At 37.8% G+C, this 69,673-nt stretch overlaps 1 protein-coding gene across 1 annotated transcript; it reads right to left on the reverse strand.

Annotated features, from left to right (window-relative positions):
* Positions 1 to 7,815: 7,815 nt before the first annotated feature.
* On the reverse strand, positions 7,816 to 47,581 carry LOC139731077 (uncharacterized). The gene is made up of 12 exons (XM_071641958.1): positions 47,469 to 47,581; positions 32,307 to 32,598; positions 30,242 to 30,397; positions 29,255 to 29,350; positions 28,435 to 28,626; positions 26,292 to 26,496; positions 25,128 to 25,314; positions 24,491 to 24,684; positions 15,442 to 15,518; positions 12,591 to 14,516; positions 9,475 to 9,590; positions 7,816 to 8,371 (listed from the first exon to the last, which is right to left on the reverse strand). The coding sequence occupies exons 1-12, from the start codon at positions 47,486 to 47,488 to the stop codon at positions 7,816 to 7,818; spliced, it is 4,017 nt and encodes a 1,338-aa protein (XP_071498059.1). The 5' UTR covers positions 47,489 to 47,581.
* Between the last annotated feature and the right edge of the window lie 22,092 nt (positions 47,582 to 69,673).

The following is a 69,673-nucleotide window of genomic DNA, read 5'->3' on the forward strand; positions in this document are numbered from 1 at the left end:
GAAAGAGCATGTAATTCTATGAGGAATTCAATGTTTATTTGATGAAAATTGGTTTTGAAATGGCTGAGATATCCAAAAAAAAAGAGCGATTCTAATAAAGTGTGGGACCCACACTTTATTACGATCGCTTTGTTTTACTTTGTTTTTGGATGTTTCTTTCATTCCAAACCCGATTTTCATCAAATAAACTTTGCATTCCTCTTAAAATGGTATGCTCTGTACTATATCATAAGTGTTTTCTTGGTATCTCGCAAAAAGTTAAAAGCCAAATTCTCATCTCCACCAATACTGTACTATCCCTTTAATCCTTAATGTTGTGTTCAACTTCACTTTACACTGACGACACTTGATTATATTTTGCCGCTACTGATCCATGAATATTAGGAAAGTTTATCAATGATGATATAAAGTTGATGTCAAATTGGTTATCAGATAATCCTTTACTCCGTTAAAAGTGGTCTCTCGGTTATGGGACCGACGCGTCCCACTTTTCATTGAACGGACCGAAATAATTCATGAAATCATCGGAATCCCGCTGGGTACCAACAACGTACAATTAACCGCAAAATAGATAAAAGATAAACAACCTAAACAATTCATGAAATCATCACGATCGCGCTGGACGCCAACAGCGTAAAATAAGTTGAAAAATGCATGTTAAATAATGCATAACTATACTTGCGCCCACGTTCAGAAAAAAAAAAAATCTGATTTTGTTCATTAAAATTTTATGTCGTATTTCACAAACGGAAATGTTTATTCTCTCAGGAGTGCTTCAAAATACGAGGGAGCGATATACATTGGTATAGGTAGAGAAAGGATCACGAATTCGACCCTGCCGTACACTTTTCAAGAGCGCGTCTACAACACATGGGAAGAAATTTTTGGAAGAAAAATGAAGAACACGTTTTCAACTCATTCTTCTCTTTTTCTCTTCTTTTTCGTATAATCCAGCACACAAATGATTTCTCTTCATTTTTTCTCAATGATATGATGATCCATAGATCCAAAGATCCATACATCTGTGTAATAACAATGCAAAGACTGTTCATAATTTTATGTTTTTTCATTGAATGGTATTCGACTCCGTGCTTATGTTTTTGTTTTTTTTTTTGTTAGTGGGTAAGGTTATTACGAAGTGATATCAATGGTCTCATGGACCTCCTTAACGGGGTTTCTCTGCAAATATTATCTTATATGTAGGTCGGTTCGAAGGGGGTGCTACGTAAGTTTGAAAATTTAAATCTTCCCATTCAAAACAGTAAATTGCAGAGTATCTCAATGCAAATACACCGGAGTCATTGTTGATATCATTTTACGTGGACACCTCAAGTAGAAGAAGTGATAAAAAAAGACTTGGAAATCATATCATTCAGTAAAGCGAATCCTCGATAGGAGAATATGAATGATGATGCACTAAAATGTTGATTCATCCACATGCAGCTGGACTAAAGCAAAAATTGTAACATCGTTTAGATGAATGGTCATGTTATACCCAACTTACGAAGCTTCAAACATTACACAGCATGATCTTCGCTTAATCCTGGAAGTTGATGGCCGTTTCAATAGAGAACATCTGTAAAATACAACCTACGTCAAACCACTGAGAAAACGACAGGTAATTCAGACCTTGGTTATCATCTTTAAACTGCTCCATAACCTGATTCACTGTCTTCCAGACTATAGGGTAGAATTTGGCAAAAGTTGCCGCGACAACGGTCGAGCGACATAATAGCAAATACAAAAAAAAAAATAAATAAATACCCAGATGTTGTCGCGGTAACTCTGTTTTGAAAGGCTTTGTTAATACGTTGCTTTAGTGTTCTCAAAGCAGCTAATGAACAGAAACACACACACACACACACACACACACACACACTCTCTCTCTCTCTCTCTCTCTCTCTCTCTCTCTCTCGCACACACACACACACACATACAAAAAAAAAAGATGAAGATCAAATAAAAATTAAACACTTATAAACAGTCACATAACATATTGACATAATAACGGAAACACGAATTAAACAACTTGAGTAATGATTCTCATGAGAATGTGTTATGTAATACTAAAATGTATAACATTACTCCCCTGGCAAACACGACAGGATATTTTCACCAGTTATTTAAGACTATAGACTGACTGAGAGAGTGATTTGAAGCGAAAGTAGTATTTTACGTTACTGGTCGTTGACTTTGACAAAGAAGGCAAAGTGGTGAAGTACATTCAGTACTAGTGTCTTTATTGTGCAGAAGTATAGGCTCATAATAGGAGTGTGCACGCTGGTGCCCTTTTCTTGGCGCCAACTTCTGGAAGTGATGCAATACACAGGGTTAAGTAGGCCGTCTCATATCCTTATAGATGATACATATCAATTCATGATATTTTACTTCTTTCTCCTTTAAAGCAAGTCACGTTCATATCATCATTCTCAAACGATCGATCGAGGATACTATTACTGTATTATTATATAACTTACGAATAAACTTTTCTGCTACTGTATTGATTCCCTTTGATAATCTGATTATGTACCACTATTCCCCTAATTTCAATATATTTTCGTAGAAACTAAGAATCATACCTTAAGTACATGTAGACTTGAATTCAAGCACAGCAGACTACTAGTATGTAACATTGATGAGACTAATTAATGTTGTCATGGACGCAATAATGGAATTGATTCCCATGACTATCAGGAAATTCCGCATATCACTAGCTATGAGAGAGACGATTAACTGCATATCATAAATGTCCCGCCGTCCATCGACCTTACTTACTTACACTGGTTTCAATTAGAAAAAAAGGGGGCCACAGTAAAATCATATTTCCATGAACTCAATCTCATCCGCGCAGTTATATCTTTCCTCGTGACAGAACTCATACAAAGACAGACATCTACACACCCACACACGCCTACAGAAGCCCATTGCCATCTTTCTGTTTCCCTTGCGAGACAAAGAAAACTTATACGTTTTGTGTTGTTGTCACTGCTGTATTACTTTTTTTCAAGAAAAACAGGCCATGACAAACCAAATTACATTTTAATTTTTAATACAGCAGGAAAAAAAAACACTAGACGTACAGCGCGGAAGAGCTGTATTGATCAAGAATTATCAATCACGTTGTCCGTTGTCTGCAGTGCTTATGCCCATAATAGGCAGGCACGTTTATCCTCTTTGCCTTCGGAATCCACACCGTCGGTCACGTACGTGGTTGTTACCTTGTAAGAATTCAGTATTTCCTTGACAATCACGAAAAAAAAAAATCTAAGCTGCAAGAGCAAAGTTGCACACACACACACAAAATATCAAAACGGGCTCTGATCAAAACGACATAGATTGCGCTCGAGACGCTTGCTTCATGTGCATTCATACACAAATCATATTCAGAAAGAAAAAAGAGAAGCATATATGTCTAGATTATATCTCGACTATTTTATTTGATCGCAATGCTCACAGATTCTCGTGGTAGCAGTAAATAGAATACTACAGTTAAAAGATTTGAAAGAACTGAAAGTGTGCTTGACTAATTTCACGTTATTCCCAGACTTGATGTGGACGGAATGCGATAACAACATCAAGGTGATCATGATACATCAACGTGCAAAATTATACAGATACTATTAAAGCATTAAGATAGCGTTGTGGGCGGCTACATCTGGATTCAATGTGCTCAGATAGCTGAGGATAAGTGCGGCGACTGAATAGCGAACGTCAACGGGAAATATGGCACAAACAAGATGAAGGATTTTGGAAGCCATACAAACACAGCGCATAATGTCAGAAACTCTTGATTTGGACGACGCGTACTATAATTGAACTGCATTGTTCTTCTTTCACTCTTTGCATTCCTCGCGCCACCCCCCCCCCCCCTGCTTTTGGGACAAAACACAAACATTCCAGTATCACACGTTACACTATATTTACATACTGAAAGGTAACAAGCAGTGACGCATGTGACACAAAGTTACATGTACTCAGGAAATGAATACGCTCAATATCAATTTTGACACTTTGAGAGAAAGGAACACATGTGGTGATTGGTCCGATCCGGGTGTAATGACTATGGTCTAAATAGCTTAAAGGCACCATGAGATAGCAGAGACAGAATGCATAAATACAGGTACCAAAGAAATGAGTGCAAAGAGAAGATCTAATGTATCACAACTCTTTTACCACCTCTAATATGGAGAACGATAACAAAGTCTTTCCAGATTCCTCTTTGACAAGTCAAGATAACATTTTGCTACACCAAATGGAACTCATCTGCTCTGTCTTGCATGCTGGTTTTCCATTACTGCGGTGACAAATATATGCCGTCAAGATGTACAGAGATGTAAATCTTGAATCGTGAGGGATTGCTGAATTTTTTGCAGATTCCTCTACCACCGTACAAGCACCTGACTATCGTTTGCCAGAAAAACTGTCATCATTTTATCATTCCTTCCTTCAACCACGACTAACACATTGACACATTGCTTGATTACATTATAGAAGATTGTGAACATTTTTGCAAACACTGAGACATGATCAGCAGATATATACACAATTCACACACCAATGTTTGATAATCATTCAGCATGAATTAAATTGTCATTACTTCATATGCTACGGGTCATTTATATAAAATTTACACATCATACACAACTTGGTACAGTACAGAGTTTAGTGTCAAGTAATTCAAACTTTAAGTGCACACTTTAATATACACATACACTGTAGTTAATAAGTGCAGTTTGCCTAATAGCAACATTACATGCATATTAAAAACTATCTATATCTAAATTGCAATAATATATATCTGAATCAGCCAGTAAAACATAATGCCAAATTAACTTTTGAATAATGCAAAATACATCTTAACATCTATATTCACTAGTGTCTGGATTTTAAAACATGCATGATGCTGTAGCTTAAAAAAATACACTGGTAAGTACTTACTGAAGGAGTGATCATATACATGTAGGTGGTAGTGACAAGTACAGCTGTAGCAATGGCCATCGATCACTGCAAACTACGCCGGGAATACTTTGAGCCAGCACATCTAAAAGTATCCAGTTGAAAACAGAAAACCCAAACTGTGTCTGCTTTATACAGCCTTAAGCACCTTTCTCACCCACGCCGTGTGCAGTTATCATATGACTGTAAGATCTATAAAATGATACAGCTGTTACTGAATTCCGCTGGCTTTGAGTACATCTATATTCATTGCTCTACCCTCGACCTGATACATAAATCAATGATACACAGATCAATGGACTTGATAACAGAAATTTAAGAAGCAATGAATATTCAACCGTTCTTACTTAAGTCACTATCAATTCCAATGCTGCCAGAATCAAATATCACGCAAGTATTCTTTTCTCGATTCCAGGAGCGATTGACTGAAAGAAAAGAAATATTCTCAAGATTTTATACAACAAAGTTCTTTAACCACTTTGCATAATCAAGGTGTACACAATGAATACTTCGATAATATTTATCTTTTACTAAACTACAACTGTACAATCACACACAAGGTTTTATTTGACATGATGCAATGAAGGACAAATATGGAAATTTTAAAATCCTCATGGGATCAGAAAAGGATTAAATCTTGATGTTACGAATGTCTCATTACTAGCATGCATCAAGGCAATGTGGTATAGCTCAAATACACACTGGGAATAACAACATACGTGTAGCATAAATTCATCTAGTAGTTCAGTAATGCAATGAAGTGCTATCTCTAAAAATACACCCATCAAACTCACTTATTCATAAGCTTCCTACGATACATATGTACAGACTGCCACATTAATAATCTGTAGAGATTTGTGACATTTTTCAAGGACTCTCTATGGACAAATGATATTTTGCAATAGCAAAGTCTTATGAATAATATAACACCAATACATTTTTTTCTTTCAAGCTGCTTCTAAAAAAGATACAGCCACAGATATACAAAAAGAATGAGAGAGAGAAATAATCATAGTAATTGCACAAATTGCACAGAATGCATTATTACACGATTCTACAAATAACTGATATATACAAATGTACGTGAGAAGAGGAAAACAAAATGAAACCCATGTACATGTAACCAAAGCAGAAATAACCAGAACTTTGGGGGATGGTTGAAACATGATGGCATAAGGTCAACAGGCTACTATAAAAAGCCACATGTACAAGTGTGCATATTGGTCCCTGTCTATCTTGCCGCTTGAAGGCAGACTTATTGTGTATCTTGTCATTGCAAGGAAGACTCATCTTGCCATTCCAAGGCTGACGTGATACAATGTACCCTGCCACTTAAAGGCTGCCTTGATTTTGCCACTTTTAATGTGATAAACTTGCACATGCTCTAAACTTTGGCATGGGCAGGTATCGATGAAGCATAGCATCGTAACTCCCTTATTTACACTGCACTAAGGCCCTTTTGTTTCTAAACTACTATGCATCATATCTATCCCATACATAATGGTAGTAAAATTATTGCAAAGATTTCTGATAGGCCTGAATAAGAGAGATATGCAGCTACTTGCTTACAGCTGGTAGAATGCCCTCAGTTGCTAATTTCTGCACACTAGAAACTCCCTTCTGCCTTTGAACTGCAATGAGCTTACATAGCCTAATGCAAATATCCCATCTTTTTTCATACAGAAGAGTACTTGACAGCATATGAAGGATGCATAAAATATCACACAGCTCTTTCAGTAAAAGAAGCAATCCTCACAGGCTAATTTTTTTTTTCCTAGGAGGTACAGGATATTTACAAAATTTAAAATGCATCTCCTATGTAAGATCGACATATAAAAAGTATTATTTCTGTGAAATTTAACTGATTAATGTCTACGCTACATTTGTCCAAACATAAATGATTTGCCCTGAAAAGAAAATGCTCTATGGAAAAGAACTGGGAGATAAGAAGCATCCAATATACCTTGTGATCCCATGGGGACGGATTAAGTTACAATGTAACAAACAACCCTGAAAGTACTGCATGTTTATTTAAACTAACTTGCATCATTCACACTTGAGAAAGAATTAAGGCACTGTGATAGTTGGCGGTGATCACATCTATCAACAACAACAACAGTAACATATTTCTGTCTTATTTAAGTGCAGTTAAACATCCTAATTTGACCACTCTCCAATTTATGAAATTATTACAAACAATTATTTCTTTTTAAGTGAGAGCAAACTAACAAACACTTGGGGAGGGGGGTCTGAACTATGAAAACTGAAAAACAAATACTTAATTTGCAGGTCACACACAATGGCAGTCATCAATCATATAGCTCAGCACTCAGCAATAAAATAAAGAAATACTTGATATAAAACTACAACTTGTAGCACAACTATAAATTAATACACATTTTGTACATCTATGCAGGCCTGAAAATCATTTTGATGAGTCATTTAGCTAACATTTTCAATACATGACTTGTGACAAGCAGCTACAGACAGAATGTGGGAGAAGCGTTCATAAAATCTTTCACAGCTGCATACTTTTTTGTTTCATTTACAGTGTCACACTTTGAGCCAAAACTGTTAGACTTTAACAAAATAAGACAGACAGCATCATGCCTGCATCTTTCCTTCCCCCCTCGAGATATCACAACAAAAATCCTTTCCTGCCTGTGTAGTCATACTTTTAAAAGGAATGAGGAATACATGATTGTCTGAACTGTAAATGTGAGGATATTTCAACTGATTATAAAAGGAAGAAAAGGAACAAAATTTCAGCTTCTACAACGCATTTATAGAAGAATATTGATATAGGAAGGTATGCGATGATGACAATTCTTGGTGAAGTTTTTCCTTTTTAAGTTTTTCCTACCACAAGAACTCTCCAGTCTTCAGAATCTCCTCTACCTCATCAGCGACCTCCTGGGTGACATGGTTATCTCGCATGAAGTTAATGGTGGTCAGGATGCTGTTGTCTTTGACCAGCTGGAGGATGGCGCGGGCGCTCTCGTCCGTGATGTCATTCCCCTCCAGGTTCAGCTCCTGCAGCGCAGGATGGTCGCGCACCGCCTCGATGATCTCCCGGCAGCCGCTGTCCCCGAGGGCTGCATACTCGATGCTCAGCGTCCGCAGCGATGAGTTGCAGCGGATGCCCGCCGCCAGGGCCTTGCAGCCGATGCGCCCGATGGAGTTGTCGCTCAGGTTGATGTTGGTGATGTTGGTGGGCTGCTTGAGGAGTTCGCTGACCTCCACCGCGCCCTTGTTGGTCATCTTGGTGTCGCCGAGGTCGAGGTGTGTGAGTTTGAGGCCCGTCTTGGGCGGGTCCTCATCCTGGTCGGTCTGTTCTGGTATTTGGTGGTGGAGGGTGATGAGGGATTGGATGATGCTGGCCACGCCCTTATCCTGGATGGGATTACCTCGAATTCTGTAGACAGGAAGATTACAAAAATTCAGTCAGGGAGAGGCAGCAAGTGCTACACAACAAGCAAACAATATCTAAAGCAATCCAAATGAAACACAGACTCAATGCCACTTTTCCCCTATAATTCTTACTTCATTAGCATGATACCACCAGTAACAACTCTCTATTTGAGGGAAAATATCTAAATCTCAAATTTCTGACAGAATCATGAAAAGCTCAAGGTGGAGACAGTCTCAACTTACTCCATCTGTGCCAAAATCCTGTAATAGCTCTTGCACAGCACACACATCAGTCTCATGCAGAAAGAAGACACCCTGAGGTTACTTTGAGTTCAAACCTCTCTGTCACTTTGGTTTTTCATTCATTCTAGTTTCAATGCATGTACATAGATGTTTTAGCCCAGTACTTGAGCTATAGCACCAACGACATTTGCAGCAAAAACATTACAATACTAATTTTGCACTGCAATATATCGGACATGTGCAAACATATCTTGTACAAGTATCCTCAATACTGGCACGTAAATACAGAATCACAATATGCACAATATGATCATGCACTTTGCGAGGCTTATTAGTATTGTGAATATTTAGTTTCTGATGAACACATACACAATATTCCACCAAGAAACACTGTCCACTGGTGTTGTGATGAAACAATGATAAACCAATATCGCAAGCACAGTGGAAATATGCCACTGTCAGAAAATAGTGGTCCTCTAAGATCAACAATAAAAGTATCAATTGCCCTTGATTCCTTTAATTTGAGTGGGAGACAAAGAAACAGTGCATTGTTTGTGTTTTTTAATAGACAAGGAAAACAAGTTTCTGTCATAACTTCAGTAATGATATGTCATGCACAAATTTGCTTTTATCAATTTTCACAGACTCCTAGTCAGAGTTCTACTCAAGACTATTTTCTTAATCTTCTTTTGAAGACTGAATGCTATCTGCAATTCCTTTTCCATGCTATGCTACATGTACATGTATCTATACTACTGTACTTGGCTAAAACAGCACAACACACTAATTTCAGGAAGAGGTTACATTCTACACATGTTAGTTTAGTACCCCGGAATATATAGGGGTGTTAGAGGGCGCACTTACAGAAAGTATTCCACAGACTTGTACTTGGGATCGTCAAGCAGTGCTTTGGCAATCTGCTGAGCTTGTGCTGGTCCCAGACTCTTTTCACTCATGTTCAGGGCAAGTCTGCTGTAGGACTACAGAGGGCAGTGTTGAAAAAAAAAATATTTGTTGTGGTTTAATTCTGAAAATCATGCTTTATTTCCCTAAAAGATGAATCCCCAGTGTCATTTCTTTATCACCTGCAGAACTTCAGGGAAACTTTATAAAGTATAGAAATTGTAAATGTTTGTCAAAAATCCGGTACTTTGCCAATTTACCTTTATTTCAATTCAGATATTCATACAAGCCCAATCTTCTGATATCACAATTTAACTCTACAGTTTTTAGAGTAAATTGAGATGACCAATCTAATATGCAGCTAAATTTTGAGTGGCTTCATTACAAGTGCACATAATGATGACACTGACTCTAGGAAAGGCTCAACAAGTTTCACTTGGTTACAATGAGATGAATGATATCAATTCCTCATATGGAATGAATGAAATTCTGTCAACATACAAAGAAAAATGTCACTTGAAAACAAACTGGCATTAGTGTGAGAGATGAATGAATGGGGTACAATGAATAAACTCATTCCCTTAAAAAAAAAAAATGAGACATCAATGAAATTTTCAAAAAGCCACATATTTCACCATTACATAACAATGCAAGAGAGTCATACATTAGTGTTGGTGAAATGCATTTTAAAGTGCAAGAATGACAACTTATTTGGTTTCAGGTTTTGTATCTCAAAGTTCTTCATTGTTAAGTTTATATTTCGACTTTGGCACCATGTTTTTGGTCTTAAACATTCCTTGACCTTTTAGTATTGCCAAGCAAACTGCAGAGGATCAGAGGGCTGAACAGCATTGTCAAAATTTGATCATGACTATTATACGCACTCTCACATGAAAAAGTACTTAATTAATAACTGTATCTTTTTAATACAGATTAAGCTGAAGATGTTTGCAAGGCAACAGCATCAAATGCATTTCAAAATTTGTATTTTATCTGTAATTAGCAACCATAATCTTGATAAAACTACAGCAAAACTTCATCACTGCTCAGCTTTGTAGATTAATGAAGAATCATGCACGTGAACCTATAGAGTACCAAAGTGACGACATCACAGTCTTTAGTTATAGCTTGGGTTGGAAGTTGCAAGTGCGCGCATTAACACCCAGGCTGGGTGCGGTTGTTTAGAACCAGTTTCCATGGCGATGAATCACTTATGACATCACACTTTGGTACTCTATCGCATGCATTAGTCATAGGTGTGGACAAGGTGGAAGAAAAGCCATGTGACAGATCACCTGATGCTCGGCAGGTTCAGACACACTGGTGTTAGTTTGTGAAGAAGGATGGAGATGGGCCTTCTCCAACTCACTCTGCTACAAGATTGAATCATCGGAAGAAAGAGAGACAGGATTGGTTAAGAGGGGTGCGTGCAGGTTACGACACTGAGACAGAAATCACAAAATGGCAAACTTGTGTGAACAGACTTATCAGATATTTGTACACAAAACTCTTGAATGAGGTTATGCTTGACAAAGCACTACAAAGCCTTAAAATCATAGGGCTTGAGTCTTTAATTAGGTATCAAATAGAAGATTCTTGACCAGCAATTATGTGGTTTCTCTTTATTGTTGTTTTGCTTTGATTTGTTTTGTTTTGTTTTGTTTTGTTTTGCTTTGCTTTGTTTTGCTTTGCTTTGTTTTGGGTTTTTTTATATGGGATAGACTGTGGTCATCATACTTCATCAATTTTAATACCCTGCTCCAAGAATTTTGGTCTTAATATTCCACATGGCTACGGCTAAGATCATACAGTATTGAAGGAAAGTCATCAGCTCATTTCAGGATGACTGAACAAGCTGGGTTGCAAATGTGACAGCAAGTCTGCTGCAGGCTCTTGCAGGGATCCAGTAAGAGAGAGTGAGAGTGGTGTTAAGTATGAAAAAAAAATGCAATGGCTGAGCAAGGCTTGGAGATAGCCAGCAGAATGGCGGCTCAAATGCATCAAGAATTAGAAAGCAGCTTGTCACTTGAGGCAAGTGGGTCAGTTTACTCTAGTTACTACCTCTGCAGAGCCAAAATTTGGGAGATTTTTCCTTGTTTGATAAGGTTCAAAGTTTCTTGGATTGAATCAGCAACTATTCATCATGGAATTGCTTTGATAGAAAAGTATGGCTTGAATCAGGGGAGAGGTTGATATATGGAAGTATTGATTGTTCAGAAGTACACAAGATGAATGTTAGTAAGGCGGAGTGTTCACAGCACATTATCTCTCAACAGGAAATGTTTAAATGCCCATGATAAATAAAAAATCTTGTTAAATATTCATCTCCTATCAATCATCTAGTTCTATCTTGAGAAAAAAAAAAAGAATAACATTTCCATCTCCTTCAATCACACACATAATATGAGGCAGACATTTTTTTTTTTCTGTTTTGTTTTGTTTTGTTTTGTTTTGTTTTTGAAGGCATCGCTGTTTCTAAGTTCCTTTGCCAGAGTAATCTTTCACCACACAAACCTGATTTTGCAGCCAGACAACAATTTCCTGATTTTGGCACGTTCAAATACTCTGAACCTATGATCACTGAAGTATGATTTCTTCCACTTTATATAGATGTATTATTTATACTTTTTTCTTTTTCTTCTTTTTTGTTGAAAGTACAGCAGAAGCAAAGGAAAAGTGCTCATTAAGTATAAAAAGTTTCAAGACCATTACCTTTGAAGTCACAGAGCCCATAGTGAAGTGTGCAGAAGACATAATATTTGTATACTTAGGTAATTGGTGACACGAAATGCACCATAACAGCATAAACTGTCTCCATTTGGGCATTATCTAGGTTAGACTGGAAATAGCTCAAACTAGTGATACACACTTTTTGATTTTTGGACAAATATTAAAATTTTTTTTTAGATATTGCCTCATTTTGGATTTTTTCAGCTTTTCTGTATACAATTTTATTAGAGAAGAGTGGTGACAAGTTATGCATTCAAACAGATGAAAAATGGTATTAGTGGTGCTACGCCGTGTGGTTTCCACTCTATGTTAAGATACAACCAAGGCTTTCAAGACATAGAACTTACTGAATCTGTTGCATGCTCACGAATAAATCCGGACAATTTGATTTTCTGCGCCTCTTCGTCCTCAGAGTCTGAACTCGATGAAGATGAACTGGAGCTTGAGTCTGACTGCTTGCCTTTGTCGTTTTTATCTTCTGTCCCCTCATCTTTTGGTACTTCCGCTTTGGATTCCTCCTTGTCTTCCTCCTTCTCCTTCTCCTTCTCCTCATCTTTTTCCTGTTCATTCTCATTTTTCTCCTGTTCTCCATCTCCTCCGGCACTGACGTTAAGCTCGTTGCTTGGCTCCTCATCCTTTGGAGTGCTCTCTTGCTGCTGTTCACTGAGACTCTCCTCTGGTTGCTCTTCTTTACCCTCATCCTGTTTATCCTCTTCATCTTGCTTCTCTTCTACATCCCCAGCTGTCTCCGCGGCAACACCATCTGCATCATCCCTTGAGGTCTCTTCCACTTTGGCCTCATCAGAAGGTTCCTCCAGCTGGCCACTGTCAGGAGCAGCCAGCTCTGACGATTCTTTGGTTGCCTGAGCCTCCTCTGAGTCTGACTTGACTTGTGCCACATCGTCATCCTGGACCGACTGAGGGGGTTCTTCCTGAGCATCTTGGCTTCCTGGAGACTCCTCTGGCTCCTGTTTGGGGGTGTCATCTTCATCCTGCTTATCATCTTCTGCCACATCTTGAGAAGCAGTTTGAGGCGGTCCATCCGCATCAGCATATCCGCCTGCATCATTATCAGGTGCCGTCTCGGTATCCTCTGTGCTTGCAGTCTGTTGACCCACATCGTCCTCTTTGACACTCTGTTCATCACCTTCCTCATTGTTACCTTGATCCTTGCTTATCCTGTCAGCATCTTCCTCCTCATCCTTGTCCACTCTGGGATTTTCATCCTTCTCCTCCTTCTGATTCTCTGTGTTTTCCTCATGGTCACTGCTCACTTTGGCCCCAGCTCCATCAGCATCATCCTCATCCTTCTCCTGTATAGGAGGCTCCGAACTCTGCTGAGGAGTGTCCTCCGCCAACACTTGCTCCTCTGCGACAGAGGCACCATCCTCATCAGCACTGACTAGTACTGCCTCCTTTACGAGAACTGCCTCCTGGGCTGGTGGTTCTATCTCTGCTTCTATGGTAACCTCTTCTGAGAGACTCCTCTCCAGTTGTGTGGCTTCCTCCTCTTCCTTCTTCTCTTCTTCCACAGGTTCATCTTCTGGTTGCCTTTCCTCTTTATTTTCTTCCTGATCTGATTTCTCCCCTCTGAGCTCTTCATCTGCTTCCTTGACCTGTTCTTCTTCCTTCCCGTCAGCAGAATGTTTCTCACTTGTGTCTTTTGTCTTCTCATCTCTCTTGTCATCCTCATCCTCATCTGCCGAGCTGGAGATCTTGAAGTCCGCTTCAGAGGCAGTAGGTTTTCGGTCACCACTGAAGCTCTCTTTATCACCTTCATCGTCGGAAGACAAGAGTCTGTTGTCTCCCCCTGTATCGCTGAGGACACTTTGCTCCTCCTCTCTGTCATCTTCCTTCTTGTCTTCCGTCTCTTCACCAATCTCCTGGGCATCATCTTTCTCTTCTGGAATCTCTTCCTCCATCTGAGCTTCTTCTCTGACAATCTCTTCATGTTCTTCCACATCCTTTTCCTCCTTGATATCATCGCTATCTCCCTTCTGATTCTCCTCTTCAATCTCCTCCTCTTCCTTCTCGTCCCTTGCTTGTTCATCATCGTCTTTTTCAAACTCATCCTCAACTTCATACTCTTCTGCTGTTTCCCTCTTTACCTCCTTGTCCTCTAGCACTTCATCAAGAATTTCTTCCTCTGGCTCCTTGTCATCCTTGTTGGATTCAGCTTCGAAGTCAGACTCAGCATAGTCATCCTCTGCTGCTTTCTCCTCTGTGGCCTGGGAGACTTTCTCATTCTCCGCCTCTGAGAAGAAGTTGTCTGACTCTGGTTCTGAAGTGAGATAACAGCAGAGAAGCCAGTGGATAATTCATCTCAAACCCATTTTTATTGAAAATAAAAGAAATATTGCATCTAATATTCAACAGCAACAAACAGGATGTTGTCAATGACAAAGTAGCTCGGATGCAGTTTTTGACTTGACCCATCATCAGAATTGAACAAAAATGGCTGTAAAGGCAGAAATAGTGGCAATCAATAGTGGGAACTTCCAACTTTCATTTTGAAGGGTGTTAGGGTATCATGGTTCAAGGGAAAGAGAAATTACAAATGTCAAGGTCACTTCATGTACATAAATCACTGCCATAAAACTTTTAAGTGGTGGTAGCCCTCCTGAACTGCAGTTCTTAGTCAACACAAAACTATACACCTAGTATTTGCTATTGATTCTACATTATCTTTGATTCACCGGTCAGATCAGTCACTCACTTACATGTACCTTCCCTCAAAAAACAGGCATAGACAGAATTTGTCAAGTTATAGAGGTACATAATAACAAGAATAATAATAGTCTGTTCTTAGAAACGCATAATACCATAAGATAGTCTCTATGCGTGTACAAAATAATGAAACAAAATCTATCACATATTTCTCTATTCAAACATGTAATCAACAATTGTCAAAAAGGTGAGTTTTTAACACAGATTTGAATTTATCAAAATCTGCAATCTGTAAGCATATATACTCCCTAATCTCTGGAGCATGACCCAGACATATAGAATGGACTTAGTCAGTCCTTTTTCTGAGCGAGATTTATCTTTTCATACTTGTTTGACCCTTTGTGAACTTTTGAGTACTAACTGTCACAGAAATCCCCAAACACCTTTGTATACACTGTGCAAAGTCCCTAGTACAGAAAGGGTTTATACTGTCAGGTTCTTAGGGAGGAAGCGATAGGTACCTGTTTGAACGGCAGAAGAAGGTCGGCTGTCCACTTCCTTTTCTTCTTTCTTGTCCTCATCTTCTTCAAAATCATCTTCATATCCACCTGCACCAGAAAATGGAAAACATTGTTCAACAATGCAAATATAGAAAGGTTTTTATATATATAAAAGGAAGCTACTGTATAAGCCATATGTGTGATGATGCATCACAAAACCGACAAAAAGTTGCACACCCTAAACATTTTTTTTTTTTTTTTTTTTAAAGTTGCACACCCTCATTTTGCATGAGGACTGAAAACAGGTGAAATATTTGAACCTGGTCTGTCTTCAGTTTCTTTGTGTTTTCTGGAAGAGAATTCTTCTCCTATGTAACTCCAAAGTTTGGGTTTATAAAACGAATGGGAAATTGTATTTTGAATAGTTTTGATAGAATACTATTTGATAGAATGGTGTGGTTAGGTACATGTCTCAGAGACCCCTTTTCACTTCATTAAAAACCCTTTACACAATGTTCACTTTCAACTCTGATAACTTTTGAAAGGATGGTGCTGCTGTATTTAAAGTTGGTATCAGTCATGAACAAAATGTGCCTAATGAGTGTGGAAGATTTCAGTGTAATCTAATAATCCTTTCATTGTGATTATCACAGACTCTCACATCCTGTTTTTTTTTCCCATTCATTGCACAGTGCGCAACTTGGTGAGATTAAGCACATGACTAGACCCCAAACTTCAAAGTCACTTCTCACAGTGAAGACTTTTCCAGAGTGCGTTCTTTCTTTCCATTATTTGGACAGCTCAGGAAGGTCCAGTTGTATTGAGTTCATCACCATTTACCTTCCGTACACTCTCCCTATCTCACTTCCCTCCTCCACTCTCCTCTTCCTAGGGTCTTCTGTCACTACTTAACTACATATGCATGGTGTGTAATACCATAAACCTCTCTTCCTCAAAGCTACTCCTATCTTGGAAAGTCACCCCAACCGGGCGACGATAGTTGACTGCTAGTAGTTGTAGGAATCAACATCTTAAATAATTAATTTGATGATCATGCATCTACAGCTAGTAGTGTGATTGTCAGCCACCTCTGCTCGTAAAAAAAAAAAAGACACAAAGAGTGGTTGTTCTCCTCTTTGGACTGAAGATCTTGTATGACTGGAAAACAATCACATGAGGTATTGAGTTGTAGCAGCACAATGAGTCATGCTTTCATTTTCTCACTTTACTATAAAGAATTGTTTTCGTCCACACACTGACCATATCCCCTCATGGTCACACTACAACGTAGTATGAGCACAATTTTACGACCGCTCTGGTCCACTGTATCGCAAGCACTCATTATCATCTATCTGAAATTCCTCGCGAACAATATAACCTTAACTCCAGTCATTTCTCGGGTCACTATGGCAACATGAGATGGACATCCTTTCTAACCAATCTCCTTCTTCTTCCACTCCACGTCTCAAAGAAGTTTCGCATACCTGTTACAAATATTCATTCACAAAATTCAACAATTCACGCTCATTACACTCCTTGACCAGCTTTCGACGTAAAAGCACAGACACGTCAAGTTGTAAATTCGCCCAACCTCATCATCTAAATCCAAACATCCGACTCGCGAACTTCTCTCTCTCTCTCAATCTATCTCTCTCTCTTTCCATCTCTAATTTTGCCATCTCGTGGAGCATTCAACAATGTGCCATTTCACTTTATTTACCGGAATCACATTTTGTTTCGTGTTATATTCTCTTGTGTATTTGCTAAACGGGAGAAGTGCAATGATTGAACTTTCAATCGGAGGACCATTTCCTGCAACTTCATCAACTCCAGGCCCAGCTCCAAAGCGGGGGTATTTTATTGAGTCTTGAAAACAGTGAATGGTGAGTAGAAGGATAAACTATCTACGATTTATTAATGTCCTACTACAAAACTCCTTCAGAGTGATGTACAGTTGTAGGCCTGCTGTATGGTACGTGTATACTGGGAGGATAGCTGGATTATTAGAATCCATAGCTGACCATATTTGATGAAATGGAAAGAGGATTCCTTTTCAAGCTTGTAAGCAGCCAGCCCAACATGAATACCGGAATGATGAGTTAATAATTATACGAGAAAAAATATTAGAGGCAAGACAATAAGAATATATAAGAGTGAAGATTTGGAAGAAAAGATAGAAAGATAACATATTACTGAAGATAGGATATATAATACTGAAAGATAAGAAAATGTAAGAGTGAAGATGCAATGTAAGAAGGAAGATACAATGTAAGAGAGAAAAATGACTGCTTTGTGCATGTGCTGATGCTGAGATGTGGAATACTGGGATGTATTGTCATCCACCAAAAAGGAAGTTCACACTGAAGTTTCAAGTGATTTGACTATGTAAATGTATGTGTTGTGGCCACCAGGAATAATCTGTATGCTTTGTTATTATTCATTTACTTGAATATTCTTTTTCTTCCTTTTCTAGGGGAATCTTTGTTTGCTTTAATACAGGCATAATGTATTTTGCATGATGTGATTGTCAGAGATGCAATGACAAAGATTTTATGTGTCCATGTTTGATACTAAAAAGGACAAATAGATGAAAAAAATGTTAATGCCAGAAGCTAGAGGGCTAAAACTCAACTGTTGGTGAACTTTATAAAGTTAAATGACAGGCCTATATATTGACAAAAATTATAAAGCATTTAATTGTGCAGATACAATTGTACATTGTAGATGAATTCTTGAGAAATACATACATGTGTGTTTATGAGTTTCTTTCATGGAAAATGTTAGTGGGCTTGAAGAAGTCCAACTAAAGTGCTTGTGTGCTAGTGGATGACTTGACTTGCCCTTTCTTGCAGTTTTTATAAGAGAGATAGAGAGAGAGAGAGAGAGAGAACCAAGGGTTATGCATGGAGCACAAAAATAACAGTTATGAAGTGACATGTTTTGAAAAATGAATTTATTAAGAACGATTTCACACAGTGGGTGCAGTAGGCAAGAAGTGAAGATGATTGATTTATTCAGAGATGGCAAGAATCACAAGATATATAAGTACAAACACAAAGAAACAGGATCCTGAAACATAAAGAAGCAATCACAAATATTTGTGGTATACATGAATTAATGAGGAGTCAACACATGTGAGTGAAAATGAACACAAAATCACACAAACAAGTTTACATTATTCAGTCAAAAGTTTCCATCAGTAAAGAGGCTATCAAAAGAGTACAGAGAGTAAAAAAGACAAAGAATTGTCATAGAGGCTGAAATGGTTGATTGACATATTAAACAATGGTAATCATTATAAAACTATTTATAGGAAAGCAAATGATGAAATTAGTGGGTTGGTTCTTGCAATCTTCTCGAAAAAACCTCACAGCTATGCATGACAATATGTGCATCTGTGCAATGAAGGCAGAAGAACACTGTACAGTGCTGCTCTGCTGTTACAATTGTAGGTCAGATGCCTACGATGTGAAGATCATGAATGGACATTCTCCTTGCACCTTGCACTGCTATACTACAGTGTACTTGTACACGTGTAGTTAATTTTCTACAATGTAGAAATTGTACATGTGTAGATAAGTTTTCTACACTGTGAAAATTGTACATGTGTAGTTCATTTTCTACACTGTAAAACACCACGTCTCTATTAACTCTGCCTCAAGCAGAGTAATACAACATGTACTGATAGAATCAATGTATGATACCATAATCATGCTAAACATACCATGTAGTTTCAAGGCTTAATGCTGTATACTGTCCACACTACCCAGATTTTGTATTACTACATATAAAAGTACAAGCATGTGCATTGTATGTCAGTCTAAAACTAAAAGCTTGTCTTCCTCAGAAATGCATTTGGACAGGTTAAAGGTAGTTACAAGAAGAAATAAAAAGTTCAACAGAGTTGACTCAAATATTCATGATACTCACACACTGCTATCTGACGATCAAAAGACAACGGTGGGTACAAGAATTTAAAAGCACCTGAACATACTGGTCTACATTAACAAACAGTGAAACTATCCCACATCATTCAAAATTACAATTAGTACATTAGAGTTACCCTATCTCTCTAAAACAACAATAACCACAGACTCCCCATTCAGACTATAAAAGTGTACATTGTATATCATACTATTGTTCAATATTGGAATTACTGCCAGTGTCTACTTCCAACACCTACAAGTATTTTTCAAACAGGTGAAATCAATTCTTAGGTGACACCAGTGTACACCATACACATTACATACACTCAAGAATATCAAAGTGAAGAAACAGTAATAAATAATCAAGATGAATGAAAAAAAAAGGGGGGGGCAAAGAACATGCTATCAAAGTCCTGTGGATGGTAGTAACATATGACATGTTAACCATGATAGAATATTCTGCGATTGCAAGTACACTGTACAATATACATTTTGTGTGATGTCAATACATCCTGTACATAAACAGAGCTGGTACACATGAGGTGTTTTAGTAATGTCTGTTTTCATTAGACAGGAGAGTTTTGGAGTGAATTCTAACAGTGTGCATTATAAAACATCTCAGAAAACTTCACTAGCACTAAACACATTCAATACATTAAACTGGTGTCTATAAACTTCCAACATATCTCTTCACATGCACATGTTGTAGAACTTTCACTTGAGCTCAAGCACAAACTGCAACAGCGTGTGCAATGTGAATGGTATACCACCTGTAGTTAGTTTGCAACCATTAAAGCCTTCCACATTCAGTTTAATATATCTGCAATACACAGAGTATGAAATAAACAAGCCCAGTACCTCCCCCACAATAAGATGATAAACACACAAATTAATAGATAGATAAAATATGCTTTTTTTTCTGACAACTGTGATTGTAACTCTGACATTCCTGGTTAAAGGAGAATAACCACTTCAATATTTCCTTGGAACAATGTTTATTTTTCTTTATTGATATTACACTCATACAGTGCACATTCTGCACAAATTCAGTACACAGGTAGCAACGGTATAAATTATACATGTACCCATAAAAGACTAATAAGTAGGTTTAATGCAAACACAACCTCTTGTGTTAATATCATGGCTAGCATTTTATATAACCCTGAGGACATTTGGTGATACAATGTAACTGAGTCAGAACTTTACTGTTTCAACAGACTTTAATACATTATTTTAATATTTCCTTCTTGTCAAACAAGGACAATCAACAACATCGCCCCCTCCCCCCCCCCCAAAAAAAAAAAAATGAATTTGTAACTACTTATACAATTTTCTATTTTCTAATTGAGGACAAAGTGGTGATATATATGACCAAGTAGTTTTCTCAACATTTGCTATGAGATTCAGGTTTCAAAACTGAAAATCCATACATCCTCATAGTCCATCATTGCTACAGCTGTATTTTATCTTTGCTGAATTGCCTACTGTAAATTTAGTTCCTTTCTGCTTTTTAGACATACACTTTTGTTTCACTGTTACCAGTGGAAAAAGACAACAACAAAAAACCACTCTTGTATATTGCTGAAAACAAACACAAAGCCCTAGATTTCTATTAAAATACGTAAGAAGCACACGTGTCCATCCTCGTTCAATCCCCCTCCCCCCTCCAAAAAAAATAAAATAAAAATAAAAAAATAAATAAAAAATAAATGAATAAAATAAAACAAAAAAACCAAGCAAAACAGATACATATGTAGCATGGAATCACGTTGTTTTGTAACTTGCATGCAACAACTACAACGTACACATGAAACTCTACGCTAATTGGCAAGGGTAGGACTTTTTTTCCCTCAGGTTGATTTCTCATGGGAAGAAATCATGCGTCATTCATGAAGCAAACAGGAGCTCACTAATGGCCATTACTGCCCACCTTTAGGTGCAGATGTAGCCTGAAAATAATTAGATCTGCCTTCAAACACACTTTAATAGCTAGAGAAGTTTGTTTGTTTGTTGCTTGTACGGAGGCAGACTCTCATTTCCTTTTCTCTGCCACCTCTTAATGATCCACACATACAGTACATATCTGGGTCTGTCACTGTACACAAGATAAATTTCCCTACTTTGACATATCTTGTGTATCTCACTTTCTTTTTATCCAACTAGTTTTAGTTACTGATATTCTATTTACATATTCATCCCTCACCTTAACATCTACCTATCTATCTCTATCTATCTATCTATCTATCTAGAGATCTAGAGATCTATCTATCTACCTACATTGTATGTACCTACCTACCTACAGTTGTATATCTATCTCTTTCTATCTATCTATCTATCTATCTATCTATCTATCTATCTATCTATCTATCAATCTATCAATCTATCTACAATGTGTATCTAACTACCTACTTACAGTAATGTTGTATCTATCTATCTATCTACATATTGTATCTACACTACATGCATGCACCAGTCTTAAAAGTCTCTCTTCCTTTTATATTTACACCTATGTACACATATCTGTACACAAATACCCACAAATATTTCTATACTATATGTGCCAATGCACCAGTCTTTTTGTTCATCAATTGATTAATACTCAAATCTCAGCTAGCATTCGGCATCCCTGCATATACCAGAATAAATTCACAGGAAATCTATTGTTTTCCTCACTCGTTGTACCAGGAAATCAGACCTCAAATGAAAAATTCACTGCCATAGAAAGAGATATAAAGTACCATCTCTACTGTCTTCTAATTAGCTCTCATTCCTGCCGCTGCTACACACTGCTACTAGTTTGGGGTAGAATAATCCCCTCTCAAGGTTCTCTACAATAATGACATCTTGCGCTGTATATTACTGCAGTTTGTGAACATTGGTGCCTGTATACATAGTACAATGTACATATGCACTATTAAAACACAATATGAATTGGACCTCAATTTTGATCTGCAGGAATGCAAAACAGCATCCTAATTTGCTATGGGATGCAGTCTGATTTGGCATCTACATACATGTAGACAACATAAGACTTCCAATATCCTGTAAATGTTCTTTATTTCTTCTCTATTTATTAGCATCAAAAGGATGTCTCAACAAAATTTGGATCAAACTGTGCCTAAACTTAATCGAAGGGCTTTTCAGTTTAATAGCAGCCAGCCATGCATGATAGCAATTTCTACCACACCACTTCAAGCAGTAACATTTCATCCAAGATTTCAGCACATGCCATGTTAGGATACAATCTTGATTGAACAGCTACGCCATGCACACTGTACACAACCAAACAAGGAGGATGAGGAAGATAAACATGCACAAGGTTTGCAAGAACAAGGCAGAACACAGAACATACACTTGTGTGACAGACAGCTACAATTGTAGAGTGTGGTGATAAGAGTGCAAATGGTGAGAAGAGTATGAAATTGCTCACTCTTTGTGGCATGCATTATGATGTGATGGATGATATTTGGTGATTCAAAGGGGCACTTTGAGTCATTCCCACTGAAGCAGAAGTGAAGCAAGACCCTATTCAAGGTTATTACGTTTGCAAACATGTTTTAGTGACCACCTGCACACAAAAACCATCGAATCTGATTCACTTCGGAGCATGATGTACGCCATGTTGTTTGTCCTGTCCATAGTCTTTTTGGTTCCACTATTCATTGGTCTTTGCACATAAGCTTGACAACACCTCTACTTCACAAAGCACCTTAAAGTTTCTCCAAAACTATTTACAAGAATGCAAAATTTCAGTTAACCCCAAACACAATACAACTTGTTCATGCTCCTTTGGCACTTACATAAGAATTCACATTCTCATTTTGATTTGACATCCACAACACACCCACCATAAAAATGCTATGGAAAAAAAAAATGAAAAGCACAATGGTTATTTTTGCAAAATTCAAGGCAGTTTGATCTCCAAATCACTGAGATGGAATGAATGTATAGACTTACATTATTTTTTTTTCAGATACAGTTAATGATTTCAACTGGAAAGAAATAAAACAAGTCCCCCAAAACAGCAGTTAATAAATGGAAGCAGGGCACTGTATACGAAATAAATGGCAATGAAAATATGCTGCAATTTTTCATTTTGTTCACTTGCTCAATTGTTCATTTGTTGAGATTATTATCATTTGTTCGTTTGACAAGATTAATCAAGGAAGGAAGATTGTGCTTGCTTGTCATTCCCAAAAATTCGAAATCAAGAAAGGTCTGTCATCTTCCAAAGCTTGGTTGATGTTCGACCCTATGAACCGAGATTCTTTTCAGTCTCCTCTATCGTCAGCCCTTCTAAGGAAAGATCCCTTGCTTGGGTTTCTTCCGGGGTAACACTGGGGGCGCCACTCCCTTCCTTCTCCCCCTTTTGGTCCCCATCATCCCCCTTTTGGTCCTCATCATCCCCCTTTTTGTCCCCATCATCCCCATCACCCTTTGGACCCTCCTCCTTTGCCATGTTTACAGAAGATGATCCCACATCTACCTGACCTTCCCCCTTATCAGTCTCTCGCCATGTCTCTTTGTCCTCACGTCCCTCCCCTTCTCCTCTCTCTACTCTCTTACCTCCTTCTCCCACTCCACCATCCTCTCTCCCTCTCATCAATGCCCCCTCTTCCCTCGTTCCAGCCACGCCCCGGCGCGCATCATCATCATCCTCACCATCGGATCTCTTCCGATCCCGTGCCCTCTTTCGGTGATTCCCGCCACGACTTGCACGGTTCTTTCTTGAACTACCTGCATCAATATCCTGCCCATTTCCTCTGTTTCTCGTGGGTTTCCTACTCTGCCTAATGATGCCTTTGTATTGCATCTCCTTTGAAGACTTCACCGTAGTATGATTCTGCTTAACCTGACTATTACTTGCATCCTTCTTGCCAACATGATCGCCCCTTGAATTAACGACCATATGAGACTTGTGACTAGATTTATTTGATTTTCTTCTCTCTTTCGCATTTGTTTCAGAATTACCAGTGACAGCAACACCATCACCTCTATCATTCCGAGAGGATGGCCCATTAGCCTCCTCCTCAGAACTGGAGAGACTCTCAAAGCTGTTGCCATAGCTACCCTTATCCCCACTGGAGTGGTCTGAACCCTTCCTCCTCCCTCCATCTTTGTTAGTCATCCCTCCACCACTCCCACTCTCCTCACCTTCCTCCTCCTCCACCTCCTCATCCTTCTGCGTTGACTCTTCCTTCTTCTCGCTCTCCTCTTCCCCCGGCTCGGTCTGGGTGGACATCCCGGCGAACTCGGGGACAGGTTCGGGTGGAGGGACCACGACGTCTGTCTGGACGTCCTTGTAGCGCTGCCTCTCTCTCCGTGCAAGCTCCGCCTCCACAAGACACCTTTGGAGAAAGAAGAATGTATTCATACAATAATATAGTACAGACTATCTAAAGGTTCCGGTACATTGCTCTTCGAGAAAAGGTGAGATGCAAGTTTAAAAGAAAAACAGAGATTCAACACTGATCAGATTATCAAATATGTTCATATCTGGATTAATCCATTCAGATCATATACATCAACCATTTCTCATCACTCCAGTAATTTAAACAGGCATCCATCATCTTGGGTTTTCGCAGGCAAGAATTCTCAATAACTACTTGCCTAGATAGAATGTTTTATCTTTTCATACACCGCAATGATACTAATAAAGCGCTCCTATAATGTAATCCTTCAATTGATTAAGGCTCAACTCTTTCCATTGACACGTATGAATCACACACACTGGTAGCCTGCTTGCTTCACATATTTTATAACATACAACAACAATAGTTTGTTTTCTTACCTATAGCATGGGGATGCTCCATGGACACCAATGAACTTGAAGTGACCTTTTGACCCTCCAAGCAATGCGCCCGGAGTGTACTTGTACTCGCAGCAAGCGCTGAGCCGCAGCACTTGGACGCGGTTGACGAAGAAAGTCACGCTAAACGGGTAACCACGGTGACGCCTCGACACGAAGATGAGGTCGTCTATTAGAAAAATGAAGAGAAAAATTAATATCTACATGTAGCAGCTGGTGCTATGCTTGTATCTGTGGTCTCACTACACCTTGTAAACATTACTGCAATTGACATGCACACTGAAAGGAAGTTCAACATTTTATGTATTTCCTTGCAACTCACAAGTGTTAAATATATTCCTTCTTAACTTTAGACAATGTTGCTTAATCATACCCATAGATGTATTGCCATTACAGAGAATGATTAACAATTTAACCACTACACTGCCAAGAAATTGTAGGGTGTCCATAGAATGATACTGTAAATTTCAAAGCTATAAAACCAAGTGCACTGGTGCAGGTTACACTTGTATTTCTTGCCAGCTGTGATATGTGTGGTACGGTACATCAGAGTCACACCCACATGATGACTAATAAAAACAGAATACACATAAAAAAGGATTTCATCCACAAATGACAAATACACATGTTCATCTTGTACATTGTAGGTTTGATATACTCATCTGAATTGCAATAATCAACATAAGATATACTGTAAAGCAAGATTTATTCATGGTATGAAATTTCGCGAATTGGAACAGACGGCCTTTTTTGCCGCATGAATTTTTCCCCAATTGCCACATGCATCCAACGCATGACAGTGTTGACCTGTGGCCCATTGCATAATACTTACCGTTGAATTTCAATGGTAACTACCGTCAATATTAGGCATCACAGCCAATCAGCATCAAGGATTATAAGCTTTACCGCTAATTTGAAGACTTACCGCTAGAAAGGAGCGGTAAGTCCAGCGGTAAGGGTTTTATGCAACAGGGCACAGAACTTTCTCATGCATTTTAATTTTGCATCTGTTATCTCTCACGAAATTCACAAGATTAAGATGCACATGAGAATTTCTGGTTTTACAGTATGTTGGATTTCAGTGAAATTTACGTCCAAATGATTGTTAATTTTGTTTGTTTTTGTTTTTCTCTTTAAGTGACTCACTTCCTTTCTCTGCAAAGCCAGAGAAGACCATGAGGTTCTCTCCTCCACAGTGCTGCTGGTAGACCTGAACCTCATCCCTCTTGTCGTCGCGCTCGTACTCGATCTTGAGGCCGGTGCCACGGTAACGCACTGTGACATCGCACATGGTCTGCAGCTGGGTGGCGTGGGGGTAGGCTGGCTCCTTGCGGTGGAGGGCCAGTGAGCCCTGAATTAGACAAGCAGGGAGGGGGTGGGGAAGGGGTGGGAGGGGGAGGGGATGGGATGGGATGGGGAAGGGAACAAAGAGTTATACATTTGATCATAATTAGGTGATAGGTGGAGAAAAAAAAAAACTAGGGACAACAGAACACAAAGGAGGGACAGATTTGCATAATACAGTCAAACATTTCGGTAGCGGCCACCCAAGGGAGATGAAAAAAAATTGCTGTAATATAGACGGGTGGTCCCTCGGGACAGGATCTTTAACGTGGCTTTTCTCTCACAAGGAATTGTTTTTAGTGGCCTATATTGAATACAGCAGGTGACCACTATAGACAGGTGGCCCCTATAGACAGGTTGCTGTTATGGTAGGTATTACAGTATAATTACCATTATTTCATGCATGGGGATACCACATGAAACTTGAAATACATAAATTTAGATTTACAAAAGCAGTACAGACAAAGTGGAATCATTGGCAACAGAATAACAGAGGTTAATAGACAACATTACAATCAATCAAAATAAACAGAGAAGAAGCAAGAAAAAGGCATGTACTCTACTGCCATGCTTCTCAACCTTTGTTAACCTGTGGTCTACTTTTGCTCTTATAGATTATTACTAGTACATTTTTTGAGGCCCAATTACATCAAATATGCATATTTCTTTTCATCTTTTCTTTGGGAGAGCTTCGCGGCCCACTGGTTGATAAGTGCTGCTCTAAGTGTTTAGGGTAAGATTGATTATTAACGCTACACATAAGACAAAGAAGCACAAGGGAACAGAAACAAAAATGCAGATATTGCTGAGCTTTGAACTGTGCACAAACTTTAGCAAGAAAAGACAGTATCAAGGACCCCACAATACAGTAGAAACATTACATCACAGAAAAGGGAGATGAGAAAAAAAAATAGGAGCAGATAAATAAATGGAGCTACTATAGGTGGGACAGATAAGAGATTGTACAAAGAGAAATGTAATCTTGTTAAATGTCACGCAAGGCTCCCAAATATATGAGACAAACAGAAATATGAAAAAAAAAAAAGTTGGAAATACATTTTACAATTAGGGGAACTTCAACAGCTTCACCCCATATCATTTAAGATGTAAAATATTAACCATCTTTGAGTGGATGACGGCAATTTTATTCTCCTCAGACACTGCTTTTGAAATGTTTGACATTTACAGCATCACTTGTTCCAGAAATCTCTTGGGAGAGGATGGTGTCATCCAGTCCTTCCATTGAGGACAACAAAGCAGTGCACTCAAGGAGTTTTATACTTGAAGTGTTTTTTGTTAATCATTTGCATTTCAGGATCAAAATCACTGTATAGAATAGCTATTGTATACATCACAATTTTGTGAGAGTACCTGCAATGGATTACATGTGACCCAATTCTATCAATCAAAAGCAGTTCAGGACTTTTAAGATTTTGACAGCAATGATTAAAACGGGAAAATCTTCTAAACTGACAGGTTGCTCCTTAACTCTTTTCGAATTATAGATACATGTTCTTCCTCGTTATGATTGTGTATGTGTGAGTGTGTGTGCATGTGTGCGTGTGTGGTTGATAAGACTGTATCAAAATTGTACCATTGCCAACACTGTATGTCAAAGCAATTAAGTGCAGAAAAAAACATACTGTGTTTTACATAGGTATTACTGGCACTTGTACTTGTAGTGTAAGCATAACTGACATACCACTTGTGTTAAAGTTGCAAGTGCACACACATATGTTGTTGTTCATGATGCATTTGGTACCAAATATTCCAGTAATAACTACAATACCTATACCATTCTGCACTTTTTGCAATAAATGAAATATATAAATTATATGAATTGCATGAAAAATACAATTGTACGAATACACTTTCTAAGTGATGGAGAAAGTAAGCCAACAATCTTTTTAATAGATACGAAAGAGCATTATTAAGGGATCCATACCTTGTTTGACTTTGGCTTGTAACCCCTGCCTGACTTCGACACCACTCCACCAGTTCTGTTGCGGGGCGACCTTTGACCTTTGGCCCTTGATGGGGGAGGTCGTGGGGTGATGTCTGGTGAGTAAGGAGACAGACCCTCTTTCTCCTCCGGCCTCAGGTTCAGGGAAATCTTGTTGAGAATTTTGGGATCCAACTGGAACAGGATTGATGAAACCAAGGACAAAGTATTAGATTGAATGACGTTAATGAAGCTTTCATATTAATATACACTGCTGTATGAAAGAAAAATTTATAGAATTATTAACAAAACTATTTGACATTTTAGTTCTTCTTTTAATATCAACTTTAAACACATAGAGTGCACTCCCGTTATAACGAACATGGTTAAAATAACGAAATTCTGGTTATAACAAAGTAAAAATTTGGGCTGCAATGTCATCCGCTCTATGTATTTCTATTGCTTATTTGTTCGGTTATAACGAAATTCCGATATAACAAAAGAAAACTGCCGGTCCCGAGAACTTTGTTATAACGGGAGTCCACTGTATTTGGAATGGAGTAGATTCATCCAAACTCTCCTTGTTTTTTCACAATAATCCCAAGTGGGAACATACCTAGTGTCTTTGAGGTTATACTTTGCATTATGGGCAAACAAGGTCTGACACTTCTGAGAAATGAAAAACAAGTATGAAGTAATATTTTCCATTTCCTGTAAGTACATTTTATTTCTATCATCATCAACATCATTACCATCATCATCACCATCATCGTTGTTGTCATCATCATCATTGTCATCATCATTGACATTACTATTATCTCACCTCTCTGAGGGCGGGAGAGTCCACCTCCTCACTAGTATCTGACCTAGGTGTCTCCCGATGAACCGGAAAGCCATCCTGGTCAACGTACACCACACCCTACCAAAACATAAAAAATAAAAATACAATAATGGGTGTGAATAATCAGATCAAACAAAGCATAAACAATTGATTTTTAATACATTTTGGATCATAGCTGGTGCTAGTGTATTCACATGCATACACTGTAGCACAACTTCCATCTATACATGGCAATAAAAAAGATTAAAAGTTTTTTCAATCTAATTGAATGATACATAAACATATTGATAACACTTCACAAGACTCCTATGAAGATTTCAAAATAAAGATTGATAGAGATGAAGAACACAGATTTTGAATTTCTGATTTAATATAAAACTGCTACTAAAGTTTATCAACAGACACCGACAGGACACTCTTAGACCGGTTTGAATCCCTACAGTTCAAAATAGTTATTTCTTTTACAGGACGACAATATGCTCTTAAAGGTGTCTGAAATCTCATGATCGTCTGTAAATTACAAAACACTTGCTGCATTCACCCGGTGAGGACAAGCTGATTTCGCTATAACACACATTTCCCATAGACAACTGCCTAAGTAGGTACTTGGAACTTCTCTTTAACGGGTTAATGATGTATTAAACAAAGTTACACTCTGTATAAATTTGGCAAACATTCATTACAGTCTGCACGTACAATTACAAGCATACATGTAGCTCTAGATCTGCAAAATGAAATACATGTACTCTTTTAAATAGCAAAATTTGAAAACATTGCACAAAAACGATACATGATTGCTTGCTAATTGGTATACCATCTTTCACATCCATTATGTTGTCTTTTTAAGAATTATTACGGTACTCCTAATGGTACAAAGTTTTTTCTTTGGGTGGCCTGTGGAATTCCATGACATTTGCTGTTAAAATAACAGCATCGAATAGAGAAAGAGAGAAGTGTTTTAGTGCTTACCGCCCTCTTTGGTCGGTGCCTTGCAGGGGCTGTGGAGGGTCTGGTGCCAGAGGGAGGCTGAGGTCTGGTGGACTGGTGAGCGTAGGCTGATTTGGGCCGCCCCCGGGGCTTCAAGAAGGGGGTAATGTCTTCGTCCCCTTTCCTCGCTCGGTCCATCTGGGATGGGTAGAATGTAATCACATAAATCAGGACAAGCACCCGCACTTATATGGTGTAGAAATTGGGCATTTGAAACAGTACAGTACATCTGTATAACTTCACATATAAAGTGTCAAAGACTGCTGTGCAGTAGATAACAAAACTCAATCTGTGTAGTACCAGAGTTTTTGGGTGTCCTGTCTTGGAACCTTAATAAATGCACTGCCTCTAGTATTTTGTATAGTCTGAGATCCATCCATTTGCTTTAATTTGATTGTGTGCTCCTACAAATGCAATGTTGCCAAAGCTGACTGCAAGGTTTTCAGCCCCAAAGTGCCTTGAGCTAATGTACATCTTGTATTCAACTATCATCTAGCTGCAGGCTTTACGTGTATGTACTTTGTATGGGGAAAGAAATGCTTTTACTTTACATCAAGCAAGTGCTATGGTATAAAGTTTGTGTACACACTGTTGTTTTTATCATTTACATATTGTCTGTTGAGAATGAGAAGGGCGTTAAGTGGTCGTGAACACTATGGGTTTAGTGGCAACTTAACGCCCTTATCATTCTCAGCTGACGATATGGTTCAGATGATCTACAGTATAAAAATCGAGGTCTAATATTAACTACAAATTTCCAAATTACTTGAAAATATTTATCACAATTTGCATGCCTCGCTATTCAATAAATCCAAGCAAAACCTGTAAAGTTTTACCAGCAATTTGAATAACATTCATCATAGATTCATCCAAATTATAACACCACATGTGACCCTGCAATACAAAACCAATAAAAAGTTGCCATATATGGATTTTTAGTTGAGGAAAGGTTCTGAAAGAGCAGACTTTATTAAACAGCTTTAAAATAATGTATCGCTCAATTCCCGTGGACTCTCCTAAACCTATTGAAATGATGGAAAGAAAGCACACACTCTTGAAAAGTGTTTGCTGAGAAAAGAGCCTCTGAAGAATAGGGTCTATTCGAGCACCTGATCTTACCAAGCCATGCTCTGTGCAATGAATGGGACAAAAAACAGGATGCACATCTCCACAGCAACAACAATGAAGAGATAAATTAAGCTGAAAATGACCACGCTCTATTTACGACACATTCATTCAAGGATAATACCAACTCTCAAAGCAGTTAGCACCATCCTTCCAAAGTTACTAGAGCTGAAAGCAATGGGTGTGTACAAGGTTAATACCATTTTAAGAAATGAAAAGGGCCTCTGATGCATACCTATTCATACTATTCTACAAAAAAGTGTTACAGAAAAATGGCAAAAAACACAATTTCCCACTCACCTCATGATCCCAAACTTTAGAATAATGTAGAAGAAAACTTTTTCAAGTGCAGTAGCATTATCCTTTCAAAAGTTATTACAGTTGAAAATAAAGAGTGTGTATTAGATAAGGGTTTTTACGAAAAAAGGGGGTATCTATAAAGACATGCCTAATCACACTATTCTACAATAATGTGTTGTTCTACAAAAACTACAATTGTCCCATTTATTTCATGATCCCCAACTTTAGAATAATGTAGAAGAAGAATAGCTCTTTCAGAAAATATTGAAAACTAAAAACTTGAAAACTCAAGAGTGACTCGAGGTTGACTCATTTCACCTATTTGGAGTCCTCGCATAGTATCAGGGCGGGCAATTTTTTGTTGGTTTTGTGATGCACGGTCACATTGTAATGCTATGATCTGTAATACCAGAGTATACAACAAGTCACAGAATCGGATCACTGAGTTCACTTGCCTCTTTTCAAAAACAAAACATCATAATTTGTGTGAAGTGATGCCTAATGTTTAACACTATGTACAATAGACCTTGATACCAGCAAACCCATTGGTCTCTGTTTGATAGTGAATAGCACAGAACTGCAAACATTGGGACCATTCAGACACGGATGTCCTCCAACTCACCCTGACACGCCGGACCAGCTCCACCTTGGCAATCTCCTCCAGCTTGCGTTTGATGTCGGCCTGCCGGTGTCGCTCCAAGTCCAGGGTCTTGTGCACAATGGCCTGGGCCATCAGGTCCCGCACATGGCGCTGGTGCTCCCGCCTGGCCATGTTCAGCCGGTAGGTGGATTCTGTCACCAGCTCCCCATTGCGGGTGACCAGCCCCGCCCGCTGCAGGTGTCGTTTCATGCGGGTGTTGTTGAAGTAGCCAACCAGGTGCTTGTCCTGGAGGCTGGTATAGGTGGCCAATGGGCTAGACGAGAGGAAAAAAAAAATGAATGACAGAAAACTTGAACATTGTAATTCACAGTTAAACATATTACATATCACTCAACACGAATTGAAAAATTGTTGGGTGCACAAAGCAATATCAAAACCAAAAATATGCCCTATGGATGTCTATCAAAATATCCATACAAGGACCAATCCATTATTGGATAACTAATCACAGTGGATTAAAGTAAATAAACACAATAACTGGTACATGATATTTTCTCAAGGAATGACTTTGAATTCCTGGAAATTAACACATTTTTTCCCTTTGTTTTCATACTGAAACTAGATCAAGTGAAGAAGAGTGAAAGTTCTGTGTTCCATGAAGTGTAATGAAGTTCTGTGAAGTTTCTAGGATACACATTGAGTGTTGCTTGACTGGATGCTAAAACTCTTTAAGAGTTTCATTTATCACCAGTAGTTTCAAAGCCATTTCTGACATAGATATAGGCCTACTTGTTCACATCTCGCGAATAAAATTCTGCAGTATAGGATCAATCAATAATGAAATGTCACAGGAAATCACATGAACTACATGTACACATGCCCGTAACTATGTCACATTGATAAAAAAAATATTGTTCAGCGATGTACAAACGTATGCAAAGAGTAAGGCACACTCTCACTAAAAAAGGACCCAACCTCAGGGCAGTCGTCATTTTCGTTGAGACATGGAAGCGATCATTCCACGCCGCCTCACGTCTCAACGCTCTGACGCATCGACGATTTTCCGCTTTACTGCTACCTGCTCTGCGCCGTGGGAATTGGCCATCCAAGACTCCTTTTCTCAGAATGTGACTGTCGGCGTGATACCTTGACAGACAGGTGGGGCACACTGTGTCGCAGGCTGGAGGGTTGTATGGACTGCGGTGGCTAGTTGCATGGCTCAGTGGGGGCAACATTATTGCTACCAATGGAAGACCCACATACAGGGAAACAGAACTCCTTGCAATCAGGTGAACATAATGCTCACTTCACTAAATTCAGGGCCGGTGTTCACAAATATTTAACTGGAAGTATCCGGTGCAGTCCATTTACATTAAAAAATAATGATCATTGCATGCTAACAGCTTTCTCACACCAAAATGTGTGGCAATCAGGCTCTCATCCAAGTCAAGAACCGCCCATCAATTTGTCAAAGGAACACAGAGGATCAAAGAATGACATGAGTCGGTCATTAGCACACTCAGGACATCGGATGCCATCCATCCCGAATCCATAAAGAAGCAATTGGCTTGGAGACTGCAAATAAACGATTAGTCTGTTAGAGCAGCTGATGTCCATCGCTGAATTATACACATTTGTGCCATCAAGATGTTGCATCCCTTACACAGCAAGAATTCAGTTTCTTGTAATTCCGCTTCTTCACAAAACATTTCTGTATCTCATGAATGGAGTATCAATAACCATGTCTCCTGCTGTCTACACCATGATTCAAATCATCATATGAGCATACACAGCATCCAAAATGTAAAGAAGATGCACATCATGTAGAGGGCTTACACACAAAACAAAGAAGACAAAGCAAGCAATGTCACGTAAGAAGGAAGACATTCCGCTGTGTTCTTTGTCAGCACTGTATGAGGAAAGAGAGAGCATCAGCATCCAGTACAAGAGCTGCTCCCAGTAGAAATGCAGTGCATTCCAGCATCCGCGTCCGGACTTACATCACAGCATGCTCGGAGGAGGAGGAGGAGAGAGGATGCCTTCAGAAGACGGTGTAGAGCTGAGATTTGCAAGGCAGATTTATGGCACTCAGCTGGCACGTTGAAGGTTTACAGAGGAAGAGGAAGAGAGGATGGAGCGGATGGAGAAACTTGACTGACGGTGTGTCTGTAGGTGTGTAGTGTGTGTACGTGTGTGAGAGATTGTGTGTGCCTGTGTGTGTGTGCATCTGTCTGTATCACGTGTGTGTGTGTGTGCTACTTATAGATGCAGACATTACACGGTTGCCCTCATTTATTGAGTGACAGGCTTTACAGCCAATTAGAGTGGACAAGAAGCTGAACTGGCTGGCTATCATGCGCAGCAACCGGAGAGGAAACCCTATATTTCATGTAACGTACGGCACCAAACAAAACAGCGCTTGATCGTCCAACAAGTATCCATCCCCTCCCTGTGTCTGCTTTCATCTCTTCATGATATCTTCTCTTCTCATTCAGAATTGATGTTTCATAACTAGGGATATATTTGTGTGATGTAAATAGCAATGGAAGATATTGTAATAAGAACACTCACCTCCAGCCTACACTATATAATTACAGACACAATATTCTTCAAGAATTGCTACATGCATTTCTCCAAGGATTAATGAGCAAACCGAGTACAACATGCGAGGAGCTTTTATCCAGATGGGAGTCCATTTAGAGACTCTCGTTTGAAAAAAAAAAAAAAAAATCGAGTTGCCATTTCAAATTGCATCATGCATGTAAAATTCTAGACCTATACACTCTATTTCTGACCGGGTATAGAGCAGTAACATGTGACTCACTGATTCACCATGTACATACTGTATACATCTTTACTATCATTTTATAGTCATCAAACAGATGGATAATATCTTGGCTATAATTCATGCACCATGAAATATGCATACACATAACCAGGAGGAAGAGGGAAAAAAAATAATTAGTCTGTGTCGGAAGAGAGCACTCTGTTATCATACACTTTAGGCCTTCTCATATGAGTTTTTTTATTTTGTTTTGTTTTGTTTTTTTTTTTTTGTGTGTGTGTTTTGTGGTTGGGCTTTTTTTCTTTTTTTTTTTTTTCTTTTTTGCTTTTTATCTGGATGGGTAGATGAGGGAACTAGAATTGAATGATCACACCAGTATGCTAGGTTGTATCTACAACTATAGCTGTAGGCAGCTTTATCCACCATCATACCAAAGGTCTATTGATGCACTAAAGTATAAAAACCTGTAGATGTCATTCGAAGTCTGTCCATATTTCACTCATTCATACTGTATAAAATGTTTATAAATGCTGTAGATGTGCACTGACAACTGATTTAAGAATATTTCACTGTATACATAAAATGCAATTTCACGTACTTATACTCCGAGGGTATTTTTAGTACAGTTCCTGTTTGTCTTCACTTTGTAGAGAAATACTACCTTTTAAATAGATGATGATAGTATGTTCTCCACTAGAGATTTCATGAATGATAGTAATTTCATATTTGACAACTACAATGTACCATAGCAATTAAATTCATCAGCATGTAAATATTATAAGGTGCAATTGTGTACATAGCCATAACTGACAACGCTGCAGAACTCAGTTACTACTGATACTAGCCAAAGCGATAAAACAGTCAACACATGTTAATACAGCACACGTATTGTACTGTATCTGCTATCAACATGCATTTTGATTCATAGTTTACTTATCAACAGGATTGCCCTTTATAAATTTTGATGATCTAATTCATTTAGGAGATTCTAGTCTCCCCTCCCCCATAGGCGAAGAAGAGGTATTGTCATGTTTTGTTTTGTTTTGTTGTTTTTTTTAGTTTCATCAGGATGTACACTGTACATAATCCTATCCATGAAAAGGAACCTTTCTTTATTCCACCTGATCCTGTTTGAATCACAGCCTAGTGGAGGAGGGATTAAAAGAGCCTTACAATAGGCTTAGAGACAGAGAGGCTGGACCATGGATGGCATTACAAATGGATCCCATTGTTATGGCTTTTTACACTGGCCTCTCATTCTCAAAGCACACACTTTTCAATAGCAAGTCCTTCCTGGGTTCCAGTAAAGTGTACAGCTTGTATAATTCATTGAACTCTCCTGATATACATGTATAATGAACATCAGTTGCTGTCACAGGTCCTCCAAAGCAGTACTCTGTTGTTCACAGTACATGTTTGTCATTTGTATCAATTGTAGAAACTGCTCCTACTTTTTGGCATCTTTTAAACCAGTTGAGGACAAGTCCCGAGTTTACTCAGGCAAGTTTCTACATGGGAAATGTGTGTTGTAACAAAATCAGTCCATCCTCAATGGGTTAAATGTCTGCGTCCAGTATGGTACAACGCACAAGTACAATTATGGTGTGTGTAGTATTACCATGACAACGTTTTAATGCAAGTCCAAATCTTTACTGTATTTTATTACTTCCCAAAAGTATACAATATATATATACAATATGTGCATTATCTCTTTGATTTCAATTTGTCAACATATCCTGTTTAACAATGCAATGTGATACATTTGCAAAATATATAGGCCTATGATATAATGCCAAGTTTGCAATGAGGTTGAAAAAAATATAAAAGATAATATTAAAAAATAATTTGATTAATTTTCCCACTCAAATAAAACTACAACAGAGTGCAATTTTAACATTGAATGCAATTACTTATTCAACAATTCTTAAAAGGTCTGCATTGCTCTCTCTTGATATTACTGATTGATCGTGTCAAGGACATTGCAGTGAAACAATACCAGAGGATTAATTTCCAGCATATGTACAATATCAGAGTACAGCACACACTGGTACAGTTTCACATGTACAATGTACACAGTAATCTGCCAATAATGGCTGAATAATAAATGCTATATTGGACCTTCACCCTGCTGTATTGATTGGTTAATATACTCAGTAGCGGACTGAAATTGAACAAGTGTCATGACTAGTCTCATTTCAGACTGTACATCACGCTACCTTTGATTGACATTACACATTTCATTAGTACCTGGTCAAAGGAAAAAAAAAATATTAACGTACAATTTTGGGACATGAAATTGTAATCTCTCCTTTGACCAAAGAATTAAAAAAAAGTTAAATATGAGAAAGAGCATCATCATAATTGTGGCATACCAATTACTCGGACAAATAGAAAAAAAAAATGGTGTAGTTGTGTTTTCACAAACTTCACAGTGTCCATTATGGTCTATAGATTCGTATCTGCTAGCACTACAATGTATTCATGTAATCAAAGATTCAGTGACCATGACTCTAATATTTTTATTTAAAAAAAGGGCAAATGAGCACAACCCACTCATTGTTTGTGGAACGAATTTAGACTGACAAACTGGTGTTATCTACAAAGTGCATTTTTTTAAAAATCTTTTTTTATCACAAGTCATCAGTGCAGAAGGTCTTTTTTTTTAATCTTTCTTTTCTTTTTTGTACACAGTCAAACAAGCTCAGGCAGAAACATGGAAACAGGGTCTGTGTGGATAAACTAGATTGCACTTGGCTAGCCTAATCTGACATTGATGATGTGCGCGTGGTAGAGAAGAGAGTATTGTCGACTCTGATGCATCACCATGGCAGCACTCAATCATCCACAGCACCCAACAGTGATCAGCGTGAGAACCAAGCCGCACACTCACTTTAGGTGGAGAGACAGATATATTGATTGTAATATACACTGTATGATATTCTACCGAGCCGTTCACATGGATGACGTAGACTGTATACTTTTGGAAACACCAAGGTTGCAGTTTAAATCTGAGGATATGTGTATTCTAAAGAGATTTACGAAGTGAGACTGGAGTCTTCAAATTACTTGCTTTTGATAAGTAATAGGTTGCAGTCAGGAATCTGGAGAATATTGTGTTCTTGGCAATTGATATGATTTGACTAACCAACACTACGCTAATACCACAAACTTTTTGATTAATTAGAAAGGGCATTTTTACAAACCTGTACCAGCTGCACTTTTTTTTTTTTGGTCAGTTTTATTTTTCTTCATATTTGTCGCCAAAGCAATAGCAGGTGGTCCAATTAAAATAAAAGTCAATTTCTTTGTACAAGAGATAACTTCTTATTATCAAAACAAATTTCAGAGTTCAAACAAGGGCAAGTCCAAGATAACACGCACGTTACGTATGGGACATTCAGAGATTTTTATGACCTGAAAAATAGTGTTAATGGCCTTTGATCATATTGAACTTCATCATGGTGATTGATATCTAGAAGAAGTATAATCATGTAAAAAATGGAGAAAAATGGCCTTGACAATTATATTCTAGAAGAGAAAATATGTGCCGTTACGTATGGGACCAGAAAAATTTTGTTTTTTTGAACATTTTTTTCAACCTCAAAACTCTCTGAAAGTATATCATTCTACAACTTGTAACTCACTGTGATGAAAGTCACAACACTCAAGATTATCACAGGTAAGTTTCATGTCATTAGGCAAAAAGCTCTAATTACAGGTTCTAATTAAAGACAGACATGACGTGTTACGTATGGGACAGTTACGTATGGGACAGTTTGTCCCCCATTCATTTAGTGTGTGAAGAACCATGTTTATGGGTATTTTGCATAATTATTGAAGTAGAATCAGTTGAAACTACTCAAATACTGATCCAGATTGTCAAGGAAACAATATTCCCCAAATATTCACCATCATAATCATATTCAATCATATTTTTATATTTTTATGACCAACCTGGGTATGCATGCCCTTTGTCCCCCATTCGTTTAGTGTGTGGAGAAGCATGTTTATGGGTATTTTTGCAAAATGATTTTGCAAAATACCCATAAACAAATTTTTGCATAATTATTGAGGTGGAATCAGTTGAAATTACTCAAATACTGATCCAGATTGACAAGGGAACAATATTCCCCAAATATTTACCATCATAATCACATTCAATCATATTCTATATTTTTTATGACCAACCTGAGTATGTATGCCCTATTTTTATCAGGATAGTTACTACTGAAAAATTGAATACCTGGTAGTTTAAAGTGTTTACTTCCATTGATGAAGGGCAGTTTGCCATTTAGTTTCAATAAAAAACAACTTGACACAAGAAATATTAAGTTTAATAAATAAGCAATACCTGCTGCGTGGAACCCCAGTGATCGAGTAGATAGATGTCTGTCTAGCAGTCAGGTCATTGATTCGAGTCACACCTCAATATGTATACCTATGAAGTTTGTTGTGGCTACTACTGAAAACTGAATACGGACAATTTGTGTATTACTTGCAATTAAAAAAAAATCATTTTACTTTTTATTTTTTTTCTGTCTATCACAACCATTTCAAATTGGATCTCCATCACATAAACTTTGAATTCCTCTAGTCTTAGGATTTTATGCTCTTAAGTAATTCATACAATTGGTTTCCATCTCTTTAAATGTTGAAAACTGAATCCCCATTTCTACAAAAAACTATACCATCCCTTTAATGCCGATTTTTCATTGTGTATTTTGCCATTTTCCCCTCCCCTTTCTGAAAATTGTTCAGTCAAGTTCATGTATTGTTTCAAGTGTCTATAACTCAAAAGTAGCTACAATGTTGGGATGCTTTCTTCAGGATGATTGACCATTTGTGTACTGAGAGACCTTCCCAGCTAGCTACATGCATTCACATGCAATATGTATGAGGATGTCCCATACGTAACGCATTTGTCCCATACGTAACATTATTTCAATGCCTAATAAAAAATATTTCTTTTCCTTTTTTTCTTTTTTCTCTGGTATTTAATTTCTCTAAACAATAAATTACAACTTTCCAAAAGGGCATTAAAACAACCTTAGCAATTTCAGAAAAAACCTAAAAAAATGACCTCATTTTGTTACGTATGGGACATCTCATGATAGGACACGAGCTAATTTGCATAATCATTTGCATAATCCCTAAATTTTAATACCAAGTTAAACTATGTGATAAACTTCTTATGTCCACATATCAGGGCAATTCCATGGGGTTGGGACTGAAATTGTGACATACAAGTTGAAAATTCAAGTTGGGTAAATTGAAATTTCCTTTTTCCCCCTGATTTGTTACTCCCATTCTTCAACATATTCCACTAGAAATCTGTTTATTACTTCGCACACTTTCAGTCAGCATGGGTAAACAGGTATGGCAAAATACCTATGTTACACAGACTTCATTTGTTGACATCCTTCATCATTTTGTGTTCTGAAATGATAACAATGAACACATCCACGTTTTTTTCATCCATAGCACATCAACATGTTATTTAACAGGCACATGAGATCATTATTAGTAAGATTGTATGTTCTGATGTCAACTGCAAGCCACTTTTATTAACATGTTTTTTTCTACAAACCATTAACAATTTCAATCAAAGGTTTAACTTTTTCATCAAGAGTGATACAATGACAATATTCTTAAAAGCACCACAATTGAAGCAAGTGATTTGTATGGGTATTCAAGTGAAAACATGATTTTATTGTTATGATCAGGGGTTTTCAGACAACAACCTCGCCCACGGTGTACTACCTATGTTACACGGACAGTATGTCTTTGTAACATAGGTACACTACGACATATCAACTGATTTCCTTTATTGTGGTGTGAGATGTTAAAACCTACACATATAGACTTTATGTATGTTCCCACAAATAACACTATTGTAACAGTTCTTTGGAATTATATCTACTGCACACCTGTGGAACAATACCTATGTTACACAGACTTCAATTCTTTGTAACTCTGATATGAAAGAAGGCAGACTTAATCAGAAGAAGAAGAAGAAAGTGAAGCTTTACACAATTTGACCTAATATACACTAACAACATCATCAACTAGTTGTCAACTAACTAAGAAAACTAATAAAGAGAAATCAGACAAGTCTTCTTGTCTTTTCCATGTTCTTTGTTTGAAATTAATTTCTGCTCTTTTGTCCAATGTCCATTTAGCCCTCGATTTTTGTTTTTCTTCTGTCCATTTTCCCTCTGTGCAGTTTTCTTCTTGTCTAGTTTGTTACATTTGCTCTTCTTAGGTGTTGCTTTGTCGGCTTCCTCTCTGTTTGTGGAGTGCTGTGGATGTGTCCTTTTCACTCTTTCATGTAGTTTAACACGTAGCGGTGGTAGAGGAGGAGCCATGGCAGATTCATAAAAAAAACTGAACAAAAGGTGTAAAGAGAAATAGAATAAAAAAATTAAAAGAAAATTTTTGTCGGGGTTGACTATATATTCCTGTTGATGTATCTGTGTGTTTATGAATGGAATTAAATAATTTTAACAATTTTGCTTACATTTCTACCTCTTGGCATACCCATTAGCTAGAGTTCCATGTGTACCTCCCACCAAAATTGAAAAAAAAAAATGGGTTATGCTTGAAATGATGTAAATATTAATAATAATAATATAGCATGTAAAACATAGGAAAATATCATTTTCATACTCTATGCTAAAAACTTGTTTTCAGATGCAAGCTACACTGTAGGAAGGGCAGGTCGCTGCCCCCAGTGTCCTAGCTAAGGTTAGGGCTAGGGTCAGGGTTACGTTTACGGTTATGGTCCTTAATAGACTCCCAAAATAATACTAGGCCCTATTTTATATTCATCCCCCATCGAAATTGTCGCCCTCTTTTTGAATGATAGTGTAGAGCAATAATAGTCCAATTTTGATTGGGGTTCATAATTTTATTGAAGCCTTTCCTACCCACTACCTACCCAAACTGAATAGGACACTGGCATTTTAGCTTTGAGACTTCACAGTGGGTGAACATGGAATGGAAATGGTGAATCCTTGTGAAATGTTAGCAACTTCATCACAGCATCTAACAGATCAGTGAAATCTTGGAAGGAAAACATTGACATTTTCGAAGTAAATCTGTTAAAGAGAAAGGATTTCACAGCTCCTAGTTCCCTCAATATCACCAGCAAAATAAGGCAAACTCTATTTCTCTAGTTCAGATGCAGTCTGGACATCTACGTTTTCTAACTAGTATATAGTGATTAATACTAACTCTAGCACGTCTACCTTGGTAGATACCTAATGACAAAAGGGTCCAAAAATTCACAATAGTCAGGAGGTAAAACAATTTTATATTGCAGTGAAGATACACTGATATACTTTTGTATGGTTTTCTAAGAGAGGAATATATGCCTCTTTTGCAGAGACCGGCATGGACAGAAAATTTGGCAATCAAAATTGTGAACATGAACCTGTAACAAATATCTCAGTATGTGGGACTACAGTATCATCGTCCACAGTATTTTTGGCCAGTTCAGAGGTTAAGATGTCGTTTTTTTTCCTCTAATAGAGTTACAGAATATGACAAATGTTATTATTTTCGTAAAATAGCGTAAAAGCTTACCAATTGACATCAGAAACATTAAAACTCCTGTACCTACGTTACATGGACAACGGCAGAAAAACAGATCTTGCGCTGTCCAGGTAGGTGTATATTGGCTGTGAGTAGTTTTTCTGCCATTGGGGGAGGACTGCCAGTGACATAAATACGATTGCTGAAGTTAGTAGCTCTTCTTTTCATCGCGAGACGCGTCTTTCCTTACCTACGTTACACGAAGAGGCCGGACATCGCACTGAAGTACAGTGATATGTTCCGTATTTTCTCGTTTATTTGGAGGATTTTGATGCTAATTTTTGGATAAGAATACTCCTGAAATATAAATCTCATTATAGAAATAAAGTTTCTGATTATATTATGATTGGAAGTGTATGTAAAACCATGCTATACCTATGTTACAACAAAAATTGCCATGGACATCGTTTGTAACATAGGTATGAGGTTGCTTGAAGATGCTCTGGTGTTCTTATTTTGTTACAAATGTTTATGTGCCTTATAGTCTTTGTAGAAGTCACCTTGCCTCTCTTAATTATGATAGGCATAATGCTGAAAGGTTGTATATTCCTGTTTTACATTGCCATGAAAATGGCATATATTTATGTCACAACATAAACCACAAAAAACCATGGGACATCATTAGTGAAACAGTGATAGACAAAATACATTTGTACACAGGCTTGTTTTTTTTTCATCAAATAATTCTTCACACATTTCTCTCCAAGAATAACTGCAAACCACGGACAATTATTTGATAAATTTTTCAGAATATGACTTTTATTCCCTACACAACATGAAAATCTAGAGAAGACCCAACCCCATGGAATGACCCATCAATCAAATATTATTTGCTTTCCTTTGAATTAATATGAATTTTTATAAATGTCCCATACGTAACGCTGTGTTTCACATATATGCAAATGAAGCCCTTGAAATTTGCATAAATTTACATAATATCATTTTTTCCTCCACGGAAATCAAAACTTCAACTCATAAGCTTCAAAATGATACCAAACATGTCAATATTGAGCAAAGATGAAATTTTGCCTTCTGAGGGGACCTTATCTTGGACTTGCCCACAAACTTTCTATCCAACTATAATCTTCTGTACATAGTATGTTTTAGTTGGAATGATCTCACATGCAAATAAAAACAATACGTGCGAAGTGTGCAATATTATAAAAAGAAAAAGAAATGATTGAATATTATTTGAAAGGTCTTCTTACCCCATCTATAACAAACTGAAGTACATGTACAGTATGCAGTGTACAAACATGTAGTTTAATGCATTATTACAACACACACACACACACAGTTCCTTGGGAAATATAAATTTAAAATGGCTGTTTTAAAACTTCCCTTTCACATTTAATGTACAACCTATATTGGATATATATGCAGGAAGAAAATGTTTTTGTCTAATTTGATGATCATCATGCAGATAAACATTTACAGCTGTACATGTACTCCTGCGCTATTTTCTGATGTCCATGTTAAAGATATGATTATTGGACGTACTGCCTAAAATCAGCAAAATTGTCATTTCATACTTTGTAGCTGAATGCTTTCATTTTTCTCATCTATAGTTTATTAATCAAAATCTATGGGGTTTTTTTCAACAGTAGTATGTTTGTAAAAAGGTGCTATGTGAATCATATCATTACGATCATCATTTTTTTAAACACCAAAAGTACTGTATACAGATCAGCATAAAATGGTGTACAACAAGTACAATGTATGTCAGTACGCACATGGTATACATTGTACATACCGTGTACACCTTTAACCTTCTATAGGGCGTCTTGTATTTAATTTTGTTTATCTTCTTTATTTTGATAAGTTTCATATTTTGAAAACATTTTCCAGTGACTATTCAGTGCTCCTAAAAGGGAGATTATAGTAGGTAAAATCATTTTGAACATCTTTTTGACAATGGAAAAACATTGATCAGGTTTAAATCGGCAATTTACAGTATTGTATGCAGTTATGTTGAATCATCACTTGAAATGTTAATGGCCATGTACATGCATGTAATGCATTTTGTGCATAGAAATTGCTAAGTTACTGTACTTGTCTACATATTAAATTGAGGAATTTAACTTAACCCATTGAGGATGTTTTGATTTTGCTACAATACGCATTTCCCATCATAGACACTTGCCCGAGTTTACTCGGGGCTCGTCCTCAACGGGTTACTCTGCTGAAATTCCCATAAATTTATAGGCTTTGCACATGACCTACAGATTTCAAGCATGGAATCAAAGGAGGCAAACCATCTTGTGTCAATATTCAAGTCTTTGAGGACTTACTGACGATGGTGGCTTGTCTTACCACACACTCTCTATGCTACACTGTACATGACAAACAGCTGCATGACCAATTTTTCTCCTGTGTTTACATAGCTGTACAACATATACTGTAAGCCTGAACACAGTCATTTGTACTGTACATTATACAAGTGCACAACTGCAGACTTGCGACATGCCACAGCAGTGTACACATCGATTTCCAATTTTGCACAATTCAAGTTGAGCCCATACTAACAATCCCATCACGGCATTTTTTAAAGAGCTCGTAACCAGCGCTACGCACTGAAAGGACGAAGGTGTAATCTAATATCTTGATAGGAGGATGTTTTCATTTTTCATATGGATATGTTGTACACAAACTCAAAACATTGTGACAGCATGGACCTACTACACACATGGACTATGAACGAAGGTCTTTCTTTGATCCGACGTGCATCGCCGCCACCTTATTATGTGCATCTTGATGAGTACATTCAGGTGTTTGGACAATGATGACGACTGTGTAATCGTTCATCGTCACTGACAAAAGAACGGTTTCCCTCATTTCGGTTTTATTTCGCTGACGTGCCTTTTCAGACTTACAATTGTAAATGCCTTCAGAAAATCGACAATGATGGGGAGCAGCACACCTCAAATCAAGACAAATTTTGTGTCACAAAATTAGTAATTACTGAAGTGGACACTTGTGTAACATTGCTTACAGTGTAATTAATGGGAAGACATACATGTCGTCTACCATTACTGTCCATGTTTACTCTGAAACAACGTGCCAAACTTGGGAAAAATTAGATTACAAATTGCAACCAACCTGCGAAAATACTTGCTTTCTCTCGTAAAGTATGTGAATTTTGCAAATGAAATTGAATGAGAGATGATTTTCCAATGTATACTACAACTGCACATGCATTCTTCTTGATTTAAGAAAAAAAAGATTTTCTGCACATGTAGTTTTTACATAATCTCAAAGCACCGTCTTGTTTTTACTTCAGGCTGGCTGTCGGTGATGCACGATGAGATCAAAGCAGGAAAGATCTTTAAAATGTTAAAACGCAAGTGATGCTTTTCACAGAAACAGGTGTTTGAATTAATAAACGAGCGATGTATGTCCATACATGTGGTAGGTCCATGGTAACAGCTTGAATTTGGCATGTGTTTGAACATGCTGTTTTATTTGTTGTTTACAAAATTTAATACTGATTTTATCTCTTTTGTTACTTTGCTTTTGTAAAGGGAGGGTATAGTTTTGGTTGAGACGTGGCTTCATTCAGGTTTCTAACAATTTTTGAGCTGTAAAGAAACCTATTATGAAATATGAAAGAGCATGCAAATTATGCTTTAGGAGAAATTCAACATTTAGAATCTATTTGATGAAAATTGGTTTTGAAATGGCTGAGATATCCAAAACAAAGCGATCCCAATAAAAGGTGGGACCCGCCTTTTAATAGGATCGCTTTGTTTTACTTTGTTTTTTGGATATCTCAGCAATTTCAAAACTGATTTTCATCCAATAAACTTCAAAAATGATATCTCTTAAAATGGTATGCTCTGTAACATTCCATTTGTGCCGTTTCTTACTATCTCGCAAAAGTCGTAAGCTCAATCCTCATCCCCACCAATACTTTACAATCCCTTTAAAGGGAATGAGGAATTCCACCATTCATGATGGTGTGTTCAATGATAGGGTCTAGATCCCTCTAGAGGGACTAGGATTCTAAATAAAAACCTACACCTGTAGATCTACATCTACAGACAGTGTACATGTACAGGGACACAGGTCTAATTGTAAATGTCAGTAAGACCCCTAGGCCCTACCCCTTTGAGAGAAGTCACACCAGTCAGTGCACCACTATGGAAAGAAGTTTCGCAAGAAATTTTTGGGAAGTTTAGTTTACCTTAGTCCTTGTACGGTCACAAAGCCTAGCTGTTAGAGGCAAAACTTTTAGTTTGAAAACTTAAACTTCAGACTCAGGGTCAAGGAGTTTTGTAGTGTAACCCCAGCCATGATAAAATAGTCAGGTGTTTATTTGTAACCTTACATCATTCATCACTATCAGGAAATCCAGCAAAAGGCATGCTGTTTGAATGGCAATTACACCGCACAGACATGTCAACAGTCATCATCATAAAATGGCCAATACAAAATTACAATAGCAAATTCATGTTTCCCTCCTCTTCCTCTGCAAAGATATAGATAGAGTAGCTCTAACGGGTTAGGCATAACCGTTAGTATCTAACAATTATTAGGGTTGGATTTTGTTGAGTTTGAAATCCCTCAGTCTGAAGGTTACAAGATGAGTTTGGGGATGTAAACATCTAAATTAATCCGTACTGAATTTCCTGAGCCTTACGTTTAGACCTAGAAATGGCACTGCCATGCCACTGCTCTGGCTGGGCGGTGAAGCAGACCCAACCCGCCAGACAGGTGGTGGTGAGGTCCCGTGCAACTTTTGGAACAGTGCACTGGACACCGCTGCCGCTGGATGGAGAAACCTTCACCAATTTTGTTAAACTTACCCGGAATCAACGTGAGACATGTTGGCTTTGCAGGTTGATTTCCTGTCTTCGATGTCTTCTTGCCGTTGTGCCGAAAAGGATGAGTTGAAATGGTTTAATCAGCAATGAACATGAACATTAACTTTGTTTGGACATGGCGATATCATACTGCAGCATCCTACAATACGGTGTCTGATCTGCGAAACGATTCGCTGCGCTTAGACGGCGATAAGGATGCGTCCATAAACAATACAGACGCATAAACCTACCACTGCACTAATTGCGAGTGCACTCACTAACACACACATGGGTTTTGTGCCGTGTATATTGTACATACGCGTATGCACACACCTGCACACACAGGTAACGTGTACACACAACAGGTAGAAGCCGTCGTTATGGCAATCGCCGTATGTTTGCGATGCTGGCGAGAGGGCGATCGTCTTTCTATGGAAGCGACAAAGCGCAAACAAGAATTGAAACGCAACGCGACGCAGTGATGGCTGACCCGTTCAAAACCTTCTCTTCACCCGTTTGATGCCCCCACTCTTGAATAGAGTAACTTGTACCAATTAATGTAAAAGTCAGGTTTATTAACATGGATTGTTTGGGAAATTCCCTACAGGCCTTCTACATACAGTGATTCTCAGTCATGTTTTGATATTTTTGTGATGAATTTATACGCATATGGGACGGGCTGAGCCTAGATAAAGATTCCTATAGCAGGTCCGAGACCTCATAACAAAAGTGGGTTGGAGTGTAACAACACGGGTACTCCCCCCCCCCCCCCCCCCCCCCCCTCTCCCTAGGCCGCCCTCTAACACCTACACAGACAGGCCCTACACTCGCTTTTTGCTTTCGGAAAAATCATCGGGGGAAAGTGATTCTTAAAAAACGACAACACAACACTTATGACCCAGTTAGAGAATTCCGTCCAGTACGTCTTCCCACTGAAGCGGGGGAGGAGGTCTCGGAGGGGGCACCATTAAGATAATAACGTATTGTTGGTCCAGTGAACGTATTTTAAATTGATAAGAACAAAACATTCTTATAGACGTTCTTTGTCACTTATTGACATTCTTATAGCGTAGTTCTTACGAAGGTCTGGGACTCAGACTGTCGAAACGAAGTCCCGTCAGTTTTATAATGCCAAACTTGACTTCTGTTTATTATCAAAAGTCGTGACCAGTGACTTATAAATCATCTTCAGAGTTCGCTGTGGTTGATAACAGTTCTTGTCATTTTCATGTAGATGCCAAAACATCGACCTTATGGAAATACACATACAGTTGGACTAAATAAGATCAACAAACACTGTACAAAATAACTTAAACATAATGCACCCCAGGATCACGGACTCAAAATTCTGTGCAATGAGCTGTCTTGAATGCACATTAATCTTGTCATTGAGTATCAAAGGGTATATAGATGACTACGTTTGACAAACGTTTCTAACATCATAGTGCCCATATTAAACGACAATACAACCTGATGTAACATGCATTTTATTCCCATGAAACCCCCGATCATTACGTTATCTTTGATAATAGTTTGGTAAAACATTGATGAATCAGTATAAAACCAAGATCATGAATACACTAATAGGGGCATACCCATACATGGTGCTATTACAGAGAATCCGTTACAATTATGCGTTTTGCGCTTCACTTCGTGGGAACCCAGGCTTTTGCTGAACAAAGAACCCAGAACTAAAGACTTGCAGGGGTACAATGACACTGCATGGCCCAGATGACTTCAATAGATTAAATTGTGAAATCAAACAAAGGCAACAGTACAAATTTTGTCGACTGAACTTTATAATATGCGGAGGCATTATAGGAAGTTAACGAACGTTGGATGTAAGTTTCATGAGAGGTTTTTTTTTTCTTTTTTTTTACAAAACGGTATCAAGATTGGCCAAGACTACATCATGACGTAGGCTTATTGCGTAATCATTACAAGATGATGTCAGGGGATTAAAGGGATCGTACAGTTTTGGTTGAGACATAATTTCAGGTTTTTAACAATTTTTGGTGAGATAATGAGAAACCTCTTATGAAATATGAAAGAGCATGTAATTCTATGAGGAATTCAACGTTTATTTGATGAAAATTGGTTTTGAAATGGCTGAGATATCCAAAAAAGAGCGATTCTATAAAGTGTGGGACCCACACTTTATTACGATTGCTTTGTTTTACTTTGTTTTTGGATGTTTCATTCACTCCAAACCCGATTTTCATCAAATAAACTTTGAATTCCTCTTAAAATGGTATGCTCTGTACTATATCATAAGTGTTTTCTTGGTATCTCGCAAAAAGTTAAAAGCCCAATTTTCATCTCCACCAATACTGTACTATCCCTTTAATGTTAGGTGGAGTCACTTGTGACGTATAAGCAGAGGCCAAATTGAATTGAAATGAGGTGCTGCTATATGGGGTTAAGACACAGCGTTCTGATGGGCCAATGACACTATATGCTGCCCTACTTTGGCAAAAGGAAGCAAGTGACATTCTTATGGATACTGACTTTTATGATTTGGCATATTTGAGGCATGCTCTATTTAACTTAAAAATCCAAAAGTTGCAGTTTTGGCCCATTTCTGAGATATTCGGGTGTCAAAAGGAAGCAAGTGCACAAAATTGCATGAAAAAAAATTGGCAAAACGAAGCAAGTAACATTTTCATGATTATGATTGTCACTTGCTTCCTTTAGCCAGATTTTTCATGTTTGCTAAAAATCTGAAATATTTTGGCAAAAGGAAACAAGTTACAACCTCATGATATAATGATTGTCACTTGCTTCCTTTCGCCAAATTATTTATATTTGCACACTATCTAAAATACTTCGGCAAAAGAAAGCAAGTGCCATCCTTAGATGATAATGATTATCACTTGCGTCCTTTTGCCAACTTTTTATGTTTGCTACAAATCTATAATACTTTGGCAAAATGAAGCAAGTAACATATTCATATGATAGTCACATGCTTCCATTTGCCAGATTTTTCATGTTTGCTACAAAATACTTCGGCAAAAGGAAGCAAGTTACATAATAAGGAGTTTCTATATAATTATAATAGGAATATCAAAATTCTTCGAATTGTCACAAATGCATCACCATTATGACTTGCGCGAATACCGACATTTTCTCATCACAACTTTCCAAGTTGAAGGGCCTACGCAAAAACATAGTTTCTTCATTCGTAACATTAGTTTGTACTCGATGTCACTTGCTTCCTTTTGCCAAAGTAGGGCAATATGCCGGGGAGAAGTTTGAAACACTCCCGATGGCCATTATCATTGATTATCTGCTTACGCCTCAAAACAGGCTATTTAAAGGGATTGTATAGTATTGGTGGAGATGAAGAATGGGCTTTTGACTTTTTGCGAGATAATTATCAAGAAACCACTTATGAAATAGAATACAGAGCATAGAGGAATTCAAAGTTTATCGGTTGTGGAATGACTGAGACATCCAAAAACAAAGTAAAACAAAGTGATCGTAATGATAGGTGGGTCCAACCTTTTATTAGGATTGCTCAGTTTTGGGTATCTCAGCCATTTCAAAACCAATTTTCATCAAATGAAATAATGTTGAATTCTTTTTGGAATTACATGCTCTTTCATGTTTCATAAGAGGTTTCTCATTATCTCACCCAAAATGTTAGAAACCTGAAGTTAGGTCTCAACCAAAACTATACGTCGATCCCTTTAAAAAAAAAATAGAATAAAATCTAAATGAGGAACCGTCACACAGCCTCACAAAATTATGTAAAAGTAAACAGGAAACTTTTTTTGTCTTTTTATTCTTATTATCATAATAATACCAGGTATATGGGGAAAAAAGGATTATTCACGTTAACAAGGAAACATGTCCAGATTCCAAGGCAAACGTTTCACTTAATCATGGCTGTTATGTCAGTCCGACTGGCAGGTATTACAATAATCATGGCGAGCATCCGACGGTGCTAAAATAGCACACCGAATGCTCGTATATAGCTTTTTATTGCTGCACTATGGAAATATTATGTTTCTATGGCAACATGCACAGTGATGAATATAAATGAAGAGCTTGCTTCCAAGAGGCGCTAAATCCATCATTTTCAATGGATTGAGCGCCTTTTGGAAGCAAGCTATTCAAACGAACGAAGCTTTCGCACACGCCAGTGTTGCGGTGCCGAACAAAATAGTTAGGTTTAAAAGTTCATTCAAAATCTACTATAGACCCGTGTTCGCCTCGAGCTTGTTGTTAATGTTTCGTACCTTTCATCATAAAGGGCCAAGCAAGTACAGCGAAACAAAAAATTAAGCTGCCCATGGAAGCTACATTGGCTTAACATCTATAGTAAGTTGAACAGTTTAATATCATAAAGTGTGTTTGTAGGTTCCCTCGTTTCTGATGTTGGATGATGATCATGATGTTGACGATGATGATGATGATGATGATGATGATGATGATGATGATGATGATGATGATGATGATGATATAGTTGAGACTGGGAGAAGGATAGAGAGGCGGTGGGAGACGGAGAGAGAGAGAGAGAGTGACGAGAGTCAGTTTATTTTCCCTTTACAAGGAATACTAATAATGGAAGCAAATGCAGCAGCTGAAAACCCATGCACATTTTGGCGATGCTACATGACGTATTCCAGTAGTTAAAAGAGCGCCATCTAGTGACAATCAAATAGTTATTTTCCCCCATGCATGCCATGAGGATCGGATGGGGATTCGTGATCTCGCGCCGCAAGTCACACCAGGCGAAGTCAAATGCAAAGCCATGAAATGACTTTGCATTATTAAGTCATAATTTGGCATGTCATACAAAGAGTTGATATGCAAAAAAAAAAATAATAATAATCGATTTATCTATTTTTATCCACTTGAAACAGTCGAAATTGAAGCTGCTTAAAAAAAGAAAATAAGAAAGATAATTTATATGCAATCAAACTTATTTTTTTCCTACGTTTGATGACCTCACGTAGAAAAAAAAAAACTACTCATAATTGTAGTGTTTGGTTTCATGCAAGTACCGTGCTTGTTGAATCTTTTGATTAAAAAAACAAACGCCCAAGAAGGAATCTATTTCAAAGAGGACGAGCTGAGGTAGGAATGATAGAACGCTTGAAAGAGAATGGGCGTGCATTTTCGAAATGTGTGTTTCATGCGATGTAGGTATTTATATGACTTTTTTATCCCCTCCCCCCCCCCCCCCCCCAAAAAAAAAAAAAAAAAAAAATCTCTGCATAGTTTTGCCTTGAAGAAAAAAAAAAGTTTCGAGTGATTCATTAGCTGGTAGATTTCTCTCTGCCTTTGATAGTTATCAGAGATCGGTTTCAGTATCAGTTTCAAGTACAAATAATATTTAATGGATATAATTGCAATGTCTGGTTGAATCATCAAGTATATCCATGAGGATGGCTTCAGTATGTCTAGAATCATTGTTGAGAAATAAGACGACAAAAATCAAAACGAACATGAAAACACAAATAATATATGAAAATACTGAACAGTGTCAGAACAACTGAACGGGGAAAGAAAAACGCAAAAAAGATGGAGAAAATCGAACAATCTGAAAGTATTGTTCTGAATCACGGTCCAATAATTTTGAATGACAAAAGAAATGCATAGTAGAGGACGGTTTCATTGATGGAACTGATAGTTGTTATTGTATTGTTGTCAGCAAGATTTTAGATTTGTAGAAAGTCCACAGTATAAGTCTATTGTATACTATAGTAATCAGTTTTGAAGAACAAATGATTAGTAGTTGTTTTAGATGATCATAATACTCTCTCTCTCTACATAATTTATATATATATATATATATATATATGTACATTGTATATACCGTATGTCCCCCCCCCAAAAAAAAAAAAAAATAAAATAAAATAAAATAAAATAAAATACAACGGGACCCTCTGCAATGATAACTTTAAAAATAGTGAATCAATCCAAATACAATTTCAGGGTATGAAACTATAACTTATTAGTAATATTACCAACACCTTACAGTAAACCCCATCCGATTTGCTTCAATGGTCAAAGAGAATAGAATGAGGAGTTTTGTAGAGGATGTCGGGAAGCCCTTCCTTCCAAGTTCTGTCCATTATATCTGTATACATGTATTTACACATTATGCAGTTCCAAGAGCATCCAAGTGCCTAACTTGGAAGATGACATGCGTTACAATGATAGACATATCTCTGTGACCACTCAGATATTGTGTTTTCAGACCCTGAAGTAGCATTGAGACGGTTTAATCATATTGGGTGTTATCAATGCAAAAATCTGATTGTAATTTTTTTGGACATACTGTACAGTATGTGCGTGTGTATATATTTTATATATATGTACTAGTATATGTTATATACATAAGCATACATAATAATAGAATGTCATAGACGATATAATCATTCACAAGGAGATATGTCAGAGTGCAAAATATATCGTTTTGAGTCCATTCGGTTTTCTTTATTATCTATCTTACTGAACTTTGATAACAGTAACGACACCAATGACGCATGTTGTTTATAATGGTAAAACCATCTATTCTTTGATGAAAGTGCAACTATACAGTGATACAATTAATATCAAAGTTGCTCATCTGAAGAAAAGCGTAATCTCGTACTCAATATCATAATAACTACCTGTATGTTTCATGGCACTCCTTGAAACTACAGGAATGGGAGCCGGAACTGGAGTCAATTTATGCATGTTTTGACATTATTATTGTCCGTTTCCTTATAGAACAGGAGCAGGAAATTTACTGACGGCTGACATTATAAAATGGCATGTGATCCCTTTTGGTTCGGGTGCACGTTACGAGAACGACACCCACGAGGCCAGCCCACGAGTTATACAGCTCATTTGTCATACAGTCCACGTGCTAGACACGAGGTGAACAAGGCCCACGAGATCGACACTACACTGTAAAAACATCGGTGTTAGATTTAACACCATGGGTGTTAAATCTAACACCGATCAAACTTCAATAGAGGACCGAAAATGCACTGTGATGGTGTTGAAAAGTGTTCACCTGACACTTCGTGGTGTTAATTTGACACTGTACCTGGTGTTATTTTGACACTGTACTGGTGTTAATTCAAAAATGACACCACATGGTGTTGATTTGATATTTGTTGGTGTTAATATCAATGGTTTAACACCCGTCCAGCTTCAATAAAAGACCACACCAGCTGGTGTTACTGTGGTGTAAATATATTTTCACATTTTTTTAAAAATCTAGTATTTTAATGTAAAATTCTTGATCGTCTTGTTTAAACTAAAAATCAACAAGAAGTGCAGTTACTAAGAAACTCTTCGAAAAACAGTTTTATATTTGGAAATGACACCCGGAGGTGTTAATTTAACACCATAAATGAGCACCGAAAATTTAACACCAGCTCGGTGTTCACTATTTAACACCGGACTTTTTGCAGTGTAGGCGAGAAAGACCCACGAGTTCGACACAAGGCCAAAGAGGCCCACGAGCTTGACAAAAGAAACAGTGTCATCTATAAACTAATGATTTAAGTTACGTTGTGTCGAGCTCGTTTTCCTGACCTTTTTTGTTGTTGTTTGTCTAGTGTCGATCTCATGTGATGGGCCGTATTTGCCACGTGTCGAGCTCTTGGGCCTTCTTTGCATAGTGTGCAGCTCGTGGGCCGGTACAGTTTTCCTTGGTGTCTAGCACGATTGTGGGGTCTATGATTCGTAGGCTGAATGACTCGATGGTGTATGACTCATGGACTCTTTTTTTTTCTCAAGGTATCGCTCGTGGGCCGTATGACTCAGAATGGGTGTGACTATCTCGTGGTATATGACCCCTCTGGTTTTATCCCGAGACGCTTAGTAGGCCTACCAACTGTGGGCGTCCCAAATATCAAACTAGCACCTCGTGCCACATTGAGGAAGATGAAGACGGTTAAGTCAATTTCTATCATTATTTTGTCGACACGGGAAGACTTTTATCTCTCTTGATTTGGAGTCATTAAAATTATGATTATGTTCTTTTTAAAATCCATACTGTGATCACGGATCAGCTAGCCATGTTTGTTGTAAGAACCCTTCACTTGACATACGATTAGACGAAATCGCAATATCATTCTTCTACTACTTGTTTTCATTATGACTGTGTAACACAAACACACACACAAGAGACGAAAAACGAAACACTGACAATAAACATAAGAATGATACTTTTGCCGACATGTTGCGTTGTAATTAATTTGAGTTCACACACGCGAGGCGCATCATGAGTTGCTGATTTTTTTCAATGTCCAGGATCTAAAGTGCATGATCAAAAAATACGATATTCTTTAGTTGAGTCCATAGACCATGTGATCGCATTTTTTTTTTTTTGATTACCAATCCTGGTAAATCTCTTTGACCGTATCATGAATAAGGAGAAGTCATTATTGTAGCACAAAGAAAATAAACTCGCAGCTCTCGCAGGCTGAACTACATAATGGACAGGAATATTATCATACACTGGTTTATGGGTGGCAGCTATCGAGCCACGTGAAAGCTTTTTCAACCTGTCGACTCTTGGTTAGATATGCGCAGGTATCGACAGTCCTTGAGTTCGTTGAACAGGTCGCCGAGGGACCGCGTCTTTGGAAGCAAGTCATCGCCAATCACTCGTTGAGGACCGTTGCTAGGCAACGATCGATTCGTTGTCCACGCTCTTCTGATCTTCCGACAGTTTTCCTCCATAGACGTGGTGCCTGAAAATCGACGCATCTCTTCAATGTGGACCAGCTCTCCGACCACCCGTGACACGCCGCGCCTTGGCGTGGTGGCGAACGTCTGTTTCATGATACAGGGGGAGGATTCGCTTTGCGAACCGCGTCGCAAGGACCCAGTGACGCGCGACGCGCGCTTAGACGCGCCCGGGGAGAGAGGCGGAGACCTGCCAAGCGTCAGCGACCCTCGTGGCCCAATGTGCGCATTGGAAGCTGCGAGGGAAAGCGGCGGGGACATGAGTTGGCTGGTGGACGCGCGATGTCTGATGGCCGGATGTCGGAGAGGAGGCAAATCCACTGAAGATGTCCTGTATAGCAGGAGCTCGGAAGTTCCGCTTGCCTGCTGATGAGGTGCGCAGAAGGTCGGATCATTGGTGCTATGGCGCCTCGCGCTGCCGTTACCCCCCTGTGTCATGGAGAGACCTACCGGTCGCGCAATGTCCGATACACGTCTCCTCCTCAATAGTGTAGACTTGCTAGTCAAATTTGATTGAGTCGAGGTTCTAGTAGGATGGTCCGTCGGTGGAAGTGGCGATTCCTCCACTGTTTCAGTATGAGGCTGAGGGTCACTGCTTGCTTTGCTGGTGTTACTGAATACCGCACCATCGTCATCGTGCAGACTGCTCCCTTCTTCGCCTCTCTCGTCCACTGACGTCGTCTCTCCGATCATCTCCAACTCCCTGCCGCTGCAGAAATTTGGCATGTTCGTCACGGGAATCGAAGCCGCGTCGGCAGCGATGCTCTCGTCACTGATGTCACTCCTCGACATCGCAAGGTCGAGGTCATTGTCAGTATTGTCTGCGACGCTTGTCTTGGCAATAGAAGCCGGGGACGAATAACTGCGCCCCATCCATATTTGTGGTAGGGGTGCCATAACAGTGTTCCTCTCATTCGACAGTGATGACATGTGCAGACGATTGGACGAGTTAGTTCGCAATAGGTCCGTCACCTGCGTAGTGCTGGTGTCCATCCCAGATGGCGAAAGCTCACCAAACATCGCCCTCTGGAGGTGTTCTTTGCGTCTCACCGCGTCGTTCATCCTCACAGCTTGTCGCCTCATCTCGCTAGCCTCCGAGTCCAGTTCATTCATGCGAGATCTCATTTCTTTTGACAGCGCCTGGAGATGTTCTTCCAGCTTGCGCTGCTCCCTCTGGGCAGAGCTGTGGAGACTACCAGCCCGCCCTCTGACGGCCGTTGGAGTGTCGCCCATCAAACTACTAGATGATCGTTTGTTCTGATAAGCCATGTTTTTTTCCTCTTCCGTTTTAGTCCTGTAGAATGAAAAGAAGAGATTGTCAACAGATAGTATCTCTTTTCAGTTTTCAAATAAACTAATGTTAATAGCAAGTGTTTGTCTTTTTTTTATTTCTATATCCCCTATGTCTTATCAATAATTTCACCCCCTCCCATTCCCCCCCCCCTCATAACATTGCTTAGAGTGTACATTATTAAGAAAAGCTGTCTAAGTCAAAATGTTCGGCAAATCAAGGAAACCCGCTTCCATAGCGCTATTTCGCCCTCCTTAAGATATAAAACCATTCGTAGTAAACCTACGATTCAGAATGCATCCCTCGTGATATGGCAAAAGGATGCATCTGAGCTCGACGCTGGGATGGATAAAAACGATAAAAGCGGCTTTAATGTTGTTTTCTTTTCTAATTTGCAATAAATGCAATATTTCCTCTAATACTTTCTGGAAAAAATTTTGTATGTGTAGTGGAATACATTTTATTGTTTGCCTTGTACTTCGAATCTTATTTGTTACCCTTTCAAGTTATCATCGCAAGAAGTATAATCATGTTTATCTACGTAGATACACCCTCCGGCCAACTAGAACCTTGACAAATGTCGATTTAGTCTCTTTATGACAAAAAAAGAGAAAAAGATACATGAATCTGCAAATACACCGTGTAAATCCTTCCTCTAGCCAGCTCTCGATATGGCAAAGGGTGCATCTAGAGATACACCCTTTTGCCATTATATCCATCCATACAAAGTGAAAATGACTCAACAAAGCAATATCATATTAGCACATCTGAACAGTTGATTAAACGGAATTTTTGACCTCAAAATGAATATCCGTATGGACAAATTTGCTTGCATATTATTATGTCCCAGGTCTCTTTTCCATGTAGAAGATATTCTTTTTGCCACGACGGCCGCGCGTATATCGATTAATAAGGGTCTTATCTCTGGTGTCAGAAGTAGTTGAAAAATGTGATTTCACATTCTAATTGCACAGTGATCGACACTGTTTATCATTCATTTTAAAGAAAACTAAAATAATGTATTTCTCGTCAGTCAAAATTCATCTGACGAGACACAATCGTCATGTTAAAGCCTACATGTATCCTTCCGTATACAATGTAATTACAATGTATGTGTTATCTAATAAACACTCTTGCAAAAAAAAAAAAATATGAAGAGTTTGTTTGCAAAAACCGGTAAGTCCATATTTGCCAAATGGAGATATTTGGGATTAAAGGTCAAGAAAAATAAAGAGAATAATAAGAAAATTTTTGCTTCTTTTGACCATAACTTAAAAAATGTACCTTTATAATTATGTAGTGACCAATATATCATTTAAATGGTATTATTTTGTACTTTCTGACAGAGACCGTACTTCAAAATCTTCAAAAAAGGACTTATCGGTTTTTGCAAACAAACTCTTCATATGTTCTGCCTAGACATCATTTAAAAAGCGATGTCTAGTTAACACAAGGCCGATCACCGACTATCGTTCTGTATAAAAGCTTGAGATGATTTCACTAAATAGGGATACTATGAGATTCAATCATCTCTCAAGTGGATAGCGGGATCGTCCTCTTCAATTCTGCGTTGTCATAGTAACCTGCGTCATCCAAATGAGCCGAAGTCCGCCAGATGATTAACCGTATTCATGGATCTCGGTAAATTACCACTCTGCGCGCGTTTTCAGTCTAGCTTTGTACCAAGAAGACACAAACACGCTATATGTCAATGATTTTATGCACTATAAAAGCCCTGAAAGTCTTCATTCTTACGTGTTATTCTTAGCGAACACCCAGCTGAGCATTTTTTTTTTTATGTTGTGTTAATGTTGCTGTTGATGTTTTCATGAGTGCTGTCGTTTTAAAATTAAACTGGATTCTATAATATATATTTCATATGGACTACCAGAGAGCAATTAAAAGCGAACACTGATGAAAATGTCTTTCTCATCACTGATCTTTCTGTTATTAATTTGTAACTGATTAATTATTCATTTAATACACACAGGCTACCATTTTCATCAGCCTATCAGAGGGCAAGAAATCATACTTACAACAAGAACATCAAGCACATGCAGAAAACAAGACACAAACGCATCGTGGAATTATACGAGTCATGCGCTCGTGAGGATCAGTAAAGAACAAAATGGGAAAATACATTACAACTCTCTGTCTATGCTAGAAATAAAGAATAATAATTATAATGAGCAAAGAAGTAAGCGTTTATACTGGAGGCGCTAAGTGCAACTTCTTTTATGAGATTCATTTGTTGAAAAGTTATAGAGTTTCAGCGATAGATGGAAAAGGCGTTGCTTGTTTTATTTTGTCGTTCTTTTTTTCTTTTCCTTCCTGTATTGATATCCCTCCCAGTCTCTGTATTCATGCAGGAGCGTGGTATTGTTTACCTATCAAACGCTTCGCGGGAGTACAACGAAAAATACACAGTCGTATAGTTTTCGGGAGCTTTCTTTACTTTAACCAGAGGTGTTGGAATGCCAAGCGCATTCTACGTTTCCTGCCGAGGACATTGGTGACGCATTCACTTTGATGATTCCTCGAAGATATTTCAACGGCTAACAAAGTGCATTTCCCTGGAACGAACGTTTGAGTGGCGTGAGGAACAAACACGAAAAGAAGGAAAAGGAAAAACAATGTAAACTCAATGTTTCCTCAAAGGCCACAACTGTTTCTCAAGCTTTGGGTTGTATCTGTTTTTCTTTTCAGTATCAAAGTGTTATGAGGAGTTCAAAGCATCTGGACGCAAACATCGCAGGTGGATCTATAGCAGCTGTCAAGATATTGGATTAAGTGTAAAGAAGAACTATTCTGTCAGCTGTGTGCTATGTGCAGAAGTATTAAACATTTAAAAAAGAAAGAAGGAAAGAAAATGGAAACAAGTGATGTATTTTCAGTTCGAATTGAAGGTTAACATGAATTATCATATCAATGATATAATATAGAACCTCCGTACCCCTTCCGTGCTAGATCATAAAGATGAATGTTGGTAAGGAATGGTTTTAGTTAGGGATATATAGTATGAATAATTTTAACCCTGTTTTATAGACTACATTATTGCGTGAGTTATATCATTCACGTGGCAGTTAAGTGGCGGTTAAAGCCAAATGTGTACTCTGGATAGTGTATTAATCGAAATCAGAGAGTGAAACCCTTTTCCCCCTTTTAAAAGAATAAATGAATAGAGCACCTTAACAAGTGTGATTAAATTTTCGTCTTCATTCAAAATGAAATGTTGAAAAACTTTCTCCTTTTGCATTAAAAAAGAAAAATCTTCGACACGGCATACGTAATACAAACTGTAGTTGGATTTTGAAGCCTGGCTCCTTGCAGTAGCAAATGAACATGCCTACATTATCTTATTGGTCTATGTCTTAGTCCTGTCTGCTGTTTGTATAGCTTTTTGTATTTATTTTCAACCGTTATTTCAGTTTTTGTATGTGTCATTCATTTTATTTCGTTAAAGATAGAAAGTCATACAACTGAAAAACGCTTTTAAACTATGAAGTGGAATCATTATAAATGATGGTTTGCCATAAAATGTTTATCAACTGTTTTGTTGTGGATAACAATTTTGGCCTTATGTATAATGCTTATACGATGTTTCATGAGGTTTATGCCTTTTATAATCAGTTTAAATGTAAAATTAATCAAGATGTCTGCTGTTTGTATAGCTTTTTGTATTTATTTTCAACCGTTATTTCAGTTTTTGTATGTGTCATTCATTTTATTTCGTTAAAGATAGAAAGTCATACAACTGAAAAACGCTTTTAAACTATGAAGTGGAATCATTATAAATGATGGTTTGCCATAAAATGTTTATCAACTGTTTTGTTGTGGATAACAATTTTGGCCTTATGTATAATGCTTATACGATGTTTCATGAGGTTTATGCCTTTTATAATCAGTTTAAATGTAAAATTAATCAAGATGTCTGCACACGAATTAAGAAAACAACGAAATAAAATATAATGAAAGTAACGAACATTGCATAAATGCTCGAAAGTTTTCACGAAAACTTAAGTTGCCCTATTTAGAAAGGAATGTTAGAAGTGCAGCAGCAGTTTTGTACATTTAAAATGACCAGAAATAACTGGAGACAAGCAACTAAAGAAGCCTTGTTAAATCCTACGATGCTAAAAAACAGTTCACCCGTCGAAATCAAGCCGTTGCACATGAGACCACCCGCCAAATGTCAAATCAAATCAAATCAAATCACATCAAATCACGTTCTAATGTTTGACATGCTAATTAGGACGAATACTTTATTATTAGGCCCATAGTTATTATTTGCTTGCTCTGAACATGCTGAATAACATCCAGTATCCAGAGGAAAAGCAAGTATTTGTAAAAGATGTAAGCCTAACTTCGTCACAACATCATGACATTAAGACACCCGTCGAAATCAAGCCGTTACACATGAGACCACCCGCCAAATGTCAAATCAAATCAAACCAAATCAAATCAAATCAAATCAAATCACGACCTAATGTTTGACATGCAAATTAGGACGAATACTTTATTATTATAGTTATTATTTGCTTGCTCTGAACATGCTGAATAACATCCAGTATCCAGAGGAAAAGAAAGCATTTTGTAAAAGATGTAAGCCTAACTTCGTCACACATCATGACATTAAGACATGAAGTTTTGTTTTACGAAAAGAAAAACTCACCATCGTATAAAATTGTAACATAAAGTTTTTTTTTTCTTCTTCTTCTTTAATCCGAGACTAAAATACTGTGTCATTTCGTATTATTCATAGGCTTCTCTAAGTTTCTTTATTCTCACCTTTCTACAGATTAGCCGCGGCTTCACTCAAAGGTAGCCAGGAGCACCTGACAGACTAGAATCGCCACCTGCTGGACGCCATGTCAAGATACCACCGACGCGTCGTGGGGAGAGCGGGGAAGCCTCGGCGCTGGTAGCCCGAAATTCATCGCCAACAGGTGAGTGCTGTAATACCACAGTCAGTCGAAGTATTAAACTCTTGTCATTACCATCGGCTCCGATAATGTATTAAAGTAATCAATGTCAGTGGTATATCAAAGTTGTCATCTTTGGAGGGTTAACGAAAGTCTTCACGAGTGTGATTCATTGAGAAAGAATATTAAACTTCTCTTCCGATTAACGCTAACTGATGGCTTATTCAGTGAAGAAGAACTGTTTGATGCGATCCACAACTGACCTAATGATTCAGGTGATAATTACACAGAGCTAATTAGTAATAGGTCCATATCCAGTATGCGTCCGAAGAGCGGAGATACGGAACCGTGTATAAACCGATAACCAACGTGACCAAGTCCATTTGGTACGAGTTTGGTATCTGTTAGTTTTTAAGATGCCCGGGCTGGGAGATTTGCATCGTCGGACAGCCACGGTGCCTGCATGGAATCAAAGTTTCGAATAGTCCACCCGCTATGGCTCCGTTACATTACCGATTACCGATGAGTTGATTCACGATACATATCAAGGCAAAAAACAATCGCATTATTTTGTTTCTCTGTATATAGTCTGGCATTCCCAGGCAAGCGCAGACGACCTGTTATTGTTAAAATACCTGTTGATGAAACAGAAGTCGAGCCGCGTGCAATTACCGCGAAATTCTCTCGCTCCCGCAATGCTCAACTGACGGCGTTACTGCCTGTCACATTGCCGTCTGCTGCCAATCGCTGTGTACGATGGCGGACATCCGATCAGTCTCGCCCTGCCGATATCAATTTGACGCTATCGATTTCGGGTTAGATGTTTTTGAAGTTGTGGAGAGCATCCGTGTTTATGGCATCGTCTGTTTGTTTCAAGGTAAGATGGAAACAGCAGATTGCTTAAAGGTAGCTGCTAATAGCTGCTGCTTCCCGTCGACGTTAAAGGGTGCATGTGTATAGTTCTGGTCGAGATGAGGATTTGGCTTGAACGTTTTGCGAGATATTCAGAAACCACTCTATGAGATGTCAAAGAGCATGCAATTCTATAAGGATTATCAAAAGTTTATTTGATGAAAATCGTTTTGACATGGCATATTCAAAAACAAGGTGAGAAAAAGAGATCCTAATAAAAGGCGTGGCCTGTCGCCTTTTATTTTGGATATTTCAGCCTTTTGAAAACCAATTTTCATCAAATAAACGTTGAATCCTTCTTAAAATTACATGCTCTTTCATATTTCATAAGACGTTTCTCATATATCTCACTATATGGAATGTTCAAAACATGAATCCCACCTCAACCAGTACTGTACCGTCCCTTTAAGGTCTCTGGATTTCACTGGTCATAGCCAGGAACATGAGGAATGCGACTTGCCTTTATTAGTCGTCAGCGTTATAATGATATCGTTTATATTTTGTTTTTGCCGGGTTTTTTTTTCTGTTCGGGGATTGCAGTTGGAAGGAGCAGGAAACATGGGCTGTTCTCTTTCCGTATAGTCACCCTACCTAATGGCATGGGAAGAACATGACGAGGATATTTACACACGAAATAATAAAACACAATATACCTTTGATGTTAGCTGTGGTTTGTAATGCAGTCATCCGCGGACACGACATAAACATGTATGTATAAAAAGGTTTAGTGGAAAGCGATTAGATGGAGCAATGGACTATGAATCTTGATGCGAAGATGTCAAGGCTTCTTAATAATCCGAAGCCTTCTGTGCATTCCCACGACATAATTATGCTGTTGTTATGTCTCCAGACAGATTTTGACGTTTCGCAACTTTTTCCTCTTTAGATATTATTGTGTATGATATTATGTCTCTTTGAATATTATGCATGTTAACAAAACTCATACTACCAACAACTGACTAAGGTCTTTCCATGATATTTTGATTGAGGAGAACAATCATATTGAATCGTATATTAGCATGCTGAATGATGTATCAGTATATTATGGGTATGCATACCTATGTATGGTCATATTATGATCATCATTAAGTTCGATCTAGATATACGTTTACATAAAGTACGTACAGATATATAGTGCAAGCATAAAGGCATGATGTGTGTATAAATAATGTATTTGTGTTTTATATATTGTGCCTATGCTTATTTCATCATTTTTAAAATGTGTTCATCTATTTTTTGCACACAATATCATGATGTATTTCTGATTTAATCTTAAACGCTCTGAGATTTAGAAGGGTATGAATTAAGTAGGTTTTATCACATTAAGTGACAAAAGCATGCGTACGATGAAATTTAATTTGATGTTGGCTCTTTATTCTGCTGGTATGATAACATTATATGACCTTACTTCTATATTCATATACTTATATAAAATCATGAATGGAGCGCTGTATGCAAGTAACCTGCATGATCAAATTAACGACTCCAAACTATAGACTGGGTTGTTGGAGGTGCACCCACCTTGCTTAAAACAGCATTATTAGTCCCTATCAATGGATTAAACGGTCCCTGGCCAAAATCTGCCTTAATGTGCCGTTGTGAAGGCCTCTTCATTTCCTCTCTGAGAAAGATAATTGGCTGTTTTATTTGGGAATTTACAGCGTATCCTTGTTGACCCAGGACAAACACTAGCATAGGACTTGTGATTCCCCCCTGAGATACATTAAAGGATGGAAAGAAGTTCAACCTCTTCTCCTAGATGAAAAATAGTGTACTATATGCCACCTTCTTCCGGTTCTGTGCATTATATAGCAATGTTTAGAGACTATGCGGTCATGGAAATGGCAAGCAGGTAAACAAACGTAAAAGCAAACATCATCTTGACGCAAAGTCGTAATGATTTCGTGTTTCAAAATGTTTCGTGGTGTACTATTCTATTCAAGATGAAAGGACACCGAAGAGAGGGGAAGTGATGAAAAATATGTACCAATATAATAATAATAATAATAATAATAATAATAATAATAATAATAATAATAATGATAATAATTAATAATAATAACAACAATAATGATAATAATTATGATAAAAATAATGATAATTATAGTAATGACAATAATGATAATAAGAACAATAATAATAAAAAGAAGAAGAAGAAAAATAATAAGAAGAAGAACCCAGAGGATTTTCCTTTTCGACTATTAGTGACTTAGATAACTGATCCGCAAGCGGAATTGACCGCATGAATCCACGGAGGTGGGTGGTAATATGAGATGCTGCAAGCTTTGCTTCCCATGGCCGCTACTATATTGGTGCTGCATATTCGATATAAACGTGAAATAAATATAACAAATACGTATCATATTCAGCTTAACAAAGAATGTTTAACAATTCGTGATTTGTCCATTCACATTTGTCTTTTACTTCCGTCTTCTCTTCTTCTTCTTCTTCTCTTTCTTTATTTCTTTCTTTTGTTTAATACCTTTTCAGTACAGTCCACAAGGTGTATCTTACGTATCCTCCCCAAAGTATTCTCTCCGAATCAAATTCAATACCATCATGTTCTTATCACATTTTTATAGATAATTACCTAGCATTGTTATTAATTCTTCAACACGAAAAGAGAGGAAGATATTGATATACGTTAGATATAAATGAAGAGACAAGTAGAACGGTGAAGTGGGCCAATTCTGTGCAAATATGGAGAAATATATATATATAATTGTATAGGGATAGATAAAACAGTCTAATTCGAATAAAGAAATAATGCTGATACAGTGCACTCCCGTTATAACGATATTCTCGCTGCAATGAATTAAAAATTCAGGTCGAAGCATTATCCTTTCTATGTTTTTTATTGTTTATTTGTTCGGTTATAACGAAATTTTGATATGAGGGAAGAAACTTGCTGGTATATAATTGAACTTCGTCATAAGGGGAATTCATTGTACAATGTATAGGAAATGAGCCAATGAATGATAAATATGAAATCAAAACGAATGGTTATTTAAAAAAATAATGATAAAACCGACTAACAAATGAACAAGCGGAAGCAAATAGGAGAGAGAGGGGTGGGGTAGGGAGTGGGAGAGGGAGAGAGAAGAGAGAACAGAGATTGGGCCTTTAAATTGAGCTATCGGCCTCTGAAGAAGCCGACTTGGTTGCGGGGAAGAGAACGGTAAGGAAATACAGCCCGCTATTAAGCGACCGCGTGAGCAAACACAATTAGTTTCGTGTCGCCTGATTATACATTCGACGACTTAATGCTGCATTAACCGAATATAAGGCAGATAATTCTCTCACAGCAGACGGTCAGACCGTTGTCGAATAAAAGATGCTAGGTCGAAATTACGTTAATGAATAGTACATGCTGATTGTACAAAAGCTTTTCCCTGAAGGACAGTGTGGCATTTTTTTCCTTCTCAAATTGGTTATGACATTTAGAATAGAAATGTGATGTTTTGATTTTTTTTACGTCGCTTCGAATTTGACTTTAAAATGAGCTATAACCCTGCTGTTTGAATGAAGGATGCACATGAAAGCATTACAACGACTTTGGAAAGCATGACAATAACTTTAAAGCATACATCTGGCGCCTTAACAATCGATCCTGTGGAAGTTGTTGAGATAATCTTTGCAGGTGTAAAAATTAGCTGACAATTACAAACAAAGAAAGGAAATTGTAGAATTTATCATTAAGTGGTATCCAGGATACGATATGACTGTCCTCACTAAAACAGGGAAGGTGGGTATTTCTTCTTCTTCCGGATAAGTGCAGCCCACCATCTAGTGTATTTTCGCATTGTTTGGCGGGTCTGGTCGCAGTGGAAATGATGTTGTCCTTCCTTTCTCTTCTTTTTTAAAAGACTGATCTACATGTTGTTGTTTTCTATTAACGATCAAAACAGCCAACATGACAACGATCAGAATGATGAATAAATAATAGCAAAACTTAATCACTACCCTAACACCCAAGAGGGCACAATTTTAGTGTTCCAGCTTCTTGACGCTATCATACATTGCATCGCACGATGTAATGTCTGAATGTGAACCTACATCTATAAATGTAAACGTTTCAGCAAAGATGTAAAACATAACGTATACGCTTGTAAACGTAAAATTCAGCGTGTGTTTTTTTTTTTTAATCTACTGCAAAAATTATGTCAAAGATTGAATATTGTCATTATTTTTATACGTTACTTATCTTCGAAAGCATTTTAAGCGTTTTTGTGACCTGCTCGGCGTTCTGAGATTGTCTCTTTTATGGGTATTGTAATCTGTTATCATTTTGAATTGTCATGTATTTACCACAAGTTTACCCATTGGATTATTTTAAAACTGGCGCCATGATAAATCTCTTCACGAATGGAAAGATATGTGATCTGCTGAATCAGTAAAATGAACAATTAATGCACTATAAACTGCGTACATGATAATGAAAATTGGAGCATCTTTATACCCACACGATGTGTTGGATATGGATCGTAAAATCACAAGTTGGCAAAAACTGATAATAAAACTGAGATTCGTTTGCTGATATCGCTTGTTACAATGTTGTCGGATCATGTTTTATATCAATATTAAAAGTACATTTCATTTACACATAAAACAAAAATTACTCTTGACAATAATACCCGCGTATGCTTTTTTTTTCCCGTGTAATTTGCAGTCCTTTAAAATCTGGGCTTAGATTATAAAAAAAACCACACACACACAAGGAAAAATCAAACTTTAGTGTTGTTTAAGACACCAATTATCCTTGCTTTGCAGGTGAGAGAACAACGTTATTTTGAAATATTTATACTTTACACTATTTTGACAGATACACTCGATGCATGCATTTGTCCCGGTGTCCATGGTGTAACATACAACTACCATCCAAACTGAAACTCGTACTGACGAGAAACGAGAGACTAAAAGGGGAATGTCTATGTCTTTATCATAGGTGTACTCGATGCAGTTGTAACTTGTGTGTGTGTGTGTGTGTGTGTGTGTGTGTTCTGTTGTTGTTGTTTTTTTAAGCTTTATGTTTTTCAGTATATGAAGCCAATATTCTTTCCTAACAGGAAGAAGTCATGGTATCAAATAATACTTTGTACATGCATATTGAATTGAGAAGCGAAGGTGATAGAGCAATCTGAAGTTATATATTTGGAGGATATATAACACGTCTGTTTGAAGTGATAGAACTTGTAACCACCGGTACATCGAGCGAGTATGGAAACAAACCGGGCTCTTTAGGATCTACGTGTACAATGTATTTGGTCGATTGCTTTCGAAGTAATCCCAACTAGGAGCTGTCATATGCACGAATTACATGTATCATGATGAACAAAATCTCTGGGAGGATTGGAATTGTACAAAAGCAATATGATTCAATCTGTTCCCCATTGCTTTGAAAGACCTGTAAAACTTTGGAAAACAACTAGAAATGTCGCTATTGCGACTGGTATGCCTCCGCCATAATGCATGATTCTCCTAATAGGTCTAGATAGTACATGTGGACAATGTGTGATTACATTTTCACAAAATTGGCAAAATATCAAAATGTCAAGTTTGTCACAAATGTGTTGAATGTTCACCTTCCTTGACCTAGGTTTAATTGGATGAATAGGAGAGCATGTACTTGGGATTTAAGGACTTTAAGTTGACTTTGACCCATTCATACGTTTATGCATTGAGTAATTTCCATGGTATGGAGAAAAAGTGCAATTTCTGTATTGAATAGTAAATTGTTACCATTTTCATCTGGCCTTTGACCCTAAGATTCATAAGATAATCACTGTCAGGCAGAACATGCATAAATATGTAGAAAGTTTCAAGATAACTTGAGCCACTTCAGAGATATGGGGGAAAACTTAGTTCAGCACTTTCACTTGATCTTTGACCTTTTGACCTTTGAGGGAAAAACAAAAGAAAACAAAAACTTTCCAGAGAATCTCTATTAGGTTATACATGCATACACCAAGTGTAAAAAAAATAATCCTGCTGGCATTGCATAAACATGAGGGAAATAGTAAAATTTTGAAGTGTTGCCCTTGACCTTTGACCTCTGACCTTTGACCCCATGAACCCTAAATTCTCTAGATAATCACTGCCAGTCAGTACATGTATATAAACTATGTTCCATGAAGATACCTTGAATGATTTCCAAGGTACAGAGAAAAAAGGTGAAGTTTTAATATTTTTACTTGACCTTTTGACCTTTGACCTCATGACCCAAACTTTCACCAGAGAATCTTAATCGGGTTATACATGTATACACTAAGTTTCAAGAAAATATTTTCAGGCATTGCATAGATATGATGGAAATAGTGAAATTTTATGTATTTGACCTTGACCTTTTACCTTGAGCATGTGCACCCAAAAGTTGGTAGGCACAACTT

Source organism: Diadema antillarum, unplaced genomic scaffold (assembly GCF_040938485.1).
Source record: "Diadema antillarum isolate AM-2024a unplaced genomic scaffold, OU_Dant_1.0 seq00000356_RagTag, whole genome shotgun sequence".
In the NCBI taxonomy this organism is placed as follows: Eukaryota; Metazoa; Echinodermata; class Echinoidea; order Diadematoida; family Diadematidae; genus Diadema; species Diadema antillarum.

Excerpts from the sequence above, each read along its gene's own strand:
- LOC139731077 (XM_071641958.1), bottom strand. The coding sequence starts at position 47,488 with ATGTCTCACGTTGATTCCGG. Across the intron at positions 28,627-29,254 it reads ACTCTCCCGCCCTCAGAGAG|TTGGATCCCAAAATTCTCAA; the intron begins GTGAGATAATAG and ends ATCCTGTTCCAG. Across the intron at positions 8,372-9,474 it reads AAGTCTGTGGAATACTTTCT|AATTCGAGGTAATCCCATCC; the intron begins GTAAGTGCGCCC and ends TCCTGTCTACAG.